Source organism: Haliotis rubra, unplaced genomic scaffold (genome assembly GCF_003918875.1).
Source record: "Haliotis rubra isolate DU_JTF1 unplaced genomic scaffold, ASM391887v1 Scf346, whole genome shotgun sequence".
NCBI classification, from domain to species: Eukaryota; Metazoa; Mollusca; class Gastropoda; order Lepetellida; family Haliotidae; genus Haliotis; species Haliotis rubra.
In genome coordinates this window covers 1,578-73,626 of record NW_025767020.1, presented here as the reverse complement: position 1 = coordinate 73,626, position 72,049 = coordinate 1,578, and the positions used below count along the sequence as shown (strand labels likewise).

General features: G+C 38.9%; 1 long non-coding RNA gene across 1 annotated transcript; it reads left to right on the top strand.

Annotated features, from left to right (window-relative positions):
- Nucleotides 1-20,002: 20,002 nt before the first annotated feature.
- On the top strand, nucleotides 20,003-40,181 carry LOC124284853. The gene is made up of 3 exons (XR_006900657.1): nucleotides 20,003-20,080; nucleotides 30,540-30,544; nucleotides 40,159-40,181. It is a non-coding gene; the product is annotated as an uncharacterized LOC124284853 (long non-coding RNA).
- Nucleotides 40,182-72,049: the final 31,868 nt, after the last annotated feature.

The following is a 72,049-nucleotide window of genomic DNA, read 5'->3' as shown; positions in this document are numbered from 1 at the left end:
TAATCTAGAACGCTACGTTAAACTCCGTTTCACTTCAACACCTAAAATTACCATCGGCAAACTATATGAGCCCCACGCCTGATCCGTTGTTCTTTTACGACACATCAGGGATCAGTTCCTGACGGGAGACGACCTCGTAAGGTGTGCTCATGCTCAACAAACCACAACAGCCATACCACAAGTATTTAAAACAATGAACCCGCTCGACAGACTTTTACCTTCAACGGATGTCAACATTAATGTCGCGATCCGATTATAACTTCGGATCGCGTGAGGATACCGATCCGATTCTGAAACGCACCGGATCCAGATTGGGGATGGTTACTGAAAGTAATTTCGCTCCAAACCAATGAGGGTCTGTTACAATTATGATTAGTATCATAGATATTCAAAACTCCAAAAGTGTGAATGTGACTGAATATTGCTCGCCATGTCACATATATACTCCAGTGTCAATACGAAAATATTCCAAGCGAGATTGCCTACAGCGTGTGAACAGTATACTTAAAAAACAAATACACATTATTGGTTGACATAGAGAAATATCATCAAAACATCTTATGAGATATCTTTTTTTGTCTTGTTAAGAAAGTTGAAAAGAAATGTTTGAGATAATGAAAAACTGTAGCTGGTAATCTCATCAAATTGTCCCTGGGAGACATGCAAAAGCATGGCGTCCGCTGGGATTGTATATTTGAACTAATATAAGGCACATCAAATACATCTGCTGTAGTTTTGTCACTTACGACATATTACTGAAAGGAAGATGCTATTGTTGTACAAAGCTTGGTGTTGATAGATGTTACTTCGACACATTCGTCTTCTTTACAGGAGACCCGTGAAGATCCGGGTTAGAATTGATCTTCAGTAACTCATATTTGTCGTAAGAGGCGACTAACGGGTGGTCAGACTTGCTGACTTGCTTGACACATGTCCTCGTATCTCACTTGCGTAGAACGGTGCTCATACTGTTGATCACTGGATTGTCTGGTCCAGACTTGAGTATTTACAGACCGCCGCCATAGAGCTGGAATATTGCTGAGTGCAGCGTAAAACTAAACTCACTCACTCACTTTGCAGGAAGGTCTCTGTGGTCAATGAAGCGTCGCTTGTCAGGTCAAAGACCTGACATTATGTGTGAAGCCAATTCTGGTGCCCTCGTCGCTGTATTCTTGGAATAGTGCGAAATCGGCGTAAATGTATTTTTCTGTCATACAAATGAAGCGACAAAGCCCTAATCATAAAACTTAAGAATCCGTTGTAAAATTCCGACTGTGCCATGACCATGTCGTCGTATCAATCACCATCAATTGTGCTCGCCAGGTACTCGCCAGAAGGTGAGTGTGTCCTGACCCAATACATGCAAGCCAAGTGTTCAGCTGAGCAAACACGGACGTGGAGAATGTATTTTTTGTTACTCAGATTCTTTTTGCATGGATCTAGATATACAACAAGCGAGTCTGTCTTAGTTGTCTCAAGTTAGATGTGTAAATAAACGGAAGGAGACCGGACAGTTGGCGGTTATTTAGCAATAGCAGAGCACTGATATACGAACGTACATCAGTTGAACCTATTAGCTAAATTACATTGTTTCGACTTCTCCTATCCGAGCAGATTTTCCGATCTGCGTAAAGAGAAAGATCATCAAGAAAGGAAGTACATTGACGCCAATCCCCTTCCACTGATCATGATTTACCTACCTCAAGTAACAGAGGCCACCGTTTCAGCATATGCTCATCTTTTCGCAAACACCTGGTGTCATCATTGTTTGACAGTTATTCAGGAAAACGCACTCATGATAAACTCGGAATCGTACATTCGAGTCCGACCCGTGGAGATCCAGGTAAGGATTGATCTTAAGGAACCCATGATTGTTGTAAGAGGCGAATAATGGGATCCAGTGGTCAGGCTCGCTGACTTGGTTGGCACATGCCATCCTATCCCAGTTACGTAGGTCGATGCTCATGCTGTTGATCACTGGATTGTCTGGTCCAGATTCGATTTTTCACAGACCGCCGCTATATAGCTGGAATATTTCTAAGCGCGACGTTCAGCAACACACAATCTTTCTTGTTCGAAAGATCTCTGATAAATACAGAAATAATTCCGCTTCTATTATTTACAAAGTGAAATGAAACCAATAAGAAACAGATTCGTGTATGCAGAGGTTGGCCAATTGATGCCCTGAGGTGAAGAATCCAATGATGATACAGGCAACGAGTATATTTACAAGAACGTTTTAAAAGTGTGTTTTGTAAGATGTAGATTTTCTAGACCTGAGAGATGTGTTTTGTGAGTGAAATTTTGTAATCTGTATTTAGGTTGATGTATATGATTAAAAAACGTTTTTTGTAAGATTTGTGAGATTTTTTCTTGGAAGATTAATTTTATAAGAGTTTGTAACACATATTCATGTCACCTGGAAGTACTCTTTTTAACTGTTTTCAGATAAGATGTTTGTAAGGCGATTGTTGTAAAGGGTATTAAAAAATAGTCTTGTGAAATGTATTCTTGCAAGGTGAAGATATATTTGATTTGGGAATATTCTTTGTGAATGATCGAGCTCGGTTTTGAGGCCAAACTATTTCCAAAAATTTATATCACGGTGTGTCTGTTAATGATAAGGGGAAAATCCGAGATTACACAAATCCACAACTTTGATGAAACACGGTGACACAAGCACGAGTATGATGCGTGCAAGCAACTAAAATCAGCCAGGAAAATCTGACGGAATCGGTGATCAGGCTGGCTGACTTGGTGGACACATGTCATCGTATCCCAATTGCTTAGATCGATGCTCATGCTGTTGACCACTGGATTGTCTGGTCCAGTCTCGATTATTTACATACCGCCGCCATATAGCTGGGATATTGCCGAGTGCGGCTTTAAACAACAAAGCAACCAATCTATTCTAATGGATTCTTGCAGGATTTAGACACGCAACATGGGACGGCGATGACACCTTACATAACAGGGCCACCCGTGCTCAGCTGCGTTTGAGTAATACTCCGTGTTGCAGGCAGTGATGTTATCTGTCGGACCCACACTCCAAGTGACTTCATCCCCAGCTATGCCTCAGCTGGTATCTGTTAAAATGAGACAGATATGTTTGGTGGTAGACCTCACGGCATATATTATGCATACTGAAGTTCGTTGAATCATTTTCTACTTCTATTACGGAGCCTCTGGTGAGGCGGAACATTACGGTTACAAGGTAATATTGATTATATCGTACATCGTTATACAGTAATATATATACATATATCTTTTGATATTCCTCAATATGGATTTCCTCAAAGATAAAGGGCGGTGGAATAGACTTGCGATTAAAGGAATGAAGGCCCGGGTTCGATTCCAAACATGGGTATAACGTGTTAAGCTTATTTCCTTGTTCCCAGTCGTGTAGTTGTTGTAGAAAATGTAAAAGCGGTGTAGAATCATACTCCTTCATTCATTCAATCCTGTAACGGTACCTAGATATATGCTCTAGAGTGAGTGAGTGAGTTGGATTGTACGCCGCTTTTAGCATCTGCCAACATTTCCTGAGACAGGGATGTTCTAATTATTTACTGTTCTCAAGTGTGTGGGTTTGTGTGTTTGTGTGTGTGTGTGGGTGTGTGTGTGTGTGTAAATATTTGTTTATTTTCTTTTTGTTCGTTTTTGTGTTGATGAATCGATCTTTTTTACTGATTTACCTTCACAGATGTAACCAGGAGTGAGTGAGTGAGTGTGGTTTTACGCCGCTTTTAGCAATATCCCAGCAATATCACGGCGGGGGCACCAGGAATGGTCTTCACACATTGTACCGATTTGGGGAATCGAACCCCGGCCTCCAGCGTGGCGAGAGAACACTTTAACCTCTAGGTTACCCCACCACCCCTGTATGATATTGATGTAGATATATGCGTTTTGATGGATTCGGTGAGTGAGTGAGTGAGTATGGTTTAACGCCGCTTTTAGCAATATTCCAGCAATATCACGGCGGGGACACCAGAAATGGGCTTCACACATTGTACCCTTGTGGGGAATCGAACCCGGGTCTTCAGGGTTAGGCTTAAAATTCTTAACATGCCTAACCATCGTATTCCTAAACTGTGCTATAATATGTTGGTTCATTTAGATAGTATTGGCAAAGTAACGTGGGCATCAAGTTTAAGATATTTATTATTTTCTCATGGTTATGGGTATGTCTGGTTAAACCAAACTGTTGTTCACATTGATTTTTTTATTAAGGATTTTCGCAATCGAGCTATTAATATGTATCACCAGGAATGGCAATCACGTTTGAATAATAGCACACGCTATGATTGTTATAGGACATTTAAAACTTTACTACAACCAGAAAAATATTTATCTGTACTTAGATGCAACGATTTAAGGTATACGTTTATACAATTCAGACTAGGTTTGCTAAATTTAATGGTAAATGAAGGAAGAAAAATGTCCATCGAGAGGAATCAAAGAATCTGTCCATTATGCAAAGAAGCTGTAGAAAACGAAATTCACTTCACCTTTATCTGTAAATCTTATGCTGACATTAGGAAGAAATATATACCGGAGTATTACCTGTCAAAACCCCCCCGATGTAGCTTTTAAATCACTATTATGTTCTTGCAATGAACAAAATATTAGAAATCTGTCATTGTTTATAAAACACTCCAGTAAGTTTAGAGATGAATTGTTGAAACATTAGTTACAACTTACTTGTAAAAAATACTTATGTACAACTCTGTAAACTGTATATGGGCCGGAGGCCTTGAAGACAATAAAATTCTTGTCTTGTCTTGGCTAACCCCACCGCCCTTGATGAATTCAGAAATCGTCTTTAAAGCCTCTTCTGCATACATTGTGTCCATTAAAATATCATTTATTACTGCCAATCGTCTCGCTACCAAATCCTGATTGTCAATGACATCCACGACACCTCATTTTCCCTTTTAGCTATTAGCTGAAACATAATTTAAATATCCGATCACATAAATACCTATTCGTACACTGTAGACAACATTTATCATTCACAACTGACAGATTATATTCTGGAAAAACAAGTAAATTCTATTAAGAAAGTTAACAAACGACGTTAGCCCATGTAGAATTGATCTTTTACTTGTGACTCAATACATTTGCAGGTAACGTGACAGATAGAATAATACTATATATCTCTGTTCCTGACTGACTTATAGGTCGCGCAGTGGGATTGCACCGCCGCGTTCTGGGTTGGCGTACTTACTTGTACTAGTCCAGACAAACATCAGTCACGTGGTGCTGGTCCACTGAGATACCACAGTATTAACACGGCTACCACACTCAGGCGAGTCCTTTTCTCATCCTTTTAACCCAGGCCGATTATTAGATGGGACTTGCTGTAACCGTGCCTGGTGTTCGGTATAAAGGGGATTAACCAAGTGAGTGAGTGAGTTTGGTTTTACGCCGCTTTTAGCAATATTCCAGCAATATTTCAGCAATATCACGGCGAGGGACACCAGATTAAACTAAACTACACGAAGACTCTGTCTGAGAGGGTTTCAAGTTAAAAACAGCGGGATGGTATCTGGTGAACTATATATAGCTGGCACTGTAAAACTAGCCAATGTCTGGAGTGGTACAATTAGCCATATCCTCACTTGCATGACTTCTGGTTACAATATTGACGACGAAGCTTTAAATTTGAACTTATGAGGATAAATAATTTGTTAGTTAACCTTATTCTTGCAATGAAGTAAAGTTAAGGTCCACTTTATCTATAAAGCCATTATTGACCATTTAACTGGAATGCGCTTGTGTTTCATTTATTTTCACTGCCTGCGTTGCCAGAGGCTAGGGAAAGACTTGTTAAATCATTTTATCAATGCAGTGGCATGTAACGATGCTTCCATTTTAGTAATGAAGGTACAAAAACATTATGTGCTCTGCACACAGTAACTCACTAAATGTCGTTTAATTACATATCAGGCAATGTCTATTATGTCCGAAGCACCGACTCTAAGAGATGGTTTCTGATTTGTAAAACGGTGTTTGATACCAGGGGATACAGGAATCCTTCAGGAAATTACGTGATGTCAAAACTGAGAAAATGGATTGTGTTTGGGTTAATGGAGACTGCTGGTGGGAAGCCAATAGAATGTCCGAGTCAAAGGCACGTCGAGAGCCACAGACAAGTCTATTCAATAAACAAGAAATGTTCCATTCTTAAGTTGAAAACCGGATTTCTGTACATACATAAGTGCTCTTTTTACCCCAGAGAAATGATGCAATTACGTGTTGTGTAATTCCTCTCTACTTTCATCCAACAAAGGAGAAAAAGAACTTCGTGACCTGCTGCAATGTCAAAAGGGACTCGTGTACTGGACGTACTTAAGTGGTTTCAGTTATACGGGGTTATCCATCTATACGGGCATTTATATGGATGCTGAGTATTCTCAGAACCTGGCTTTCAGACATTGAAACATTCTAACCTCATCGATGTTTGATATCGCAGTCACTGGCCATGCTCATAGGCAAATCATAACTTTTATAGGGTTCTCTGTAATGTCAGTACAAATAAGAGTTACATTATTTACATTCATTCACTAGACACGGGAGTAGTTGGTTCAAAAATACATATGCTTAAGATCATTAGAATGATGTAGAAGAGTACAGAGCTTATGGCCCAGAAAGAACGGAAACAACCGTTATTGTTACAAACTACATATGACTATGATTTTATTATCTGATTAAGAAGGCTTGTTACAAGTCTTTAAGGGAACTTTTATCTGACAATTTCAATCATTTTCTCCAACACGAAAACGTGCGATACCATTCCAGTTGTAAAATCGTGACACAACAATGAAAATAAATCTTCGTTCCCCTGTTGTATTTCACCAAATGCAATAAAATATCACGTCTGAGCAGTTATGGAAGAACAGCCCCAATAATCGTAAGGCAGTTTTTATCCCATCAATTAGCATCATAAGAATTTTATTTTATGAGACGAAGCAATCTTTTTTCAGGCAAACAGACAAATAATGACCATCAATCGTTAGTGAAGCCATAAAACACAAGCCCATTTCCATTCCAACAAATCCCTTAAAGTTCCGCTGGGAACACGCAGACATTCTGTGCCCATCGAAATGCGAAATGCATATTGTCACCGAAAATAAGGCCATCTACGTGAGAATTTCTTTAAACTGTAATTAATTTCTCTCTGCAATGTCTCAGGGGCCACAACCCCTGCTACAATATCATTCAAATTGTTAAGGGTTCTGTTCTTGAGGGGCGGTGGGGAAGCCTAGTGGTTAAGCATTCGCTCGTCACGCCGAAGACCCGGGTTCGAATCCCCACATGGGTACAATGAGTGAAGCCCATTTCTGGTGTCCCCCGCCGTGATATTGCTGGAATATTGCTAAAAGCGGCGTAAAGCCAAACTCAGCCAGCCAGCCATGTATACAATGTGTGAAGCTCATTTGTGGGGTACTCCGGAGTGATATTGCTGGAATATTGTTAAAAGCAGCGTAAAACTAAACCCACTCACTCTGTCCTTTAGGTGGGATCCAAGATTCCACCGCGGATGGTTTGTCAGCACTGCGGCAAACCACACTTGTTCCAGTATGCTTTCTCGTGAACAACTGACCTGCGACAGGTTCTCCCGATAGGGAAGAATACACTCACTTTTCCTTGAACACCTTGTATCATGAGTTGGTGAATCTCTCTGAATAGTTATGTTGATCGATATGTCTGAAGCTCAAATTAAACTTCTTGGCCAGATTACCATATTTTGACTTTGCGTTTCGTGTAATAGTCGATACGACATCACAAATGTTTCACTCACTCACTCAAAGATATATTTGGACAAAAGTTCTTCCCTTTCTTCGTGGCGAGAACAAACATAAACCCTCCCTGACGGACGTAGAGGAGCAATGTTTATTCTGCAGTTAATTGAATAAGATGAAAAGTATTTTGCCTTTGGGAAGGCCTTGGGTCGATTATTTTTATCGATTTTAACCAGGTTATTAAATCGATGTGAAATAGCTTTAGTGTTAGTTTTAATCTTCTTGTCTTCAGGCATTCTGCGTCTTGCTTTCATCTGTGTCACGAATGTTATTAAGCCAAAGAGACCTGAGAATAAAAGCAGTTGATCGGTGTAATAATAGCCTTGCTTTGTGATGTGGCTTCTCAATGTCCTGACGTTGACCTTGGGCGCTTCTCTCGGCCACATTCTACGTTTGTTTTAACGCTCTCATACATTTATCCTGGCCAGGTCCGTGTCGAATCCAGTCAACGTTGGTTCCTTATGTGGTTGTATCATCATTTTATAGGATATTGGTGGTCAGAATAAATATCCGGAGGATATAAAACCTGACAACGGAATTGGAACTTTCAAGGACAGCGAATGTATAGTGCTCTGGAATAATCATTTTGCTTTTGTGAACTGAATTTTCATGCTTGTGTTCAATGAGGAAGGAAGATTAAAATGTTGACAAGTAAATATTTAATGCTCCTGAATTTAATCTGCCGACATGAACAGTTTTTTTGCAAATCCTAAATACACCATCCAACTCTTTCTAAGACAACTCTGCGTACACAGTCTGCGAATAACAGGAACTTTCATATTTTAGTGATTAAAGAACCATAATGCACATGGTTGTAAAAAGTCAGGTCTATTTTTTGCTTGTCAAAGTTCGTGGCTCTAAAGTTTTGTTTTGATTTTGAAAGTGCTTGAGCGTGTGTGTAATGGTTTTTGGGAGTCTTTGTAATCGGTTTTCTCTATATTTTGTGTGTTGTGTTTTTGTTTGGAGTTTGATTTTTGACAAATTATCACAATTAGATAATCACAATCTAACGCTCATTGAATGAATGCTTTTATAGCTTAAACTGAGCTTTTAGCGCGGCTCACAGACACATTTGCTTCATCAACTAACACTGCCCCCGACAGTTTTGCAAAACCAACGCATTTTAATGTGTTTCTCTTAAAGTTTGTTTTCGTGTGTATGTGTGTACGTGTGTGCGGCGTGAATGGATGTTACTTCTAATCCCGGTTTCTTGTTTTGTTGTCAGTAACATGCCCGATAGTTTGAGGTTCAGGATAATCTTGAATTACACCTGATCTTTATTTATAAAAAAGCCTGGTGTCATCGCGGCAGGGGACACAAGAAACAGGCTTCCCGCAATATAACTATGAGAGGAATCGAGCACATACCTTTGCTGCAACGAGCGACCGCTTAAATATCTGTACAGGTGTGGCTACCCACATCCACTCCAAATGACGCTGACAATTTGTAAACACTGCCATCCATAATAACAGACCCAAATTTACTTAGCACTTTATAAGTAAAATGTGATGGATCCAATAGCCCGGCATATCGCATTAGAATCACGTTTGGTGTTATTCTCATGATCTAACCTACTATACCGGTCTAGACACAAAGATCATGGGTTATGACCTTGTCTCTATCCAATGTTCGGCTCATGCAGGTGATGATAAAAGTGGAAAAAGTGTTAAAAAAGAAGTCCTTTTCCATAATCATAAGAAACTGGAGATGACAGTTTCTCAAGAGCTGCCTTACAGTGATTTCAAAACAACCATTAAATGTTATACTCGGTACGCCTTCAATAAACTTCATGAAATTAAACCGACAAATTGCTGTAAGTCATATTGTTTTTAGTGAAAATATATGAGACAAATGCTTGTCAATACGACTTGTATTTATTTTGAACAAGTATCTGTTTAAACTTCGTTATTGGCTGACAAAAATACCGATGGGACGTGAAACACATCAAAAACACATGCAGGGGCACGACAAGTGTTCACCTGAAAAAATACACTTAGTTGATGCATGTCACCTAACGCCTGACCATTCAATTGGCTATGTGACGAGGCTATCTTTTCCACGCATGACTAAAAGCTGTTGAGGACCTTGTCTTCAATGAACAGAAGTATCTAAATAATGGGCGTTGCGGGCGTTTATGGAGCGCATATGTGCAGTACTGTAAAACTACTGAAAATGGACAGTGCTCTTTTGTTGTGCACATGTATGCCTTGCCTAATGTGCTTAATTAATAGGCCGGGTACATCTATGCGAAAGTTCAGAATCTGACCTCAGTCAGGTGACACGTCCATCGACAATGTCGATCCTGAATATGACTTGAAGCATGTCTGCATTCAGACATTAAGTATGTCATTAATGACATTACTATTATTCCTTGAATCCTTGACCACCACCTCATGACAGATTGAAATGTTTGATAATGTAATGACCGCAGCCAAATTTGAACACTTTATCGTGATCTCTTGATTGCCTATATAATACATAAAGTATACATCTAAGAAAAGCATTGGCGTCCTTTTCTTGGAAGAGTATACCTTTGTTAAAAATGAAGACATACTTCGTTATGACGAGGACGAATCTGGCATTTTGATGTATTACTTTGATAATTTCAAAATATAATAAGCTGAATTACCAGCACATATATGAAAACTTGATGTCTTTAAGTTTGTCACACCATTGCAGAGTCATTACTAAAGATGAAAGATATGAACTGCATGAACATCTGAACAATTTAAGTGTGTAGGAATCTAAGGTATACTTCATCACTTGTAAATATAATCTATCAAACCGGTCTTGGTGTAAGTTTACTTTCAACATCATAGCTTAAGTTGCATGCTTCGAGTAAGTACAATCAATGCTCATGAAGATCCAGCAACCGATGCTTGTGGCAAGTGGCAACTAACGGGATCGGGTGGTTAGGGTTGACTTGGGTACTGCATGTCATCGTATCCCAGTTAAGTTGGTCGATGATCATGCTGTTGATCACTGGATTGTTTGTCCAGACACGATTATTTGCAGACCGCTGTCTTAAAGCTAGAATGTGGCCAATTGCTGCGTTAAACAACAAACACACATTCATATATAGATTCTTCCTGTGTGTATGTATATTCGCAAGGTGTTCAATACTGAGTTGACGTGTCGACGTGTCGACACATGCATATAGTTCTCATACGCGGTTGTGGGTCATTATTATGGCTTGTTGTTTTGTTTGTATTTAGGATAAATAGCTACAGACCATTCGTCTCAAGAGGATCAACAACAGCACACCCACGACACTTCCGGGTTCAAACGAAGGATGAAAAGGTCTCAAGGCAAGTGTACCAAAATGGTCATTATTTTCCTCACTCACTTACTTACTTGCACTCATGATCTTTTGATACTGACTGACTGAGTTTAGTTTTACGCCGCTTTTAGCAATATTCCAGCAATATGACGGCGGGGGACACCAAAAGTGGGCTTCACACATTGTACCCATGTGGGAGATAGAACGATATTTTGAAAATTAGCGGGGATTATGAAACAGCTAATCTCCCATTTGAGATGCAACACACATTCTTGTTGATAAGCTAGACTGGAAATAGCATGCCTGGTTTGCAGAGCCATAAATCCTTCCTCTCTCAGGCAGAGGACTGATCGTTGGAACTCACTACATGAAAACTGCTTCTCTTCGTGCCTTCTGTGAAGTCTTGTTAGTATTTCCGTGGCAAAACCAGATGGAATTGGTATTTCAAACGAGTGTGCTATTCCTTGACCGCTTGTTTAGAGAGGTTGAATGTCATACCTAGTGAAACCTAGGCCAATGAAAAAATGATCTTCGTGATAAAAATAGACAAAGTCATCATTATTCTACAAGGTTACTAATGCGTTGTATACGATATCTCAAATGTCGAATCAGGCAGGGTTGGTAATAATCATGGATGGAGATGATGAAGTGTCAGTGTTCGAATCCAATATGATCCGGGTGAATCAGGGAAATCTGTGCTGTTGGATGGGGCGTTTTACCGAAAGAATATGTATTAATGTATTTCTGTGGCCCTGAACTGTCCGTCAAGAATTGAACTGAGTATGAAAACTTGACAATACAATGTATCGCTGTGGCGTAGTGGCCACTACGTTATGGCCACTGTTTGAGGCCCTCAGCCCTTTTCTTTATATTACCGGATACACCCGATCGCGTTCGACGCCTCTTACGGCAAGCATGGGCTGCTCAAGACCAATTCTAACTTGGATCTTCCAGGATAATCTACATTGCTGCATCTAGTCCCTCATCGTGCTCTCTGTATTCCGTGGAAGATCGGGATGAATGTTGTGCATGTTTCGTTTATCAGCCATACACCCTTGGTGTCTACATTTTATAGATATTCCCAGATATGCTCAACGTTTATGACTGAAGTCACCGTCCCATGTCCCAACTCGCTCACCCCCGTAAATCTTACTTAATGTATATGTCTCAGTCTAATCTGTTCTCGCTGTTGAGTGGACATATTTTACTATCAACCTCACAAAAACAATGTCACAACCTATCAACCTCATTCGAGTTCCATTTTTCATTGAACCATGTTTGATTTTGACAATTAAGTCTTCCTAGCCTATAATTTGTCGCAACACATTTACTTTACTGCAACATACGTGCTATGTCGTACAATACCAAACATTCACAGATTAAGGTAAAGAAACATTGATCAAGAACTCCAAATGCGGCATGTGTTCAAGAGAGTTTGAGACATAACCCGAAATTGATATATGTAATATTATACAAGAATAAAGAGTTCCTTTTGGAATAAACTGATCAAGTCAATAATTAAATTTCACATGGATCTGCAGGCTTATTTTTACACACATTAACCATGACACTGGACAGGCTATCTTTGACGCGGATGTTAGTCATGATCACCTCAGGTATACCAGCCAATTAACTGTTTCTATTTCTATCATGATCCCCAGACTAATCACCATATGTTGTGAACTTGAACTGCTTAACTAACTTCATGTAGACATAGTAACGTTAATAACTGCAGATGGATGTCATGGATCGCTTGTTCATCTGGTTATACGATACTGTTTTCCAGCCAATTGGACAAATCCACATGTCAAAATATACTGTCTCGCACTGTCTGGAATTTTGGTCAATGTGATAATTGAGTAAATGTATAGGTACATGTTACTTCTAGGCATGGGAGGGATTGTTGTGGACATGTCTAGATAGTGACAGTGATATGTATGTAAAGGCGTTGTTAGTTACAGATGGTTGTCATGGATCGCCTTTGTGTAGGCGTGATGAGGGCCACTGTGTTGGCGTAGTAGGCGGTCTGTCTGTAATCGTGGTGGTGACGTGTGTAGGCGTGGTGGTGATGTTTGTAGACGTTGCTGTGCTGTGCCGGTGTGGTTGTGGCTTGCGTATTTGTACAGCTGTGACATGTCAAGATGCGTTGTTCTGACTTTTATAAACAAGCTAAACATGTGATACCAATCAGAGAAGTTTCTTCACAATCTCTGAACATCCTCAAGGGCGATGGGTCGGTGATTATGGGTTTTAACCATACTATGATTGCTTCCTGGTTGTATTAAGAGTGGTGTATCTATCCTGTTACTGCAATGACTTACTGACTGACTGACTGACTGAGTTTGGTTTTACGCTGCTTTTAGCAATATTCCAGCAACATCATGGCGGGGGACACCAGAAATGGGCTTCACACATTGTACCCATTTGGGGATTCGAACCCGGGTCTTCGGCGTGACGAGCCAACGCTTTAACCACTACCCCACCGCCCCAATTTACTGCAATGAAATGGAATGACTTCGTGACTGAGGGATATTATCAAATACAATGCAGCATTTCATACTCACACGCAAACCACAAAACTTCGATCTTACCACCACAATCATGGTTAAGAAATGGCCACTGACACCTTGATCAAGTTGTCTTAATTGATGAATATCGCATCCATAATTTCAACCCCACAATGTTGTAAGCAGTTCATCCCTCTTCTCATTCGTATTATCAGTATCTCATCGTGTTGCCATTACCCTGACCCAAATGTCCATCTGAGTGCTGCAATTCGATGTAAGGAGTTGCGTCCCATTGGCACTCAAGGAACCTGTAATATTGACTTCACCCAATTATGTTTGTTGGTGTGTCAGAACCAGAAGGTCCTCGTGGGTTCCATCAAAGTATTCAATGTCTGAGACCTGCATCACTTCGGACCTTCATCCGACAACTGACAACTGGAATACTATATGAAGCGGCCTTAAACCCAACTCACCGGCTAATTCACTCTCACACAGAAAGAGGCCGATGGGATAGTACACTGGTTCAAGCGTCTACGCGGGACGCCGAAGGCCCGAGTTCGATTCCCTACTTGGGTGCCCCCTGTTGCCCCTACCCCACCCTATCCCCACCCCGCGTTGTTGCTAAAAGCGATGTAAGACCCACCTTACTCACTCCACCACCCAATCCATCACCCCACCACCCAATCCATCACCCCACCACCTACTCTCTCACATGTTTGGCGGTAGAGCCCATGCCTCATAAGTAATTTCTTTATGGCTGTACAAAAGTGTTGATGCTATTCCCTCCTGTAACGACAGGTCATTTATCACATTTTGTCATGTGTTCTCATGTTCATTGTCTCACCACGTAGCGGTAAGCTTCAACACAAAACTCTCCCTGTCAAAGGGGTAAGAATACAGATTCAAGAATACTGCTTGACTTGAAAGTTAGGTCCACAACACTAAGGAATCGTACCATGATCGTAACTTCATTTAACCTCACATTCTTGGGTAATCCCCAACAATCTAACCTTCACGTAAAATCGATTGCAGCAATCTGTCCCAAACACCATTCTTTTACATTTCTATCCATACATCGGCATCAGTAGGGATTCATGTTCATTTGACGGTGCCACAGTTTGCTTAATAAGATATATTTCATTGTTCAGTGTATTTCTTTTCAAAATTACTTCCGGTTTTACAGATTTTGGTCCAATGAGGTTTCTCTGACATTTGTGTACAGCTAATGCAGGATAGCAAAGTCAGGACGACCCCCATCTGGTTCAGTTTGGGACAAGAACAAGCATAACAGGTTGTTATAAAATGGACTGATCTGGACTTTGGGCATATATTTCTTTTTTTAACAATGCGAAAATTCAAATAACAACCATTATGACACAGTGACACGCCCAATTTAGATATCAGACAGATTGCACCTTGATTAATGTGCAGTGTCTCTGATTCTAATTTGTTCAGCAAGGTTGAAGAGAACACTCATAAGGTAAACGTGGGAAGGGTGACGGTTCACTGAGACTTTGTTTTTCGAAGTTTCCGATATTGGCGTCAGTTGTTACCCGATCAATGTGTTCATTGTTGACTGGCATTTGTCAGTGACAGGCCTCTGCTTTGTGTCGTAATATCATTTTTTATAATTAACAATCCGTTTCCGCTTCATTTATAATTCACCAAAATCCACTTTCGCTCAATTCCTTACTTTTGTATTCTGACCACATGGCTCAGTAAACAGCAGCTGAAGCACAGCCAAGTGAGTTTGTACGCCGCATCAGCAATTTACTATATGGCCGGTCTGTTAATCGAGTCTGGACCAGACAATCCAGTGATCAACAGCATAACATCGATCTGCGCAATTGATCGATACATTTTATAGTGGATTTAGTCGGACATTGCATTCATCTGCGAAGACCTATTTCGGATCTTGTCGACCCTTTTTGATGTATCAAAAGCTGTGGATTTAGGGATTGCATTTCTGCAATTTCTTGTTTTAATCAAAAGTGGCAATGAAATCTTATCGCTGTTTAACTAAAGTTAATTGAGAATGTAATGAATGTACTCCAATGTGAAAGATACCACGGTACCCTACCTATGAATGAAATCGAGTCGCCTTACAGATACATCCAATCGTGTAATGTTAAATCTTTGGACACTTGTCTGACATTTTCCGGAGGCACACAGCCAGGCACTGCTGTGAATATCCGACTTAATGACGTTGTCTGTATTTAGGGTAAACAGGCAGTTAACGACCATTCGTCTCAAGTAGATCAATAACAGTAATGTCATATCCGTTCCCATAAGAAACATACTTCCGGGTTCAAACAAGCGGAGATGTCTCCGAGATAAGTGTACTAAAATAGTCATTAGTTCTCTATTAACGACGTGATGTAAAATAAGGCAATTAGCGTGATAATTCATGGTCATCCAAAACTAGCCACGCTCCAATTTGAGACTATGTCGGACTATGTAGGGAACATATTTTGGTAACTGTTTTACTGGTTCACTTAGAGAAATTGCTTCCCCATTGATGAAGAGGACACTCCAGTTCAGTTGAATAAGATATTAATACCTCATCCTGACTTTAATAATGAGAGCATATCTTTGGTATCAGAAGGTTACCGAAAACGTATAGATTATTGAATTTCTAGCTGAAGAAAAATTCACGAATACACTTCAGATAATAACATCATGTATCGCTATAGCTTGTGACACACTTTCACATCCAGAAAGATCACGATACGCTATTCTCAGTGTAAAGTGTCGACCCGGGCTTCATCTGGTTATGAAACAAAATTTCAAGAACTAATCTCAAAGTGGATTCGGAAATAATCGGCTCCAGTCTTCTGCATTTTTGCTTCTGTCGAAAGTATATATGTACGATGGATTAAGTTACTACCCTCGGCTCATGATAGATAGATTCATTTGTTTGTTGTCTAACGCCGCAATATTCCAGCTTTATGACGATGGCCTGTTTATAGTCGAGCCTGCAATGGACAATCCAGTGATTGACATCATGAGTATCGATCTTGTATCGATACGATGACATGTGTCAACCAAGTCCATGAGACTGACCACCTGATCCCGTTAGACGCATCTTACAACAATCATTGGTTGCTGAAGATCAATTCTAACCCGTTCCTTCATGGGTCTCGAATTGAAAGTGACGCACCGTAGACGACAGTGCTGTAGGCATCAATTCTCTCCGTGAGCTTATTTTCTATGATGTCAGAATTTGCCTTTAAAACCATATACATAACTACATCATAACCATTTGTAATAGACACAGTACGAATTTGCATTTAAGCTGACAACTTGTGGGAGACGATTCCTTTAAAAATTAAAGTATATGATAGCATCGCATATCGTGTGGACAAGGACGTGTCTTTAGTTTATTCCCCTGAATGCCTCCAAGAAAACTTCTGGATATTTAATAATGATTCTAATAATTCATTCTAATAATTCATTTAGTAATAATTCTACATACAGAATCGAAGCAATTACCAGGAATGTTGTTACTCGTAGACTTTGAAAAGGCATTCGACTCAGTATCTTGGTCCTTTATTTTTAAAACATTGAAATATTTGGGTTTTGGTGATGGTATTATTAAATGGGTTTCTTTAATGAGTCTCTATGAAGATACTAAATCAAGTTTAGTCATAAATGGTAAAATGTCTCCCTGGATACCTATTCTTCGTCACCATATATCTTCCTACTGTGTGCTGAAATACTATCAGCTCTTATTAGAAAAAAATGAAAATATCAAGGGTGTAGTGGTAAATAACATAGAACACTTGATCGCCCAATATGCAGATGACACAGAATTTATCCTGGATGGCTCAAGGAAATCATTCGAAGGAGTCATTGAGTCATACTAGATCTGTATGCACAAATCTCTGGACTTAATATTAACTATGATAAATCAGAAGTGATTTGGATAGGAAGTTGTAGAAATAGTAATGCTAAATTCAGACCAGATCTAAACCTACGTTGGAACCAAGAAAACTTTAAGATCTTGGGGATAATTTTCTCAACTGATATTAACAAGATGATTAAGCTAAATTATGAAAGTAAGCTATATGAAATTGAAGAAATTATTTAACGATGGATGAAGAGAACTACAACCCCTCTAGGTAAAATTGCTATTATCAAGTCACTGCTCATTTCCAAATTAAATTTCCTTTTCCTTACTCTGCCCAATCCACATGGTGTTTTTCTTAAAAAGTTAAATAGTATGCTATTTGGTTTTCTCTGGGATAATAACCCTGACAAAATTAAACGAACAATAGTTTGTAGACCAATTGTTGAGGGTGGGCTTGGCATGATCGACATATATGCCTATGTCGATGCCCTGAAAGTAACATGGATTAGAAAGCTACTACAACAAAACTATGCTAGAAAGTGGAAACACCTACTGATAGAAACACTTCCACAATATTTAAACCTTACAATGTTTGGTAGCGACTTTCCACACACGCATTCAAAATCTATACAGAATATTTTCTGGAAAGATACTCTGAACGCTTTTGCCAATTATAGCTATAAAAATAAACCAAATACCTTTAAAGATTTTCTTAGGGAACCCCTTTTGTATAACAGAAACATAATTATAGATGGCAAATCTTTCTACAGAAAAACATTTCAAGAACATGACATTGTTAATATTCATTGTTTACTGAATGATGATGGTAACTTTTTGACGCGTGTACAGTTTGTCATAAAGTTTACAATATAAATTTTACTGAATTTCATGGTATTGTAAAAGCAGTTAGTAAGTACCTTAAAGCTACAGGGATTAAGAAAACCTCAAATGTGATGTTAGATAACCTTATAAACATAAATATGAATAATCTTTTTCATGTAAAAAAATATCAAAGAGCTATTATTTTAAAATCACTGAAGGTGAAAAAATTGAAGATCATAGAAAAATGGGAAGATGAAACTTTGATTAATATTAATTGGAGCGATATCTTTATAAAACCCTTTAAGACAAGTCCTGATCCCAAATTAAGATGCAATATAGCTTGCTTCATAGAATGAATATTGTTGATAATAATCTTTGCACATTCTGTGTGAGTGAGCCTGAATCTATACTTCACCTTTTCTGGAACTAAAGTAGTAAGGTAAACATTTTTGGCAAAAGCTTTCTCAGTGGATTGAACAAAACTGCTCACACACAGGTATTATTAATTTCCAGGTTGATCTGATCCTTTTTGGTTGTTCATCCACTTTCCAAACTGATGATATCTTTCATCTTATTTTGCTACTTGCCAAGTATCATATATATAAATGGAAGCTGCAAAAGAAATCACCAACCGTCTCCCACTTCAAGAAAGAATTAAGATACTATTCTTTGAAAGAAAAAGCTAGACATTGTTAAAAAGCTATGCTTGATGACTTTGAAAGGAAACTTAACTAATGAAGAAATATGATCTATTTAGTAACTGGGTATGTATGCTTTGGTGTGAATGTGTGAATGAATGAAGTATTATTATTAAGTTAGTTACTCTCTTTTATTTATTTATTCATTACATATGTGTGTGTTTTTTAGTTCTTTTTATTTATTTATTTATTTTTTTTTTTTTTTTTTTATTTATTTATTTATTTATTTATTTATTTATTTATTTATTTATTTATTTATTTATTTATTTATTTATTTATTTATTTATTTATTATTTCATTCATTCATTCATTCATTCATTTATTATATTTATCTATTTTTTTATTTTTTTTACATATTTTTGTTTTCATATAACTTATTTATTAACTAAAATACAACAACATGTTACCATGGTTACCTGGTCATGGTCAATCACTTTGTCAACTGTTGGAAATGAAGGCACAAATTAAGACTGTCCAGTGTAATGCTAATCCATAGTGTTGTATTTGCAGATTGAACCACTTATTTGAGCATTAGTTTCTTTTTAAAGTCGTGTTTAATACAAATGTAAGGAACCTCAGTTTCTGTGGGTTTTAATGCGATTGTTATAAGGGTCTTAGGTTACACAATGCTGATTTGCAGTAAACAGTATGTAATTGATGAAGTGAATACAGGTTGTCATGTACTGAATTTTATACTTTAAGCACCATGTTATTTCACATAGGTAGTTAAATCGTGTCCATTGAATGCCAGATGAGCGTGCCATGTGTTAATAATGATGTGTTGCCTGGTAGATGTTTGCGTTGCAGGATGTTCTTGCTATAAGACTATATACCACATTGTGTACAAAGGGCAGAGGCTCCTATCACATTCAACAGGACACAGGAAGATTGCCTAAACAAGGCATCTTCAGTAATGGTGACATTTTGCAAATATGATAGCTGGTAAATATTACCAGTTTTACAGGACATTTGACTATCCTTGAAGGACCAATACCAATGCCATCTTTGCACGGTGTGCGTTTATTGAGGTGACCATGGGTATCTCAGTTCCACCACAGCTTGTGTACCAAGATATCTCATACTGTTGTACAGTTTTTAAGTTCATGTACTCAACAGTAAATAAAGAACACAACAATTTAATAATGAAACCCTGATTGATATTTATTTGTCAGCTATGTCTACCACTGTCATTTGAAGTACAAATAAGCAATTGAGAAATATAAACAAATATCTGTATAGTTTGGTTCCAATGCTACGAATCTTCTGAAATCCTATGCACAGAGTTTCAGTAGTTAGTGGACCTATGTTCACCAGCTGACGATCGGTAACAAATTCAGTAAACATTGAAGTTACAACCACAAATGTTGTTGTCGCTTACTATTTTACAAACTTTCCAAACAGTAATTTAAAAAATATTCAGAATATTCCTTTGCTTCTCGGAAAAATACCTTTCAGGCTGTAATTTACCGAACTGTCGCATCAAGACTTCAGTAATGATATTAGTGTAACTCAAGTGCAGGTAAACAGCATAACGCACACTTGACACATACGACAGTCTGGCCATGATGGAGCGGCAGGAGTCTTGTTATCAATGCATTTGCATTTTGCAAAGTCCTCATGTTCGTTTCTCTCCTAATTATATCGTCCAACAGTATTGCATTGTTCCTTCTGGTGTCAGCAACTCATCAGTCTGTTGAGTCGTACATTACAAGTTATTCATGTCCGTAACAATGTGGTGACAGTTTCCAATGGTTTCCCGTTACATATCTACTATATAAAAGATTCACATCTTATGTGATCGTCTTCGGTGACCCGCCATAATTCTGTCTAGACATGGCGATCATTAAACCATGTATCTCGTTTACATCAGCGCCGATTATGACATATATATGTGATATTTTCGATTTAATGGGATTCATTTTCTTACACAAGCAGTTTATATCAATAAAAGCGAGAGAACCTTTGGCACATCTTCGTCACGCCGAAGACCCGGGTTCGATTCCCCACATGGGCACAATGTGTTAAGCCCATTTCTGGTGTCCCCCGCCGTGATATTGCTGGAATATTGCTAAAAGCGGCGTAAAACCAAACTCAGTCAGTCAGTTTGGCACAACTATACGAAATCTCTTGTATAAGCACAGTCGATTATACAATTCCGACAATATCATTAGCATATCTTTATGAATCAGTGTCAAATAGTTATGATTCCAGGAGTTCGCGAAAAGGTAAACGTATCCTGTCCAACCAAAGCACCTGTCATAAACAAAAAAGCTTGTCAATTGTCCACCTTAAAAACGGGAATGGTATAACCCAAAATAATTAGTTGCAAGTAAGGCTTTTGATAAAGAGAGCATGGTAAATTGTACCTTGGAAACAGGCTTGAGCTGTTGAGGGTGAAGTCATCCAGCTTGTAACGTAGACTTGTGGAACGGAGTCAATATGCAGAGAACTAAATGTGAAAGACATGAACCTATTTCAATAGTCGCCTTTAATTCTATTCCGATTGGGTAAATACGTGGAAGGGAACTGATTGTTATTTAACGGTAACAGATACACGAGAAACTAATTATAATAAATTAAATTTCTTGATTAACTTCACCAGTGAAGATCCAGGTTAGCAACATATGCTTGTCGCAAGTGGTGGCTAAAAGGATCGGGTGTAACATATGTTATATTTGGGATTACACTTTCTAAGTAAAGTACAGATTCTAGTGCTTTTGTTGCGTTGAGTCCCATCCGGGATTCGAACCCACACCCTCAGAGTCAGGCACCTAATCGCCAGCACATAGGATCGGGTAGGATCGAAAAGTCAGGCTCGCTGACTTGGTGGACACATTGTCATCATATTGATGATGAAGCTTTATATTTGAACAAAGTATACTTTTTGTTTCTTACTGAAACTGACTTCTGCACTGAAATCAGGTTCATTTCACCAGGAAGTAAAGTTAAGGTCCACTTTATCTATCAATTATGGATCATTTAACTGGAATGCGCTAGAGTTTCATTTATTTTCACTGCCTGCGTTGCCAATGGCTAGGGAAAGACTTGTTAAATCGTTTTATCAATGCAGTGGCATGTAACAATGCTTTCATTTCAGTAATGAAGGTACCAAAACATTATATACACTTGCACGCAGTGACTCACTAAATGTCGTTTAAATATATATCAGGCAATGTCTATTATGTGCGAAGCACCGACTCTAAAAGATGGTTTCTGATTTGTAAAACGGTGTATTATACCAGGGGATACAGGAATCCTTCAGGAAATTACGTGATGTCAAAACTGAGAAAATGGATTGTGTTTGGGTTAATGGAGACTGCTGGTGGGAAGCCAATAGAATGTCCGAGTCAAAGGCACGTCGAGAGCCACAGACAAGTCTATTCAATAAACAAGAAATGTTCCATTCCCATGTTGATAACCGGATTTCTGTACATACATAAGTGATCTTTTTACCCCAGATAAAATGATGCAATTACGTTTTGTGTAATTCCTTTCTTCTTTCATCCAACAAAGAAGAAAAAGAACTTCGTGACCTGCTGCTATGTCAGATGGGACTCGTGTACTGGACGTACTTAAGTGGTTTCAGTTATACGGGGTTATCCATCTATACAGGCATTTATATGGATGCTGAGTATTCTCAGAACCTGGCTTTCAGACAATGAACCATTCTAACCTCATCGAAGGCGAATATCGCAGTCACTGGCAATGCTCATAGTCATTGGCAAGGTTCGCAAAACATAACTTTTTATAGGGTTCTCTGTAATGTAGGTACAAATAAGAGTTACATTATTTACATTCATTCACTAGACACGGGAGTAGTTGGTTCAAAAATAAATATGCTTCAGATCATTATAATGATGTAGAAGAGTAAAGGTCTTATGGCCCAGAAAGAGCGGAAACAACAGTTATTGTTACAAACTACATATGACTATGATTTTATTATTCGATTAAGAAGACTTGTTACAAGTCTTTAAGGGAAACAAAGACAGGTGATGAGGGGTAATTATATTCATGAACCCTATGGTTCAATACTGGAACATACTGGCCAATTACTCAACAAATAAAGTACATTCATCAATTGAATACGTCGAACATTTTCCGATATTCAAAAGAAAACCGCGTTCCTCTGCTCTATAACTTTTATCTGACAATTTCAATCATTTTCTCCAACACGGAAGCATTCGATTCCATACCTAGTGTAAAAGTCGTGACACAACAATGAAAATATGTCTTCGTTCCCCTGTTGTCTTTCACCAAATGCAATAAAATATCACGTCTGAGCAGTTATGGAAGAAAAGCCCCAATAATCTGAAAGCAGTTCTATCCCACCAATTAGCATCATAACGATTGTATTTTTTTAGATGAAGCAATCTTTTTTCAGGCAAACAGTCAAACAATGGCCATCCATCTTAAGTGAAGCCATACAACACAAGCCCACTTCCATTCGAACAAATACCTTAAAGTCCCGTTGGAAACACGCAAACATACTGTGCCCATACAAATGCAAAAAATAGACATTCATTCGACATAATGGCATATTGTTACCGAAAATATGGCCATCTACGTGAGAATTTCTTTAAACTGTTTTTAATATCTGATTGCAATGTCTGCTATAATATCGTTCAAAATGGTAAGGGTTCTCTGTTCTTGAGGGGTGGTGGTGTAGCCTAGTGATTAAAGCGTTCGCTCGTCACGTCACAGTCCAATGTTCGATCCCCCACATGGTTCAATGTGTGAAGCCCATTTCTGGTGTCCCCGCCGTGATATTGCTGGAATATTGCTATAAGCGGCGTAAAAATAAACTCACTCACTCTGTCCTTGAGTTGGAATCCAAGATTCCACCGCGGATGGTTTGTCAACACTCTCCCAAACCACATTTGTTCCAGTATGCTTTCTGGTGAACAACTGACCTGCGACAGGTTCTACCGATAGAGGAGAATACACTCACTTTTCCTTGAACACCTTGTATCATGACTTGGTGAATCTCTCTGAATAGTTATGTGCAAAAGACAAGGTACTCTCGCTATCTTACCTTATTTCTGTGGTGGCTATTGAACGATATGAAACCATCGATATGTCTAAAGCTCAAAATTACACTTCTTGGCCACAAAATTTTTCACTAACTCACTCAAGGACATATTTGGACAAAAGGTCTCCCTTTTAACAGTTTCTTCGTGGCGAGAATAGACATAAACCCTCCCTCACGGACGTAGAGAAGCAATATTTATTCTTCAGTTAATTGAATAAGATGAAAAGTATTTGGCCTTTTGGAAGGTGTTGGGTCAATTATTTTTATCGATTTTAAACAAGTTATTCAATCCATGTGAAATACATAGCTTTAATGTTTGTTTTAATATCAACTTTTTCCGAAGATGTGAGTCTGCTTTGCAGTGTCGCGGATATTATCAATCCAAGGAGAATTGAGAATAAAAGCAGTTGATCGGTGTAATAATAGCCTTACTTTGTGATGTGGCTTCTCAGTGTCCTGACGTTGATCTTGGGCGCATCTCTCGGCCACATCCAACATTTGTTTTAACGCTCTCATATATTTATCCTGGCCATGCCCGTGTCGAATCTAGTCATTGTTGGTTCCTTACGTGGTTGTGTCATCATTTTATAGGATATTGGTGGTCAGAATAAATATCCAACTGAATTGGAGCTTTCAAGGATAACGAATGTATAGTGCTCTGGAATAATCATTTTGCTTTTGTGAAATGAATTTTGATTGTTATGTTCATTGAGAAATGCTCTTTGAAATGTTGATAAAATGAGCAAACTTAATTGTACCATAAAATTTGGGAACACCAAAGCTTGGAGCTGTTGGAATATTGTTTGACATGATGTGATAAAGAGGTTGTCATCCATTAAGCATTTGACCTTTATTGTTACATTACCTTGTTCTGATTTTGCAGACCCAAGCAAAACTTCTGACTCCTATCCATAAAGAAACAGATCCGCTATTGCGGAGCACAAGTAAAGCACATGAGGATTCCAATCTTTGGTCTGAATGTTTTATCCCCAAATTTCAGATCCAGCATTTAGCAAGATGTCTCAGAAAACCAGACTGGCATTTGCTTTCATTTTTGACATTGACATGAACCACTACTGGTGTAACCATATCCATCCTCATCAAGTTTTTTAACCAATACCCATGGGTCAGGGAATGAGGTTAATCGTTTGTGTGGGAAAGTTGATGTAGTAACTTGAAAAGTCAAGAGCTTGGTCCATGTCAGAAATTGTAAAACCTCAAGCAAGTCCTTCCGGAAATCAACATGCTATTGATTCAACTTATGAAATAATCTCTATGATTACAAAGTAATTCCTTCATTGACACTGTTAAGGATTATATTTAATCTTCGAGGCACTGAATCGGTGGCTGAACCTAATAGCATAGCTCTATGTGTACAGGGGGCGGTGGGGTAGCCAAGTGGTTAAAGCGTTCGCTCGTCACGCCGAAGGCCCGGGTTCCATTCCCAACATGGGTACGATCTACAGTGTGTGAAGCCTATTTCTGGTGACCCCGGTCGTGATATCGCTAAAAGCAGCGTAAATCAAACTCACTCACACTCACTCTTTGTACTGATTTAAATGGGGCTGTGAATCCAGGACAAATCTGTTGAAAGCTCAAAAACACTGTTGGGACTTTTGACTGAAGTTACTTTTTCAGATATGAACAAATACCAACTCACTACATATTGACCACATAGATTTACTGCAGAGGTTGACACTGTTTTAAAACGTGATGCCAGACTTCATCTGACCCCAGTGAGGTGTTATAGAGGAGATAGTTGTTTTTCGCGTCCTGCGTCACAAACCATTATTGACTTGAACACAATGTCACCGAGTTCAGACTAAGAGTTGTTGGGGACCGTGTCTTCAATGAACAGAAGTATCTAAATAATGAACGTTGAGGGCATTTCTGAGTAGCACTGTAACCCTCATGGAATCCATCCTAACTACATCATCCGTTGACTCCATCGACAATGTCAATCCTGAATATGACTTGAAGCATGTCTGCATTCAGACATATAAATAGGTCATTAATGTCATTGCCATTATTCCTTGAATCCTTGACCACAACCTCATGACAGATTGAATTGTTTGACAATGACTTCAGCCAAATTTGAACACTTTATCGTGATCTGTTGATTGCTATATAATACATAAAGTATACATCTGAAACCCGCATCTGCGTCTCTTTTTTGGAAGAGGATACCTTTGTTAAAAATACTTCTTTATGATGAGGAAAAATCTGGAATTTCAACCGACGATGATGGTGTCAGGCGCGCAAAATGTGAATAGGTTATTGGCGATCGAAATCTTCATGGAAGCGTCTCTAGGGATCTTGAAGTCTTTGAACCACTGTTAGACTTTAAAATAGCCCCATGAAGTGAAAAGCATCATTATAGTGAATACAATGACTGTCTGGATGGCGTGTATGCATACTTGTATATCACTGATGCTCATTTCTTCAGTTTCATGGGCATTTCTTGAACACTCTCAGGGAAATTGGACTTCAATGTTGCTTTTGGAACTTTGAAAAGATGCAGTCTCTTTGGTCAATATTTTAACTAAACATTGCCTCGTCGTTCCTGTTGACTGTCTGCATGTGAGATTAAATTACTTTTGTTTGTTTTAATTTTTCGAACCATTTGACTCTTTTAGCTCCTGTTGCAGACAGATGTTTTAAACGGCTTAAGTGATGACTGGACCCTGTGGTGCAAATTAAGCCCACCTCTCTCTCTGAACACTCTGAACACATGCTTATGGTACAATAACATGTGCTTTTTGCAGATATCTCAAGTGATTATCGAAGGGGTTTCTCGCCTATACTTCTCAATACTGTCACTGAATCCTCTTCTCTTTCCGAATCAATATCACAGGCATATGCCTCCATATCATTGTTCATTAAAACTCCTTAGGCATCAGAATAACATATGACACATGGCTCATATGCAACTGAGTAAATAACTTAAATCTTCGATGTCTAACTTGCCGAACAGTTCATGTCCACTCTGACTAGACCATCGCTGTATGGGTGATTCATACTCATTTAAAACACGACATTGGACATTTCGTCAATATGGATAATAACCAGCCAAGATGCATCAGTTAATTAACCTTTCCCATTTTCATCTGGCCTCAGACTAATCTTACGTTTTGTCAACGTGAGTTGTTTAGGTATTAGAGAGCTGAATAACGTTGATAACTGCATACGTCCCTCATTGATTCTATCTATTGATGGTTGCACTGCACACGTTGTACAGCGTGCAGCTTGCATTATCAGAATGTCATAACAAGTCTGGATATCAGACTGTAAGCAAATACGTGATGTCTGTATTATTAATTGCACCTGTTCATATGAATCACCCCAAGCTCAAGTACATGAAGCTAATTATTCAATAGTAGGTGAAATTGGAAAGGGTATGAAATATCAATAGTCATATCTGACAAGGCGTTGAAAACTTCACCGACTTTATAACCGTAACAGATCAGTAGGATCATCATATTCTCATCTCTGTCACAGGAAATGTACGATCAAAGACTATGGACAAAACCGGACCACTTACACATGTGTACTGACTCAGTAACAGCATGCATTTATGCACGTATAAAACGTCAGTGCAAAAGAATTCCCAGTATTGACTACCCTCAGAAACAACTTCTCTTTGCTGTAAAGGGAGAAATAGCTTTGAAAATTATGTGAATGGATCACTAAAAATCAGTGATGACACCAGGTGTTCTCAGAAAGGGTAAGCATGTCATGTCAACCAGTAACAAATGATATTACGTAGTATATGTCACAGTCCATGGCATGTCCTCTTCCGCTCTGCCCTTTACTGAAGTTGAAAAGACACAATGAAGCAAGTCTAGTTGTACGTTGTCACGTAGACACAGGACATGCTTGTCATTGTCATTCCATTAACGGAAAATACTTTTGGGGTTGTATTGGGGGCGTGGCACGAACAAGGGTAAAGCACTCACTGATGGCAAATCTCTAGCTGTATATTTTTGTCTCTCATGTGCTTGCACTGGTCACACCACAAAATCTGCCATCTAAAGGGAAAAGAGATTTGTTCAATATAGCAGTCGGAGCAGGATGGATTACCGCCATTCTCAACTGCTGTTCCATTACTCGATCAAATGCTGTTGAACCGTGAAGATCCGGGTTAGAATTGGTCTTTCGTAACCCATGCTTGTCATAAGAGGCGACAAACGGGATCGGGTGGTCAAGCTCGCTGACTTGGTTGACACATGTCATTGTATCCCAGTTGCGTAGATTGATCATTGGATTGTTTGGTCCAGACTCGATCATTTACAGACCTCCTCCATATAGTTGGAATATTGCTGGGTTCCTCAATCGGGTAGTTACTGGTTTCCTAATCACAAAGACAACATCATATTTTTGCACAAGTCACCATTACGTCAAGGCGTCTATTGAAACCGAGAACTACTACATTCAGCACACATCATATCAACCTTGTTGTCAATTCGTTTGAGGTTGTTGATCGAACTGGACATCTTTCAGACAGAAATAACGTTGCACTACAACTGGGTAAATTGTTCGTATAGCTCACAGATACGTTCATGGACATTGGCATGCATGGTTAACGCCTTCCTGCTAGAAAAAATCATTTGTCTACTAAAGTCAGAGTTCATCTGTCTTTGAAATACTAACTGAGCGCTACATTGCTACTTGTTACTCCCCATGTTGTCTTTATTTAATAGAAGCCATTAATTCACAGGCGAGCAAGGCTTTAGAGAGACGGAATTTGCAATAAAGGGTGTCGTTTTCAGCCATGCCAGTGACATTGACAGTGACCGCTGATCCTGGCTTCCCAAAATTAAATTTGTGCATACAATGATGTAACAATTCGTTTCACGTCGCTGATCTAACTTGTCGTCTTTCAGACAGAAGTGACATTGCACGACAACAGGACCTGGTTACATTATGTCGTACTTCTCGCAATTTCGGCCATTGACATCCCTTAGAGGAATACCAAGCAACATGAAAATTCATCTGGCTCCTGATGTCAGAGTTAATCTATGATTGGAACACCATGTAAACGCCCCATTAGTCGCTTGTTAGCCTCCATGTCTGCCCTGTGCTTTCCTGAAGAGGTGGTATTGGAACACGGTGACCTGTGGGTTTCAGGCGACACACAGTGTGCACGGTTCCTCAGCAATAATAGAACTCGCAGTTCTGTTGTTAGAATCCTAATTTTGACCCCACTTTCATTATCCTCGGGATTTGAGTTTTTGTACTTCAAACCTTTATGATTTTCGTCATTTGTTCAAAACGGTCCAACACACTCACGAACTTGATGCATGGCAGTCCATATTCGCCTCAAAACATTGACATGCGTTAGAGAAGTTTATATATAACCTTCCAGAATCAACCTTGCTTCAACTGTGTAAACATATGTTACGAACAAGCTTGCAGACACAGTGTCAAGACCATCGTCAAGACCATCGTCAAGACCATCGTCCAAACCTAAACCACATTTTTTGTTCTGACAATGATATAATTTCTCTTGCGTATTGACTGTCAGAACAGTTCTTGACATTTCAAACCACCAAACACTGTCTGAACGTAAAGAACCTTGAGTCATCATGTGCCATGTATTCACGAAAGTTCCAAGCGTAAGTCAAACTGTTGAACCATGGGACCACACAGGTTGAGTCAATACTGCACCTGTAACGGCCATATTGGTTTGGAAACTACATAAGCTATAGTCTGTTTGCATTGAAAACGTACCGATGAATGTCAATTTAAACAAAAAAGTAAATCGAATAAGATGAAATTAAGATTGCGAATCCTCATAATTTTACCTTGCCAACTGACCATTTAAATCTCAGAATTTTATTCAATTTAGGATAAAAGTTGTTTAACAAACGATCATAGTTTCAAATCGCTATTATTGGTTTGTATTGCAAGGGTGTATGCACATTAAATGAAACATTGAGAACAAGTAGAGTTGCCCTAAGTTAACGCTCATCACGAACCGCACGTGCATTTTTTTCACTGTTCCATCTACTGCGCTCACCCCCTTCTAATTCAAACCAATAATAGCGATTTGAATGTATGATCGTTTGTTAAACAACTTTTGTCCTACAATGAATAAAATTCTGTGATTTTAAATGTTCAGTTAGCGAGGCAAATTCTTTGAGGATTCGCAGTCTTAATTTCACTTTATTTGATTTACTTTTTTGTTTAAAGTGAAATTCATCGGTACGTTTTCACTGCAAACAGACTATACCTGCTTCTTTAAAGTGAATGCCAATGAACATTTTCTGATATTTTATGGTGATCTCCAGATTAATGATCATATGTTGTAAACATGACCTGCGTAACTATCTACTTCTAGACACTCGTAACGTTGATAACTGCGGAGATAGATGTCATGGGTCAGTTGTTTGTTGTACGACACTACTTTCCAAAGAAAATTCATAAATCCAGGTATCAAAGTCTCATGATCAACACTGTCTGGATATTGGGTGACTGTGATATAATCGAGTAAAGGTATAGGCACATGTGATTTCTAAGCATGGTAACGACTTGCTGTGTGAGAGAGATAGTCGTATGTGTGAACTGTAAGTTAGCATGTGGAAGCGCTGGTGGCAAGTATGGTTTTAGTGCTGGCATTCAAGGCTGGCGTGGTGTTGGCATGGTTCTAGCATGTGTAGAGGCATAGTTAGTTGGTAAGCACTCAGCACTTATTCCAGCTATATGGCGCCGGTCTATAAATAATCGAGGGTAGACCAAACAATCCAGTGATCAGCAGTTAATCGAGCATCAAATCTAAGCGTACTGGGATACGATAGCGTGTGTCAATTAAGTTGGCGAACCTGACCATCCGATCCCCTGAGTCGCCTCCTACGACAAGCATGAGTTGCTGAAGACCAGTTCTATTTTTAAATATCATTGATTGGACAAAATGTATATAAACTTCTCTCTTGATGTCAGAAAAGTACACCCGTGAACATCCTGGCTAGAACTGATCTTCAGCAGCCCATGCTTGTCGTAAGAGGCGACTAAATGAATTGAATAACTGGCAGGTGGTCAGTATGTTTACGATGAAAGCATACTCTTTAATGAGTCAGTTATAATAATGGACATGTGAAGATCCTGGCTAGAATTGGTCTTCAGCAACCCATGACTGTGACTAGCGCGATCAGGTGATGAGGTTCGCTGATTTGGTTGACACGTCGTTGTATCCAAGTTGTGTAGATCGATGCTCACGCTGTTGATCACTGGATTGTCTTGTGCAGATTTAATTATTTACATACCTCCATCATATACTACAAAGATGGTCATATTTTGTGAGAGTGTCGCAGATCTTTACCATCTGCGGGGGCGGTGGGGTATTCCACTGGTTAAAGCGTTCGCTTGTCACGCCGAAGACCCGGGTTCGATTCCCCATGGGTAAAATGTGAAGCCCATTCTGGTGTTACCCGCCGTGATATTGCTGGAATATTGTTGTAAACGCGGCGAAAAATTAAACTTACTCACTCACTCTTACCATCTGCACCTCGACATCACCCTCTTGATACGGAAATACACATGGACCAAGGATCACTGGATTGTCTGGTCATGCTATTACTGACAACCAAGCCTGTGTAGCTGGAATATTGCTGAGAGTGGCGTTAAAAACAATTAAAAGAAAACTATTTACAAAGTCGTTTGGACTATAAGTACTAAGATGATCATTTCTTTTAGAGACTGTTAGTTGATCTTAACATCGTTTCCTTGATAACCCGACGTGGATACAATATTGACGACAAAGCTTTGAATTTGAAATTATGGGGAAAAATCATTTGTTACTAAAGCTTACTCAAGCAAATCAGGTTCATTTCACCAGGAAGTAAAGTTAAGGTCCACTTTATCTATAAAGCCCTTATTGATCATTTAACTGGAATGAGCTTGTGGTTCATTTATTTTCACTGCCTGCGTTGCCAGAGGCGAGAGAAAGACTTGTTAAATCCTTTTATCAATGCAGTGGCATGTAACAATGCTTTCATTTCAGTAATAAAGGTACAAAAACATTACATACACTTGCACACAGTAACTCACTAAATGTCGTTTAATTACATATCAGACAATGTCTATTATGTCCGAAGCGCCAACTCTAAAAGATGGTTTCTGATTTGTATAACGGTGTTTGATACCAGGGGATACAGGAATCCTACAGGGCATTACGTGATGTCAAAACTGAGAAAATGGATTGTGTGCGGGTTAATGGAGACTGCTGGTGGGAAGCCAATAGAATGTCCGAGTCAAAGGCACGTCGAGAGCCACAGACAAGTCTATTCAATAAACAAGAAATGTTCCATTCCCAAGTTGATAACCGGATTTCTGTACATACATAAGTGCTCTTTTTACCCAAGAGAAATGATGCAATTACGTTTTGTGTAATTCCTTCCTAACTTCGTGACCTGCTGCAATGTCAGAAGGTACTCGTCTATTTGAGCGTACTCGTGTACTGGACGTACTTAAGCGGTTTCAGTTATACGGGGTTATCCATCTATACAGACATTTATATGGATGCTGAGTATTCTCAGAACCTGGCTTTCAGACATTGAGACATTCTAACCTCATCAAAGTCGAATATCGCAGTCACTGGCAATGCTCATAGTCATTGGCAAGGTTCGCAAAATATAACATTTTATAGGGTTCTCTGTAATGTAGTTACAAATAAGAGTTACATTATTTACATTCATTCACTAGACACGGGAGTAGTTGGTTCAAAAATAAATATGCTTCAGATCATTACAATGATGTAGAAGAGTAAAGGTCTTATGGCCCAGAAAGAGCGGAAACAACAGTTATTGTTACAAACTACATATGACTATGATTTTATTATCTGATTAAGAAGACTTGTTACACATCTTTAAGGGAAACAAAGACAGGTGATGAGGGGTAATTATATTCATGAACCCTATGCATCAATACGGGAACATAAAGTACATTCATCACTTGAATACGTCGAACGTTTTCCGATATTCAAAAGAAAACCGCGTTCCTCTGCTCTATAACTTTTATCTGACAATTTCAATCATTTTCTCCAACACGGAAGCATTCGATTCCATACCTAGTGTAAAAGTCGTGACACAACAATGAATATATGTCTTCGTTCCCCTGTTGTATTTCACCAAATGCAATAAAATATCACGTCTGAGCAATTATGGAAGAAAAGCCCCAATAATCTGAAAGCAGTTCTATCCCACCAATTAGCATCATAACGATTGTACTTTTTTAGATGAAGCAATCTTTTTTCAGGCAAACAGTCAAACAATGGCCATCCATCTTAAGTGAAGCCATAAAACACAAGCCCACTTCCATTCCAACAAATACCTTAAAGTCCCGTTGGAAACACACAAACATACTGTGCCCATATAAATGCAAAAAATAGACATTCATTCGACATAATGGCATATTGTTACCGAAAATATGGCCATCTACGTGAGAATTTCTTTAAACTGTATTTAATATCTGATTGCAATGTCTACTATAATAGCGTTCAAAATGGTAAGGGTTCTCTGTTCTTGAGGGGGGGGGGGGGTTGTAGCCTAGTGATTAAAGCGTTCGCTCGTCACGTCACAGTCCCATGTTGGATACCCCACATGGTTCAATGTGTGAAGCCCATTTCTGGTGTCCCCGCCGTGATGTTGCTGGAATTTGGCTATAAGTGGCGTAAAACTAAACTCACTCACTCTGTCCTTGAGTTGGAATCCAAGATTCCACAGCGGATGGTTTGTCAACATTCTCCAAAACCACACTTGTTCCAGTATGCTTTCTGGTGAACAACTGACCTGCGACAGGTTCTACCGATAGAGAAGAATACACTCCCTTTTCCTTGAACACCTTGTATCATGACATGGTGAATCTCTCTGAATAGTTATGTGCAAAAAACAAGGTACTCTCGCCATGCTACCTTATTTCTGTGACGGCTATTGAACGATACGTAACCATCGATATGTTTGAAGCTCAAATTCAGCTTCTTGGCCAGATTACCATATTTTGACTTTTCAATTCATGTAAGAATCGATCCTACATCACAAGACCGCCTACGCGGTGTAGTGGTTAGAGCGTCCGCCTGGAGAGCGGAGGGTCGCGGGTTCGATCCCCGACCGCGTCATACCAAAAGACGTTAAAATATGGTACTTGTTGGTCCCTGCCTGGCGCTCGGCATTAATGGGTACAACAAGGACTGGTCTGCTCGGAGTCAGTATAATGTGTCTGAGTTGGGTATTCATGCTTCACTGCGGCATGGTATCTCAGTGGGCTAGCACTATAAAACCAGCTTCAGTCTGGGCTAGTACAAGCAGCCGCACATACACATACACACGCATGCACGTCGTCATATGAGCGAAATATTCTCAAGCACTACGTAAAACCCAATTTCACCTCACCTCACCTCACCTCCTACATCACAAATGTTTCACTCACTCACTCAAGGTCATATTTGGACAAAAGGTCACCCTTGTAACAGTTTCTTCGTAGCGAGAACAGACATAAACCATCCTTCACGGAAATAGAGAAGCAATATTTATTCTACAGTTAATTGAATAAGATGAAAAGTATTAAGCCTTTTGGAAGGTCTTGGGTCAATTATTTTTACCGATTTTAACCAGGTTATTAAATCCATGTGAAATAGCTTTAGTGTTTGTTTTAATATCAACTTTTTCAGAAGATCTGAGTCCTGCTTTCATCAGTGTCATGGATATTATCAAGCCAAAGAGAACTGAGAATAAAAGAAGTTGATCGGTATAATAATAGCCTTACTTTGTGATGTGGCTTCTCAATGTCCTGACGTTGACCTTGGGCGCTTCTCTCGGCCACATCAAACATTTGTTTTATCTCTCTTATACGTTTATCCTGGTCATGTCCGTGTCGAATCCAGTCAACGCTGGTTCCTTATGTGGATGTGTCGTCATTTTATAGGATATTGGTGGTCAGAATAAATATCCGAAAGATATGAAAACTGACAACGGAATTTCGAACGTTCAAGGATAGCGAATGTATAGTGCTCTGGAATAATCATTTTGCTTTTGTGAAATGAATTTTCATTTTTATGTTCAATGAGGAAGGAAGATTAAAATGTCGACAAGCAAATATTTAATGCTCCTGAATCTAATCTGCCGACGTAAACCGTAAATCTTAAAGACACCACCCATCTCTTGCTTACATAACACCGCATCTGTTCAATTCTGCGAATAACAAGAGCTTAACACTCTAGTGATTAAAGAACCATAATGCACATGGTTGCAAGAAGTCAATTCTGATTTCTGCTTGTGAAAGTGCGGGGCAGAAAAGTTCCGTTGTCTTTTGAAAGTGCGTGTGCGTGTGTGCAATGTTTGTTTTTTAATTATGTCTGGGGTTTTCTCTATCTTTTGTGTTTTGTGTTTTTGTTTAGCGTTTTATTTTTGACAAATTATCATTAGAGAAATCACAATCTAACGCTTATTGAATGAATGTTTGTATGGCTTACAATAAGCTTTTAGTAACGTTCACAGTACAAATTCACTTGGCCTGAGGCATTAACACTGCAAAACAAACGTAGTTCAACTGTGTTTCTCTTTGCTAGCGTGTGTATGTGTGTATGTGTGTGCGTGCGTGTGTGCGTGGGTGGATGTAACTTCTAATCCCGGTTCGACACGATTCTAGGTTTGTTGTCAGTACCATACTCGATAGTTTCAGCTTGAGGATAATTTTGAATTACACCTGGTCTTTATTTATAAACTATTCTGGTGTTATCACGACAGGAGACACAAGAAACAGGCTTCCCGTAAGATAACTATGAGGGGAATTGAACAGGTACCTTTGGCGCAACGAACGACCGCTTAAACATCTGTGTGTGGCTACTCACACCCACTCGGGATGACGTTGACCATTTGTAAAGATCGCCGTTCATGATGAACATACCGATCTTTACTTGGCACTTTATAAGTATAAGTCAAATGTCATGGATCCAATAGCCCGGCATATCGGATTAGAATCACGTTTGGTCATATTCTCATGACCTAACCTACTTTACTTTACAAAGATTACTCCTAGATATAAATATGTTGTAAAAGCAACTTTTTACACGTAATAAGACAAAACTATTAGGTATGAGCCATTGGTGTCAGACCTTTTGCTTCCTTACCAAACTTAGCCAATTTACATTGTGTGGTGACACTGCAATTCGTCATGCACATCTACGCCCTCAGGTTGTATGCCTTCCAATTCAAAATTGTGAACCCGGAAGCACTTCTATTAAAGTCATTGTAACCTCTGATCATCTAACTTTGCAGCAATATGTGCCAATGAACATTCTTTTACATTTACACTATCCAGACATCTGCATCAGTAGGGATTCATTTTCTTTTTATGGTGGCACAATTTGCTAAATTACATGTATCACATGTTTTCCTCACTTTATGCATTAGAAGTCTGATTTATATATCAGCTGATACACAGTCTGCATGACCCATATCAAGAACTATTTAGTATGAAATGTTTTGCTTTTAACAGGGAATCGAATTGAGTTATAATTAGAATTTATTGGCATGTTTGTTTTCTGTCTCTGACAGTGTGTACATTACATGAAAGGCATTTTAACAACGTAAATTCCAAGAGATATGCAGCTTGTGATAACGTGAATGCAAATTCGACATGTGTGTTCACGCAACTGTGCATATTACAAATGGTTATAGTGTAATTATGTATATGGTTTTAAAAGCAAACAATGTTAACCAGATTATCAAAGTATTGAGGGCTTGAAAATGTGACACAGTAGAAAATAAAGCTCATGGGGATAATTGACGCCAACAGCACTGTGATCTACGGTGCGACACTGTAAGTCCGATATCAAACATATTCAATGGATCGTGCATAATTTCATGGAAAACCAGCTTCACAAGTATATCTAAATTCATAGACACCAGGGTTTGATTTGATCTTCATCTTCCCATGCAAGTCAAGGATGGCTCGATGACTTGGTTGACGAATGTTATCGATTCCCAGTTGCGTGAATCGATGCTCATGATGTTAATCATTGGATTGTCTGGGCTCCATTAGATACAGGCCGCTGTCAAAAAGCCGGAAAATGATCAGTGCAGCGTAAAACTACAAACACAAACTAAAATCATACTTTTTAGACAGTTGAGTCGAATAGCTGAGCAATCATCCTTTGGTCATGGGTGACGCTAAAACCCTTGGTGATTCGTTCTTTAAGATCCCTATGTGAAATTTAATGGTGGGTGTTCTTGTCATTCCTTCAAAATAAGATTCGGTTCGAACAGAACACTCGCAAGCTCAGGGAGACTGTAATATTGCTGTACAATTTTGTCCACTGTTTTGCGTGTCAAATGTCTGTGACAACTTAAGAGTTATATTGTGGGTAAACCGGTTTTGTTTGACTGTGCATTTAACTTTCTGTCTGTCCAAACAGAAATTTGTGGAATTGGCCGGATTTTCCACAGACGCATGTACTGAAATATCGTTAGCACATATCTTGCTGTCATGGTGCAAAATATGTTTAATGAATGGTGTATATGCTAGGGTTGTGCAATATAACCGGTTTACCGGTATTTACCTGTTCAGACATGGAAACGATACGTATTGCGATACGCTGATCGAAAACCGGTATTTTGACTTGCATTCGGATATTTCCTTTTTTTCATTTGTGCCAAATATTATTCACATTTTTATTTTTAATCATGAATAAAAGTTGTTATAAAAGCTTAATGAAGCATAGTGATTTTCTGTGTATTTGCTCTATAAATCAAGCATTACCTAGATTATAAGTAGTTTTTTTGTTTTAAAATACTTCATGCAATATATTGCAATACATATCGCAATACATGCTTTCGCATCGCAATAAATCGCAATATAAAAATTCTCTGCGATACCCACCCCTAGTATATGCCAGGACTGATCCTGGTGGCCGTACTGCCGTCTAGTACAACTGTAAGTCTTTTGATCATAAAGTATCGCTTGAACCATTTATATAATTATACATATTTGTCTTACATACAAATACGTTGACTTGTACAATGTAGGTGGACTCAACTGGCATAAGGGCAGATTTTCATGTAATCAACAGGGTTTTTTTATTTCTAAAGTAATGGACAACATGCTCAAAAATATTTTGTTCGATACACGATACTTCGGGTTAGAATTGATCTTCAGTAACCCATACTTGTCGTGAGAGGCGACTAACGGGATCGGGTGGTCAGGTTCGCAGACTTGGTTGACACATGTTATCGTATCCCAATTGCGCAGATCGATGATCATGATCACTGGATTGTCTGGTTCAGACCCGATTATTTACAGACCGCCGCCATATAGCTGGAATACATATTATTGCTGAGTGCGGATTAAAACTAAACTCACTCACTCATTCTAAATGCCACAGGTTTATACATCAAGTATTTATTTTTAAAGCCTATTTTATTGCTATGGCTCTTTCTGAATTACTGGAAATGTTGACATCGGGAGTGACATATTGAACAGTTTAACAAGAAATGAGGCTGATTTTGCATCAGTTAATTCAAGTAATCTATTATTCCAACGATCCCTATATCTTCAGGCGTGTCAACTGGAAGAACAACATCCTCACTTTCTTTATACCTGAGTGTCATATTAAAGGTCTCTACATTTTCATCAATATGAGTTTTGTTATTTTGTGCGGGTTTTCTTGTCTGATCAGCGGAGTAAGTAAATTAATTGCCTTCCCTGTCTTTGCAGGAATGTGTTGGAAGAAACACTGTAGGAACGTGTTTGTCCTTAGCTTTCTTCACCAAAATGACACCACATTTTGTTTCAATATGTGACATTTATATTCCTATCGTCAGTCGAAATATATTCGTAGGCAACACAGACAACAGAAGTAACTTTATTTCTAGATAATGTACCTTTGGTCAATTCGCAAGTTTTGCCGTTTAACAATTTAATGCTGACGATTACATTTTTCTTATCAGTCTGTATCCTTTCAGAGTAGATCTCTAGGCGTTGTACATGCTCTTGGTTCGTTATTTCGTATATTTTTATTCATGTGTTTTAACGGAACAATTCGAAGCCTCGGATAAGAGTCCCTATCCAGTGAATATTTCAATTTGTTGATCGATACTCAATCTGTTGATCACTGGATTGTCTGGTCCAGACTCAATTATGTAACGACAACCGCTATTTTGCTGGAATATTGATGAGTGCGTCGTTAAACAACAACAAACAATCAGATTGTCAAAAGGATTTTAGTTTCATCTACATCAACGATGGCATCATTGTTCATTTCACTTTGATATTTTTCAGTTTTGGGGATATTGTTTCTTAAAACTTAAACATTTGTGACAGCATTCGATACATTTCCGATCCAAACTGCTGAAACTCGTCGACAATCAATATTTGTAGATATTGTTCATGTTGACTCAATCAGTAGTAAAACTGATCGATACAAGTTAACCAACATCGAAAGTAAGAACGAATATTTAGCGCAAAATACGGTGGTGTCACATTCCAGACATGCATCTTCTATGTTCAGTATGTACAAACACAATCGCCGAGAAATGAAGATCAAAAACCCCACTCAAGCAAAACAAATGAGAAAGAATTATGAACAGTATTGAATCATTTACAGTGAAAAGATGATTCCATTTTAAGTAGAATAATAATATTAATTATCATTAAAAAATAGGATGTTTTGATAACAACAAAGAAAGGCAACAAAGACAGACGGTCGAATGCATCTGGCATTTCAGCAATGTAAAGTTCGGTACCCATGTTACACAATCACGTGTTAAGTATGTGACACGTGCTGCACGTTTTGCACAGTGAAAATACAGGTAGTTGTTTCTGCCTTTTGTCGATTTCGTTGAGAAACAATCTGACCTTCAGACCGTTGGATTTTACCACTGGCACAGACTTCCACAGTGAGTTTCTGTACATAATTTTGATATTTTGCCACGTTTAGTTGCATTCGTTTGATAATTTGAAAATATGATAAGCTGTGAATTACAAGCACGTTGATGAAAACTTAATGTCTTACGTTTGTCACACCATTGTAGATTAATGAAAAGATGAAAGAGCTGCTAGTGGTTAAAGTGTTCGCTCGTCTCGCTGACCCGGGTTCGACTCACCTTGTTAAAAGCGGCGTAAAACTAAACTCACTCACTCACTCATCACTTATATCAAGGAAAAGTCGCTGAGTTTCATACTGTTGCAGATAAGTTTCAATATATCTGTCACTTGCAGTCTAAACTTATAGGAAAACTATAATCAGTGATATGAATGAAAGAAATACACACAACATATTTTAAGAAAGAAGGAAAACTGAAATATCCATGTCCCATCACATTTTACCAGGAACAAATTGGGGTAAGCATAAAGGTATACTATTGTACCTGTTAGTTAGTCAATGTAGGGAAAATGTAACGTTTTGAACGTATCATTTTAAGAGAAAGTACATCATTCCACATAAATTCATAAGAGTGAGTTTGGTTTTACGGCGCATTTAGCAATATTGCAGCAATATCACGGAGGGGAACACAAGAAATGGGCCCATGTGGGGAATCGAACCCAGGTTTTCGGCGTGGCGAGCCAACGCTTTAACCACTAGGCTACCCCACCGCCCCATGAAAATTCAAAAGAAATTCACAAGTAATAAGTTTTGCATTAATAAATATGCCACTGTATTCTATTTCTTTCTGTATGATTCCTTGTCGAACTACGTTCTATGTCAAGTCAAAACATTAATTACACAACAGTCTCGTTTCCTGTTGACTGGGTTCCGTCCTATTGCGCAGCTTAGTACAATAACCAGTCCAGAATTTTGAGACCAATTCATTTAATTGGATACATAAATATTCATCAGTATTATTTGCTACATCTAAGCTCTTGTATATTGCAACACTATGCTCCTTATAATCCTTGCAAATATGTCGTGCAGCGTGCTCAGAGCGGTCTGGTACGGACTTGATATTATATCAATCACATTGTGCGTTACAGAATTACACTGAATAAGCGCAAAAAAAATACATAACTGGTGTAACCAGTGAGCCAGATGAATTGTGAATCATTTTACGACCTCATCAAACTGGGGCAGGCTGTGATGTCTTAGTTAAGGTCATGCTGCCTACACCTCGTCAAAAAATATAGAAATACGATGTTATCAAAGTTTAGAATTAAAATTTATTTGTAAATACCATTTTCTTATGAAACAAGAAATCGGAAATTCTGTGTAACCATCGTTGTTTGTGATGTCTATTTTCACTTTCACACAAGAAAATTCGGATCGGCTGAAAAGTAGGTCATTGTCTGAATAGGTTAATGAGACTCATATTTCGGTTTGTAGATCAAAGTATATGAAAAATAGTGTAAACTTTCTTCTTGTGCATGTTGACGTCATCGCTTATGAATACATCTATCGGTAATGGTTGAGTTATGTAATGGTAGTCGAACTTGTAACCATGTCGAAGTCTTAAATACAATACAATCGATTTGTAGACCGCCGCCATATAGCTGGACTATGGCTGAGTGCTGTGTTAAACAACAAACAAACATTCAGAGATACACCTTGCGTGTATATGCACTTGCGAGTTGGGGAGTGAGTTGACGTGTCGACATGAATAGTTCTCACACGCAGTTACATTAGGTTCGAATAACGATTCAGGTGGTGGGTCATTATCATGACTTATTGCTTTGTCTGTATTTTAGGGTAAATAGCTACAGACCATTCGAGAGGATCCACAACAGTACACCCACGGCCGTTCCACGAGGCCAAATCAGTTCCATTTTCAAACGAAGAAAGAAAATGTCTCAAGGTAAGTGTATCAAAATGGTCATTATTTTCCTCACTCCTCACACTTACTTGCACTCATGATCTCACATTTAAGATGCAACCTCGACACATTCTTGTTGAGAAAATTGACTGGAATCAGTCTGCCTGGTTTGCTGAGACATAATTCCTTCATCTCTGAGAACTCACCCTTTGAGCTCACTTCATGCAAACAATACTTCATGTGCCTTCTGTCGGTTATACTAATCCATAACAACATGGTCAAACCGAATTGAATCCGTTTTTCAAACGAATGTGTTATTCCTTGATCGCTTGTTAAGAGAGGTTGAATCTTTGGGAGACCAAGGCTAACAAACAGATGATCTTTGTGATAAAAAGAGGACGTTATCAGCCGTCGATCATTTTTCTACAAGACTTCTAATGCGTTGTATAAAATATCTCAAATGTTGAATCAGGCAGTGCTGACATGATGAAGGATGTTAGTGTTCGAATCCAATATGATCCGGATGGTAATCAAAGAAATGGGTGATCTTTTGATCGAAAGGATATGTATTAATGTACTCCCGTGAACCTTAAATGTCCATCAAGAATTGAAGTGAGAGCGAAAACCTGACGAAACAATGTATCATCGTGGCGTGTGAAGCACATCATGGCCACGGTTTGAGGCCCTCAGTTCGTTTATTTATATTACACGAAACACCCTATCTTGTCAGTCGATTGTTACCACAAGCATGGGTTGCTGAAGACCAATTATAACAATTCTAACTTGGATCTTCAAGGATAATCTTCACTGCTGCAGCTTGTCCGGCATAGTGCTCGCTGTATTCCGTGGAAGATCGGGATGAACGTTGTGCATGTTTCGTTAATCAGCCGTACACACTTGGTGTGTACATTTTATAAATATTCTCAACGTTTATGACTTAAGTCACCGTCCCATGTCCCATCTTGCTCTCCCCCGTAAATCTTAATGCATATGTCTTAGGCTTATCTGTACCAACCTTAAAAAAATATCAGTATGTTCTGTCTAATGTATGAACGGATTTTACTATCACCCTCACAAACACGATGTCACAACTTATCAACCTCATCAAAGGTACATTTTTCATTAAACCATGTTTGATTTTGACAATAATGTCAATCTACCCAAAATTTGCCACAACACATTTACTTCTCTGCAACATACTTGTTATGTCGTACTGTACCAAACATTCACAAAGTAAAGAAACATTGGTCAGGAACTTGCCTCCAAATGCGGCATGTCCTCAGGAGAGTTTGAGACGTAACCCGAAATTGATATATGCAATATTGTACGAAAATAGAAGTGTTCCTTTGGGAATAAACTGATCAAGTCAATAATTAAATTTCACATGGATCTGCAGGCCTATTTTTACACACAATAACCATGACACTGGACAGGCTATCTTTGCGCGGATGTTAGTCATGATCAGCCACAGTATACCAGTCAATTAACTGTTTCTATTTCTATCATGATCCCCAGACTAATCACCATATGTTGTGAACTTGAACTGCTTAACTATCTACATGTAGACATAGTACCGTTGATAACTCCAGATGGATGTCATGGATCGCTTGTTCATCTGGTTATACGATACTATTTTCCAGCCAATTTGACAAATCCACAAGTCAAAATATACTGTCTCGCACTGTCTGGAATTTTGGTTAATGTGATAATCGAGTAAATGTATAGGTACATGTAACTCTAGGCATGGTAGGGACTTTTGTGGACATGTCTCGATAGTGACAGTGATATGTGTGAAGGTGTGTTAGAAACAGATGGTTGTCATAGATTGCCTTTGCGGAGGCGGGATGAGGGCCACTGTGTTGGCGTAGTAGGCAGACTGTCTGTAATCGAGGTGGGGACGTCTGTAGGCGTTGTGGTGACACAGGTGCCGATGTGGTTGTGGCTTTTGTACTTGCGTAGATGTACTTGTCACGATGCGGTGTGGTGATTTATATAGACTTATGACACATGTGATACCAAACAGAGAAGTGCTTTGACGATCTTTAGGGCGATGGGTCTGTGGTTATGTGCTTTTACCCATACGATGATTGCTTCCCGCTTGTATTAAGAGTGGTGTATCTATTCGTGAACCTGTGATATTGACTTCACCCAATTATGTTTGTTGGTGTGTAAGAACCAGAAAGTCCTTTTGGGTTTCATCAAAGTATTCAATGTCTGGGACCTGCATCACTGTGATACCAAACAGAGAAGTGCTTTGACGATCCTTAGGGCGATGGGTCTGTGGTTATGTGCTTTTACCCATACGATGATTGCTTCCCGCTTGTATTAAGAGTGGTGTATCTATTCGTGATTCGTTTGTGAACCAGAAGTCCTTTTGGGTTTCCATCATTTCAATGTCTGGGACTTCATCACCCAATTATGTTTAGGGCGATGGGTGTGCTTTTACCCATAAGATGATTGCTTCCCGCTTGTATTAACCTTCAGTTTGTTGGTGTGTAAGAACCAGAAGGTCCTTTTGGGTTTCATCAAAGTATTCAATGTCTGGGACCTGCATCACTTCGGACCTTCATCCGACAACTGACAACTGGAATACTATTCGAAGCGGCCTTAAACACAACTCACCAGCTAATTCACTCGCTACAAGCTGTTTACATCAGAAAGAGGCCGAGGGGGTAGTGTACAGGGTAAAGCGTCCACGCGTGATGCCGTAGACCCACCTTACTTACTCCACTACTCACTCCATCACTCCATCACCCACTCCCTCGCATTTTTGGCGGTAGAATCCATGCCTCATAAGTCATTTCTTTATGGTCGTACAAAAGTGTTGATGCTATTCCGTCCTGTAATAAAAGGTCTTTGATCAAGTTTTGTCAGGTGTTCTCATGTTCATTGTCTCACCACGCAGCGGAAAGCTTCAACACAAAACTCACTGGTTGAATAATACAGATTCTGTTACTGCTTGATTTGCAGGTTAAATCGCCAACACTAAGGAATCGTACCATGATCGTAACTTCATTTTACCTCACATTCTTACCCTGCCCCATTAATGTAAGTGTAATCCCCAACAATCTAACCTTCACGTAAAATCGACTGTAGCAATCTGTTCCAATGACCATTCGTTTTACATTTCTGTCGAGACATCGGCATCAGTAGGGATTCATTTTCATTATATGGTGGCACAATTTGATTAATAAGATATATTTAATTGTTCAGTGTATTTCTTTTCCAAATTACTCCCAATTTTAAAGATTAAGGTGCAACGAGGTTTCGCTGGCATTCGTGTTCAGTTAATGCAAGACAGCACAGTCCTGCATCTGGTTCAATTCGGGACTGAATACCTTTCATAATACTTCTGGAAGACAATTCCCTTGAAAATGAAAGTATTGGGTAGCATCGCATATAATGTTGACAATGACATGTCTTGATATATTCCCCTGAATACCTTCCAGAATACCTCTGGCAGACAATTCTTTTAAAAATGCCTATCATTGAAATTTGAAGTACATGCAAGCAATTGAGAAATGTAGACGACAGCACCTGGAGCTTACATGACGGGTATTTTCACGACTGGAAAAAGGAAACCAAATATAGTTTACCTCTGAAGCTGCAATTCTTCTGAAATCGAACTTGCAGAGTCTCAATATGTGGTGGACAATGTCAGTGTTGAAAATTCAACAGCTAACGATCGTTAACACATTCGGTCAACATTGAAGTTACACCCACAAATGTTGCTGTCGCTTACTATATTTTTCCAAACAATAATAAAACAATATTCAGAAATATTCCCTTGCTTCCTGTAAAAACCGCTTTCAGGCTGCAATTTACCGAATTGTCGCATCAAGACTTCAGTAATGATATTAGTATAACTGACCTTAACTTAAAAACAGCAACACACACTTGTCTGATACATACGACAGTCTGGCCATGATGGACCGTCAAGAGTCTTGTTATCAAGTATTTGCGTTTTGCAAAGTCCTCATGTTCGGTTTTCTCCTAATTATATCTTCCAACAGTATTGCATCGTTCCTTCTGGTGTCAGCATCTCGTCAGTCTGTTAAGTCGTACATAACCACTTATTCATGTCCGTAACAATGTGGTGGCAACTTTCAATGGTTTCCCGTTACATATCTACTACATAAAAGATTCACATCTTATGTGATCGTCTTCGGTGACCCACCATAATTCTGTCTAGACATGGAGATCATTAAACCATGTTTCTCGTTTACATCTGCGCCGTTTATGAGATATGAAAGATATTTTCAATTTAATGGGATTCATTTTCTTTCACAAGCAGTTTCTATCAATAAAAGCGAGAGGACTTTTGCACATCCATTAGAAAGCTCTTGTAAAAGCACAGTCGATTATACAGTACCGACTGTATCATTAGCATATATTTATAAATCACTGTCAAATATACTATATAGTTATGATTCCAAATAGTTATGATTCCAGGAGTTCGTGAAAAGGTGAACGTATCTTGTCCATAGCACATGTCATAAACACAAAGGCTAGTCAATTGTTTACCTAAAAACACGGAAATGTATCGTATAACTCAATATACGGAATTGAATCGAACATCACTTTCGTCACTGTGTCAGTTTTTGTCAAATATTCTCCACGTGAAACGTTTTGAAAGCTTTACTGGTGGCTTACATGTTGTAACCTTGATGGAACAACTTCTGAGCAAGACTTGCATGCATATGGTGCTCTTTGAAATGTTGATAAAGTGAGCAAACTAAATTGTTAATTGTAAATTTGGGAACACCAAAGGTTGGAGCTGTTGGAGTATTGTTTGACATGATGACTGTGATAAAGAGGTTGTCTTGCATTAAGTATTTGACCTTTACTGTCACATTACCTTGTTCTGATTTTGCAAACTCCCAAAAAACTTCTGACTCCTTTCCCTAAAGAAACAGATTCGCTATCGCGGAGCAGAAGTTATGCACATGAGGATTCCAATTTTGGGTCAAAATGTTTCACCCCCAAATTTAACATCCAGAATTTTACATACTGTTTCTCAGAAAACCTGACTGAGATTTTCTTTCATTTTTGACATGAACTGCTGTTGGTGTAACTATATCTATGCTCATCAAGTTTATTGTGTAGGAAAGTAGATGTAGTAACTTGAAAAATCAAGATCTTAGTCCATTTCCGAAATTGTAAAAATTCATGCAAATCCTTTCAGAAATCCACATTCCATTGATTCGATTTGTCTCTTTGAATATATAGTAATTCCTTCATTCCAGGATTATATTTATTCTTCGAGGCACTGAATTGGTGGCTGAACCCAGTAACATGGCTCATCATCATAGCGTTCGCTCATCACGCCGAAGACCCGGTTTCCATTCCCAACATGGGTACAATGTACAATGTGTGAAGCCCATTTCTGGTGACCCCCGTCGTGATATCGCTGGAATATTGCTAAAAGCGACGTAAACCCAAACTCACTCACACTCACTCTTTGTACAGACTTTAATGGAGCGTTTGAATCCAGGAATAATCTGTTGAAAAACAATCTGCTTAAAAGCACTGTTGGGATTGACTTTTGACTGAAGTTACTTTTTCAGATATCAACAAATATAAACATATTTACCAGATAAATACACTGCAGAAGTTGACACAGTTTTAAAACTTCATCTGACCCCATTGAGGTGTTATGGAGCCGATAGTTGTTTTTAGCGTCCTTTGTCACAAATTATGTATTGGCTTGACCACAATGTCACCGAGTTCAGACTAAGAGCTGTTGGAGACCGTGTCTTCAATGAACAGAAGTATCCAAATAATGGGCGTTGAGGGCGTTTATGGAGCACAGTCATATGTCTTGTACTGTAACCCTCATGGGATTCATCCTAAGTACATCCTCTGTGGACTCAAAAGGGAAAGTTGACAGGATACGGTACAGAGAGATTCTTGAAAACTACTGATAAGGACAGTGCTCTTTTGTTGTGCACATGTATGCCTTGTATAATGTACTTAATCAATAGGCCCGGTACATCTATGCGCAAATTCAGAATGTTGCTGTCAGTAGATCTGACCTCAGTTAGTTGACACGCCCATCGACAATGTCAATCCTGAATATGACTTGAAGCATGTCTGCATTAAGAGTATATAAGTATGTCATTAATGTCATTACTAGTATTCCTTTGACTCCTTAACCATCACCTCATCACAGATGGAAATGTTTGATAATAACTTCAGTCAAATTTGAACACTTTATCATGATCTATTGATTGCCTAGAATATACCTTTGCTAGAAATGAAGGGCCCATAGTTCGTTATGACGAGGAAGAATCTGGAATTTCAACCGACGATGATGGTGTCAGGCGCGCAAAATGTGAATAGGGCATTTGCGATCGAAATCCTCATGGAAGTGTCTCTAGGAATCTTGAAGTCTTTGAACCACTGTTAGACTTTAAAATAGCCCCATGAAGTGAAAAGCATCATTATAGTGAATACAATGACTGTCTAGAAGGCGTGAATGCATACTTGTATATCACTGATGCTCATTTCTTCAGTTTCGTGGGCATTTCTTGAACACTTTCAGGGAAATTGGACTTCAATGTTGGTTTTGGACCTTTGAAAAGATGCAGTCTCTTTAGTCAATATTTTAACTAAACATGGCCTCGTCGTCCCTATTGACTGTCTGCATGTGAGATAAAATTACTTTTGTTTGATTTAATTTTCGAACCATTTGACCCTTTTAGCTCCTGGTGGAGAAAAATGTTTTAGACAGCTGAAGTGATGACTGGACCCTGTGGTGCAAAATAAGCCCATCTCTCCCAAACACCTGGTGTCATCATAAATTAATAGCTGCTAAACACATGCTTATGTTACAATGGCATGTGCTCTTTGCAGATATCTCAAGTGATTATGGAAAGGGTTTCTCGCCTATATTTGTCAGGACGACCGTTGAATCCTCTTCTCTTTTCCGAATCAATACCCAAGGCATATGCCTCCATATCATTGTTTATTAAAACTCCTTAGCCATCAGAATAACATATGATACATGGGAAAATGCAACTGAGCAAATAACTTAAATCTCCCATGTGTAACTTGTCTAACGGTTCATGTCTACTCTGACTAGACCATCACTGTATGGGTGATTCATACTCATTTAAAACACGATATCGAACATTTCGTCAATACGGATAATAATCAGCCAGGATGCATCAGTTAATGAACTTTTCCTATTTTCATCTGGTCCCCAGACTAATCTTACGTTTTGTCAACGTGATTTGTTCAGCTATTAGAGAGCCGAATAAAGTTGATAACTGCATACGTCCCTCATTGATTCTATCTATTCATGGTTGCACTGCACACGTTGAACAGCGTGCAGCTTGCCTTATCAGAATGTCATAACATGTCTGGATATCAGACTGTAGGCAAATACGTGATGTCTGTATCATTAATTACATCTGTTCATGTTTACCACCTCCAACGTAAGTACATGAAGCTAACTGTTCAATAGTGGGTGAAATCCGAATAGTTAGGAAACATCAATAGCCATATCTCACGAGATGCTGAAGACTTTAACGACTATATCACTGTAAACACTACATAAAGCAAAGTGTGTCCAAGTAACCATCAACAGATCAGTAGGATCATCATATTCCCATCTCTGTCACAGGAAATGTACCAAAGACTATGGACAAAACCGGATCAATTACACACATGTAACAGAATGTATTCTTAAGCGTGGAAAAAACAATATGTAGAACGTCAGTGCAAACGAATACTCAGTCTTAACTATCCTCGGAAACATATTCTGTTTGCTGTAAAGGAAGCAATAGCTTTGAAAATTATATGAAAGGATCATTAAAAATCACAGATGACATCAGGTGAAAAGAGTAAGCAAAAAGAATAAGCATGTGCTGGCCCACCGGTGGCATTCGATACAAAACAGTATATGCCAAAATCCATGTTATTTCCTCCTCCACTCACCCTTTATGTAGTTCAAAAGTCAGAGTGAAGTCTAGAAGTTTGAATATTCCATCTGGCTGGAGCTTCTGATCAATCTATTTGTTTCTAACAAAAGGATATATCATCGGAGGACAAAACATGAGTCCATATATACGCCACATAAACATATATAATCTGTAACATTAATCAACAAATAGTTTTCTTTGACTTTTTCACCACTCATCGCAAACTCATCTTTCCATTTTACGTTATGAACACGATGACCTGTGGGTTTCAGGCGACGTACAGTCGCAGTGCACGGTGTGGTTCATCAGCAATAATAGAACTCTGGCGTTAGAAGCCTAAACTTGACCCCACTTTAATTATCCTCTTGATTTATGTTTTATACTGAACTTTATGATTTTCGTCATTTGTTCAAAACGGTCCAACACACTCACGAACTTGATGCATGGCAGTCCATATTCGCCTCAAAACATTGACATGCGTTAGAGAAGTTTATATATAACCTCCCAGAATCCACCTTGTTTCAACTGTGTAAACATATTTTACGAACAAGCTTGCAGACACAGTGTCAAGACCAATCGTCCAAACCTAAACCATATTTTTTGTTCTGACAATGATATTTCTCTTGCGTATTGACTGTCAGAAAAGTTCTTGAATCATGATGTGCCATGTATTCACGAAAGTTCGAAGCGTAAGTGAAAATGTTGAACCATGGGATCACATTGGTTGAGTCAATACTGCACCTGTAACGGCCATATTTATTTAGAAACTACACAAGCTACCTCCTTCTTTAATGTGATTGCTGGTCAGCTACCGTTTAGCAGCCAATGAACATTTTCTGTTTTTATGGTGATCTCCAGACTACTCATCATAGATTCTCAACTTGAACTGGGTAACTATCTACTTCTAGACATCGTAACGTTGATAACTGCAGATGGATGTCAGGGGTCGCTTGTTCGTCTTGTTATACGATACAACTTTCCAAGAAAATTCATAAATCCGTTTATGAAAGTTTCATGATCTGCACTGTCTGGATATTGGGTGACTGTGATAATCGAGTAAATGTATAGGTACATGTGATTTCTAAGCATGGCAACGACGGTGCATGAGAGATAGCCGCATGTGTGAACTGTACGTTAGTATGTGAAGGTGTTGTGGCGTGTGTGGGTTAGTGGCGGCATGTAAGGTTGGCGTGGTGGTGGTTTGAGTTTAGGCGTGGTTTTGGCATGTGTGGAGGCATAGAGACAGCTCACTCATCATTCCACAGATCATATAGTATGATCAGAAATTATTGAGAATTTTAGGAATATGTTTAATTGAATTTCCAGTGTAAAATACCTTGACCAGCTATCAAGTGCTTGGTTTCATTCCAGAGAAACAACTCCGTTAATCCTTTTTCATTAGTTTGTGAAGAGTTACCCCCCTTTGTTTACTTGCTAGCAGACGACATTTTCAGTGATCCTCAGTATGGATGATTTAGAGAAGAGGAAGTTGATTTTAGAGTATTATAACAAGGACATCAGACCAGCTAAGGTGATTTCAAGTAGAACAGGCATCCCTTTGTCCACTCTTTATCGTGTTTTGAAAAATATTGCAAATGGATATGGCATTGAGCACCAGGGAGGCGCAGGTAGGCCCAGAAAATTGACTGTCGGTGACAGAAGGCGGCTTGGTATTCTTGTTTCTAAAAACAAACGAAGGAGTTTAGAAAACTTAAGGCTGGATATGATTGATAGAGGAACTGTGGCTGTCTGTAAGGAGACAATTAGAACTGAGCTTCATGCAATGGGTTGGCAGAAAAGTCGAGGAATTCCATCACCGATCATGAAACCTGAACAATTGGAGCGAAGGTTGAACTGGTGCTTACAGCATAGACATTTTAACTGGGACAATGAGGTTTTCTCAGATGAAAGTTCTGTGTGGTTGTTTCCTAATATACTGAAATTCTGGACCAAACAAACTGAAAAACCTTAGTATCAGCGCCCAAAGTACAGTCCAAAATTTAACGTGTGGGGTGGCATATCTGTGTTAGGGGCAACGCCCCTCTGTGTATTTGAAGGGAATATGAACAGTGAGCGGTACACAGATATTCTCGAGGGACATTTACTTCCATCTGCTCACGTGTTCTATGGAAATTTTGGATTTTCCAGCAGGACAACGACCCAAAACATTGTTCAAAGCATTCACAGGCCTGGTTTCGGACCCAAAATATGACATTATTAGATTGGCCAAGCTATAGCCATGACCTAAATCCAATAGAAAATGTTTGGTGAGTTATGAAGGAAAGTGTCAATAAGAAAAATCTGACAAATATTGCTGAAATGAAAGAAGAGGTGGTCCGATATTGGGACAGCATGGACCACGACTTTCTAACTTCTTTGATCAGTAGTATGCCCCGACGCATTGAAGCCTGCATTGCTGCCCATGGTGACTAGACAAAATACTAACTGTTCACCTGTCTTTGAATCTGGAGTTATGTTCTGCTAATATTTAGGAGATAAACCTACTGTGTGGGAAAATCAGAGGTATATAACGAAATTATAATAGCTCTAAATTTCATTTAAAACCGAACGTTTTGTTTTTTCAATGCATCAATCACCAATCATTAACTGATAAATTGGAAAACATATATCAAATAAGTTTAAAAAGCTTGGTTCACATTTGAAAATTCCGCCGTAGACCCTTTCCCCACCAGAATAATGGCAGCAACCTCATGGCCTTGACCTTTTCTCGGAAGTCATTGTTTACATTTACGTGCAAATTTGGAAAGATGCGACAGGAGAGCCTCTGACAGTTTGCGCAAGGTTAACCTGATTGTTTGACTGAGATAGTCTTTGATATCTAATTACTGGTACTGGTACAAAATTTAAGAGTAGAGGCGCGTTTGCTGTAACGAGAAGTCCGTGTTGTACCGAATTTAGATACTGTTGAATTTTGCGCCCTGTCAACTTGACGATTTCACGCACCTCTACGCCTGCGTGCGACAGCTGTGGTGACTCTTACACACTCATGTGTGTACTTTGTGCTCAAATTCCAAACTACGGATATTATTTTCTACATTTTGGAAAGTGTTTTGTGACCTAGTGGCTTCAAAGTGTAGTGAATTCAAATTGAATCGGATTCGCTGGCATGTTCGCGAGTCTGTTGACAAAGAGCCAGATTTGTGGTGATATTTCCGAAAGGATGGATCAGGACATGAGGGTGTACTTCTGGCATAAACACGGTAAGGGAATTAATTATACTTTAATAGACTACTTTAGATCAAGCAGTGTAATGGATAAAGAGGGATCATGACTAAGCTAAATAACTTTTCCAAAAAAAATGTTGGGCTAAACAGAACGGTTTGCAGATTCTGTAATTGTGTTTTACTACCGCTAAATTTGAAACAGTACAAATTTCAAAATATCATTTTGTTTGAATTGATAACCCAACTGTTTATTTATGTGGACGGAAGGCATTAAAATTTCTTCGGCGTTCGATGTTAATGCATCCTCCGTTACCGGATCAAGATCAATGGCGATATCGTTGACGAAAGCTGATAATATATTTAACACGGAAATTATGTAGCAGTCTATTGCTGGATCTATTCTGAAATAACATAGAATCAACGTAAACATATTTGTTTTTGCTGAATTTTTATTCGGAAAGCAGACGTTGTTTTGATCTTGTTCGACTGAATATTTGTTTCCATGCTTTCGAAGTACTTTTGTATGTATAAACACCTATTGCTGTGACTGACTGACTGACTGAGTTTAGTTTTACGCCGCTTTTAGCAATATTCCAGCAATATCACGGCGGGGACACCAGAAATGGTGGGGAAATGTGGGGAATCGAACCCGGTCTTTGGCGTGACGAGCCAACCTATTGCTGTGATTTACGCAAGTAGTGAGTCGAGCCCGTCATCGCTAAATCCATCTTTAAAGACATATTTGTAATTTCCGACAGCAAAATCACCGTAATTTATCGATCCATCGGTAGGTTGTTTGGTGTCCGCCATGTTGGTGGGCAGACAAAAATAGTCCATTACCGTAAACCATGTATGATTGCGCACGGAAAATCAGAGACCTGTATAACGTGATTATATACCTCTGAATGACTTTAATTAACCAATCACAATCCAGTGTTCACTGAAGTCATAGTAGAATCACATTTAATACGTGAGTAATGAGTGAAAAAAATATTAAAAATTACAATCTTTAAATTCTCAATAATTTCTGGTTGTACTGTATATGTTTTCAGGACATTGTTAATATGCTTGTAGATATTATCTGATCGCCTCCGTGGTGTAGTGGTTAGAGCGTCCGCCCGGAGAACGGAAAGTCGCGGGTTCGATCCCCTCAGTAATATCATCAATAGGCTTTGTTAATTCCTCACCCGTGAAGCTCCGGGTTAGAATTGGTCTTCAGCAACCCATGCTTGTCGTACAAGGCAACTAACAGGATCGAGAGGTCAGGATCGCTGACCTGGTTGACACATGTCATCGTATCCCAATTGCGCAATGATGTCAGTGACTGGATTGTCTGGTTCAGACTCGATTATTTACAGACCGCCGCCAAGTGCGGTGTTAAACAGCGAACCAAAGAACAAACCAACCAATTTTGCTAATTCAGTAAAGAGTCTCCACTTCATTCTGCCTAAGATAATTATTTGAAAGATTGAGTGTCATGTCCTTGATGTGAATACATGTAGCTGATCGAGGGTGATTTACGCATGTTCTCATGTTCATTTAGGCGCCACATTGCACGTTAAACTTTCAACACAAAACTCTTCCTGTCAAAATGAGGAGAATCTATGGAAATTGAATGAGATCGAACCGAGATAACATGCTTTTAGCCTATCATTCTTACAGAAATTGTGAAACCCACAAACTGCTCTATGTAAGTCATTGTAACTTCCGACAATCCAACCTTGCGTTAAATCGATTGCATCAATCTGTGCCAATGACCATTCTTTTACACTTACACTGCATCAGTAGGGATTCATTCTCTTTTTATGGTGGCACAAACTGCTAAATTACATGTGTCAAATTGTTCTCTGGGCTTATTTCCAATATTTTTCTTCATTTAACTGACTGGAATTGTTGTCGGGTTTCCTTGACCTCGTGTACGGCTGTTGAAGGTTAGAACAATCTGCGAGACCACCATCTGGTTCAATATATGTACAGTTCATGTACTATCAGAAAATTGATGCATGTACCTCGTGCAATTTATCTGCATAAGGTTTGCAGATGGTTCCCCTAAGCTAGTGGAGAAATTCATCTTCGATGTAACCGTATATATATAAGAAGAAGTTTCTGAAATAATCACAGGGCGCTCGGTATTCTCATCACTTTCTTTACACACACACACACACACACACACACACACACACACACACACACACACACATACATACATACATACATACATACATACATATAATATAGTGAGTGCTTTAAGTGAGTCTTAACTTTTGATGGGTAGTATATTATAGAATGACAAGCATACTGTTTCGATTTAGTGAATGAAATGTTGATTTATAACATTGTAGTTGCAGTCTTTAAAATCGCATAAAACCCATTTCTACCATTCATATTTCAAGAGATATTGCAACCTGTAACAAGTAGCATTTCGAAAGTGTTTTGCTTTGTTTGTTGTCAGGCTCGCTGATTTGGGGACACATGTCATCGTATCCCAATTGCGTACATCGATGCTCATGCTGTTGATCACTGGTTTGTCTTGTCCAGACTCGATTATTTACAGACTGCCGCGATAAAGCTTGAATATTACTGAGTGCGGCGTAAACCTATACTCACTCACTCACTCAGTCAGTCAGTCCCCTACACAGTGTGCGAAATAGCCACTGGCCCGCTAGCCCGTGGCTAGTAAAAATCAAGTCGGGCCAGTAAATCTACAGTCACTGGCCGGTTTAGCTAGTGAATTTTTATGGGATCATTTTGTAAACATATCACTCTCTTCGACTTGTTAAGTTATAATATACTTTTAAATCATGTAAGATTATGACCTGATAAAAATGTTCATCATACTAGCAGCTTAATGATGAAACCCGTGTCTGCATTCAAATTTCGGGCTAGTGAATTATTTTGTGGGCTAGTAACTTTCAGGCAGCGCTAGCCCTACATTCTAGCAAAATTTGGAAACTATTTCGCACACTGCCCCTACAATAAGCAGCCGTACGTGCATGACTCTCTCCGAAGGTCACCCATCAGCCACTTCCGTGACTTAACCTGCAACACATTGGAGCTCATTATCATGGCTTAAAGTGTTCTGTATCTACGGTAAATAGCCAGTTAATGACCATTCGTCTTAAATGGATCTATAGCAGTAATGCCGAATCCGCTCCCTCACACCATCTCACTTCCGGGTTCAAGCAGTGCCTCAGAGCTAAGTGCACCACACTGGTCATTCATTCTAAATAAAGACACTCTGAAATTCAAGCTATTAACTTAATACCATGGCCTGTAGAAAATATATTCTTGACAGGTAAGATAGAGCCAGTCTGTGTTGGCTTCGACATGTGCCCTTGATACTGTCCTCTAAATTGGTAATCCTCGTTTTGTCCATTTCATGAATGACTTCACTTCCGACTGATAGTTTACCCAGACGTGGTCGAACTAGTGAAGTTTCCTACTTTTCTATATTACGTGAATATAACTACACCAGAGGTACTATATTACTTCTGATAATGAGGTGCTATTCTTTCGCGAGGTTATTTGTCATGTGGAGTAATTAAGTCAGTTGACCTAAGGGGACAAACAGCAAATATTCATGATGAACATGAGAATGTCTCTCTTATCCACTCGCTGTAACCATCAATCGGCAAGATAGATTCAATAAAATAATCCACTCAACTGTCTAATCCGCTGAAGTTGATGCTTTTCTCCGTGATCATAACAGAGCTCTAGTGAAAGAAGGATCCAATGTGCGATTTCAATCATATATACACATAAATATTAATTAAGCACCACCTGAATCCAAGGGCATTTTTGTAATTTCTTTCTTTCTGAAAATACACCATGGCAACGGCAAGTTACTGGCATTAATAACATCGGCGTTGACTTGAACATTAGCCACACGATTGTTATTCGACTTTGGAGGAAGCGCATGGCCACTCGTGATATTATAAGTTGTTCACTGGTCACGAGGGGCCCATGGGTTGATGTACCCTCGTTGTTTGTTTACGTTCCCTCAGCCCAAAGACCTTTGGGTTCAGGGAACATAAACAAACAACGAGGGTACATGTAGCCATCGCTACATTTTGCTGACAAGAAAAACAGATTTAGAGTTATCTCCCGTTCATCTATTTGCTTGCAATACAATATGAAATAAAATACAATAAATAATTAAGATTAAATTGAAAATAAAATTGCATTGAAAATAAATAAAATTGTATTGAAATGAAAAACAATGTCCTGAAATGAATAAAGTTGCATTAAAAATGAAATGAAATTATTTTTTTTTAAATTTAATATATGTTTTACTAAATTAATCATGTACAGCTATTCAATAGCCCACTCAGGGGCATCCTTGGGCGGAGATCCTTCTGTTATTTTTGTTGGATGCCTCATCCTCGTTTTCATGTTTGCCTTAGCGCGGGCAGTGGCACTATAAATTCTTGCCGAGTCCAGTGTCGACTGAGTCTGCTGGATTCCCAGGCAAAGGGGATCGAGTGCAATAAATTGCTATCTGCTAACTAAGTTATTTTAGCTATGAAAGTTAAAGTGAACTGAAACTAAATGGAAACACCCAATGACAGTTTCAGTTGTAGAAACATGATGGAAACCTACACGTGTTAGTTTCAGTTTTATAAACTATGCGGAAACTCTCATTGTTTGTTTCCGGATACTGAAACTGAGCGGAAACCAACATTACCCAATATCCAGTAGGTTTCCGCAAGAACGGTAACTAATATATTTTTGCTGTGATCATTTTAAGAGAAAGTACATCATTCCACATAAATGAGATATGAAAATTCATACGAGTGAGTGAATGAGTGAGTTTGGTTTTACGCCGCTTTTAGCAATATTGCAGCAATATCACGGCGGGGGACAGCAGAAATGGGCCCATGTTGGGAATCGAACCAAGGTTTTCGGCGTGGCGAGCGAACGCTTTAACCACTAGGCTACCCCACCGCCCCATGAAAATTCAAAAGAAATTCAGCGGTAGTCGAACTTGTAATCATGTCGAAGTCTTAAGTCCAATCAATGCCAGTGAAGATCAGAAGCCAATGCTTGTCGAAAGAGGCGACTAAGGGGATCGGGTGGTCAGGTTTGACATGTTTGATGCATGTCACTGTATCCTAGTTGCGTAGGTCGATGCTCATGCTTTTGATCACTGGAATGTCTTTTCTAGACACGATTATTTGCAGACCGCCGCCATATAGCTGGACTATGGCTGAGTGCTGTGTTAAACAACAAGCAAACATTCATACATACACCTTGCGTGTATATGCACTTGAGAGTTGGGGAGTGAGTTGACGTGTCGACATGAATAGTCCTCACACGCAGTTACATTAGGTTTGAATAACCATTCATGTTGTGGGTCATTATCATGACTTATTGCTTTGTCTGTATTTTAGGGTAAACAGCTACAGACCATTCGTCTCAAGAGGATCCACAACAGTACACCCACGGCCGTTCCACGAGGCCAAATCAGTTCCCGGTTCAAACGAAGAAAGAAAATGTCTCAAGGTAAGTGTATCAAAATGGTCATTATTTTCCTCACTCCTCACACTTACTTGCACTCATGATCTCACATTTCAGATGCAACCTCGACACATTCTTGTTGAGAAAAATTTACTGGAAACAGTCTGCCTGGTTTGCTCAGACATAAATCCTTTCTCTCTGAGGCAGAGGACTGACCCTTTGAGCTCACTGGATGAAAACAATACTTCATGTGTCTTCTGTCAGTTATATCACTCCATAACAACATGGTCAAACCGATTGAATCCGTTTTTCAAACGAGTGTGTTATTCCTTGATCGCTTGTTAAGAGGGGTTGAATCTTTGGGAGACCTAGGCTAACAAACAGATGATCTTCGTGATAAAAAGAGTACGTTATCAGCCGTCGATCATTATTCTACAAGGCTTCTAATGCGTTGTATAAGATATCTCAATTGTTGAATCAGGCAGTGCTGACAATTTTTTGGGATCGAAATGATGAAGGATGTTAGTGTTCGAATACAATATGTTCCGGATGGATAATCAAAGAAATATGTGGTGTTGGGTGATCTTTTTATCGAAAGGATATGCATTAATGTACTCCTGTGAACCTTAACTGTCCATCAAGAATCGAACTGAGAGCGAAAACCTAACGAAACAATGTATCACCGTGGCGTGTGAAGTACATCATGGCCACGGTTTGAGGCCCTCAGTTCGTTTATTTATATTACACGAAACACCCTATCTTGTCAGTCGATTGTTACCACAAGCATGGGTTGCTGAAGAGCAATTATAACTTGGATCTTCAAGGATAGTCTTCACTGCTGCAGCTTGTCCGGCATAGTGCTCGCTGTATTCCGTGGAAGATCGGGGTGAATGTTGTGCGAGTTTCGTTCATCAGCCGTACACACTTGGCGTGTACATTTTATATTTTCTCAACGTTTATGACTTAAGTCACCGTCCCATGTCCCATCTTGCTCTCCCCCGTAAATCTTAATGCATATGTCTTAGGCTTATCTGTACCAACCTTAAAAAAATATCAGTATGTTCTGTCTAATGTATGGACGGATTTTACTGTCACCCTCACAAACACGATGTCACAACTTATCAACCTCATCAAAGGTACATTTTACATTAAACCATGTTTGATTTTGACAATAATGTCAATCTACCCAAAATTTGCCACAACACATTTACTTCTCTGCAACATACTTGTTATGTCGTACTGTACCAAACATTCACAAAGAAAAGAATCCTTGGTCAGGAACTTGCCTCCAAATGCGGCATGTCCTCAGGAGAGTTTGAAACGTAACCCGAAATTGATATATGCAATATTGTACGAAAATAGAAGTGTTCCTTTGGGAATAAACTGATCAAGTCAATAATTAAATTTCACATGGATCTGCAGGCCTATTTTTACACACATTATACATGACACTGGACAGGCTATCTTTGCGCGGATGTTAGTCATGATCAGCCACAGTATACCAGTCAATTAACTGTTTCTATTTCTATCATGATCCCCAGACTAATCACCATATGTTGTGAACTTGAACTGCTTAACTATCTACATGTAGACATAGTAACGTTGATAACTCCAGATGGATGTCATGGATCGCTTGTTCATCTGGTTATACGATACTATTTTCCAGCCAATTTGACAAATCCACAAGTCAAAATATACTGTCTCGCACTGTCTGGAATTTTGGTTAATGTGATAATCGAGTAAATGTATAGGTACATGTAACTCTAGGCATGGTAGGGACTTTTGTGGACATGTCTCGATAGTGACAGTGATATGTGTGAAGGTGTGTTAGAAACAGATGGTTGTCATAGATTGCCTTTGCGGAGGCGGGATGAGGGCCACTGTGTTGGCGTGGTAGGCGGACTGTCTGTAATCGAGGTGGGGACGTCTGTAGGCGTTGTGGTGACACAGGTGCCGATGTGGTTGTGGCTTTTGTACTTGCGTAGATGTACTTGTCACGATGCGGTGTGGTGATTTATATAAACTTATGACACATGTGATACCAAACAGAAGTGCTTTGACGATCTTTAGGGCGATGGGTCTGTGGTTATGTGCTTTTACCCATACGATGATTGCTTCCCGCTTGTATTAAGAGTGGTGTATCTATTCGTGAACCTGTGATATTGACTTCACCCAATTATGTTTGTTGGTGTGTAAGAACCAGAAGGTCCTTTTGGGTTTCATCAAAGTATTCAATGTCTGGGACCTGCATCACTTCGGACCTTCATCCGACAACTGACAACTGGAATACTATTCGAAGCGGCCTTAAACACAACTCACCAGCTAATTCACTCTCGCTACAAGCTGTTTACATCAGAAAGAGGCCGAGGGGGTAGTGTACAGGGTAAAGCGTCCACGCGTGATGCCGTAGACCCACCTTACTTACTCCACTACTCACTCCATCACTCCATCACCCACTCCCTCGCATTTTTGGCGGTAGAATCCATGCCTCATAAGTCATTTCTTTATGGTCGTACAAAAGTGTTGATGCTATTCCGTCCTGTAATAAAAGCTGTTTGATCAAGTTTTGTCAGGTGTTCTCATGTTCATTGTCTCACCACGCAGCGGAAAGCTTCAACACAAAACTCACTGGTTGAATAATACAGATTCTGTTACTGCTTGATTTGCAGGTTATATCGCCAACACTAAGGAATCGTACCATGATCGTAACTTCATTTTACCTCACATTCTTACCCTGCCCCATTAATGTCAGTGTAATCCCCAACAATTTAACCTTCACGTAAAATCGATTGTAGCAATCTGTTCCAATGACCATTCGTTTTACATTTCTGTCGAGACATCGGCATCAGTAGGGATTCATTTTCATTATATGGTGGCACAATTTGCTTAATAAGATATATTTAATTGTTCAGTGTATTTCTTTTCCAAATTACTCCCAATTTTAAAGATTAAGGTGCAACGAGGTTTCGCTGGCATTCGTGTTCAGTTAATGCAAGACAGCACAGTCCTGCATCTGGTTCAATTCGGGACTGAATACCTTTCATAATACTTCTGGAAGACAATTCCCTTGAAAATGAAAGTATTGAGTAGCATCGCATATAATGTTGACAATGACGTGTCTTGATATATTCCCCTGAATACCTTCCCGAATACCTCTGGAAGACAATTCTTTTAAAAAATGCCTATCATTGAAATTTGAAGTACATGCAAGCAATTGAGAAATGTAGACAGCACCTGGAGCTTACATGACGGGTATTTTCACGACTGGAAAATGGAAACCAAATATAGTTTACCTCTGAAGCTGCAATTCTTCTGAAATCGAACTTGCAGAGTCTCAATATGTGGTGGACAATGTCAGTGTTGAAAATTCAACAGCTAACGATCGTTAACACATTCAGTCAACATTGAAGTTACACCCACAAATGTTGTTGTCGCTTACTATATTTTTCCAAACAATAATAAAACAATATTCAGAAATATTCCCTTGCTTCCTGAAAAACCGCTTTCAGGCTGCAATTTACCGAATTGTCGCATCAAGACTTCAGTAATGATATTAGTATAGCTGACCTAACTTAAAAACAGCAACACACACTTGTCTGATACATACGACAGTCAAGAGTCTTGTTATCAAGTATTTGCGTTTTGCAAAGTCCTCATGTTCGGTTTTCTCCTAATTATATCTTCCAACAGTATTGCATCGTTCCTTCTGGTGTCAGCATCTCGTCAGTCTGTTAAGTCGTACATAACCACTTATTCATGTCCGTAACAATGTGGTGGCAACTTTCAATGGTTTCCCGTTACATATCTACTACATAAAAGATTCACATCTTATGTGATCGTCTTCGGTGACCCGCCATAATTCTGTCTAGACATGGAGATCATTAAACCATGTATCTCGTTTACATCTGCGCCGTTTCTGAGATATGGAAGATATTTAATGGGATTTAATGGGATTCATTTTCTTTCACAAGCAGTTTCTATCAATAAAAGCGAGAGGACCTTTTGCACATCCATTCTAAACCTCTTGTAAAAGCACAGTCGATTATACAGTACCGACTGTATCATTAGCATATCTTTATAAATCACTGTCAAATATACTATATAGTTATGATTCCAAATAGTTATGATTCCAGGAGTTCGCAAAAAAGGTGAACGTATCTTGTCCATAGCACCTGTCATAAACACAAAGGTTAGTCAATTGTTTACCTAAAAACACGGAAATGTATCGTATGACTCAATATACGGAATTGGATCGAATATAACTTTCGTCACTGCGTCAGTTTATGTCAAAAATGCTCCACGTGAAACGTTTTGAAAGCTTTACTGGTGGCTTACATGTTGTAACCTTGATGGAACAACTTCTGAGCAAGACTTGCATGCATATGGTGCTCTTTGATATGTTGATAAAGTGAACAAACTAAATTGTTAATTGTAAATTTGGGAACACCAAAGGTTGGAGCTGTTGGAGTATTGTTTGACATGATGACTGTGATAAAGAGGTTGTCTTCCATTAAGTATTTGACCTTTACTGTCACATTACCTTGTTCTGATTTTGCAAACTCCCAAAAACTTCTGACTCCTTTCCTAAAGAAACGGATTCACTATCGCGGAGCAGAAGTAATGCACATGAGGATTCCAATTTTGGGTCAAAAATGTTTCACCCCAAATTTAACATCAGGAATTTTACATATTGTTTCTCCAGAAAACCTGACTGAGATTTGTAAACATTTTTATGAACAAGCTTGCAGACACAGTTTCAAGACCAATGGTCCAAACCTAAACCATATTTTTTGTTCTGACAATGATATTTCTCTTGCGTATTGACTGTCAGAAAAGTGCTTGACATTTCAAACCACCAAACACTGTCTGAACGTAAAGAACCTTTGAGTCATGATGTGCCATGTATTCACGAAAGTTCCAAGCGTAAAGTCAAACTGTTGAACCATGGGACCACACAGGTTGAGTCAATACTGCACCTGTTACGGCCATATTGGTTTAGAAACTACACAAGCTACCTGCTTCTTTGAAGTGAATGCCAATGAACTTTTCTGATTTTTATGGTGATCTCCAGACTAATGATCATATGTTGTGAACATGACCTGCGTAACTATCTACTTCTAGACATCGTAACGTTGATAACTGCAGATAGATGTTTTGGGTCAGTTGTTTGTTGTACAACACTACTTTCCAAAGAAAATTCATAAATCCATGCATCAAAGTCTCATGATCAACACTGTCTGGATATTGGGTGACTGTGATAATCGAGTAAAAGTATAGGTACATGTGATTTCTAAGCATGGTAACGACTTGCTGTGTGAGAGATAGTCGCATGTGTGAACTGTACGTTAGCATGAGGAAGCGCTGGTGGCAAGTATGGTTTAGTGCTGGCATTCAAGGTTGGCATTGTGTTGGCATGGTTTAGGCATGGTTCTAGCATGTGTAGAGGCATAGTTAGTTGGTAAGCACTCAGCACTATTCCAGTTATATGGCGCCGGTCTATAAATAATCGAGTGTAAACCAAACAATCCAGTGATCAACAGCACGAGCATCAATCTAAGCAATTGGGATACCATAACATGTGTCAACTAAGTCAGCGAACCTGACCACCCGATCCCCTGAGTCGCCTCCTACGACAAGCATGGGTTGCTGAAGACCAATTCTATTTTTAAATATCATTGATTGGATAAAATGTGTATAAACTTCTCTTGATGTCAGAAAAATATACACCCGTGAACATCCTGGCTAGAATTGGTCTTCAGCAGCCCATGCTTGTCGTAAGAGGCGACTAAATAAATTGTGAATAACTGGCAGGTGGTCATGATGTTTACGATGAAAGCATACTCTTTAATGAGTCAGTTCTAATAATGGACACCTTATCTTTATAGGAAGTCCAACATGTGAAGATCCTGGCTAGAATTGGTCTTCAGCAACCCATGCCTGTGACTAGCGCGATCAGGTGATGAGGTTCGCTGATTTGGTTGACACGTCGTTGTATCCCAGTTGTGTAGATCGATGCTCACGCTGTTGATCACTGGATTGTCTTGTGCAGATTTAATTATTTACATACCTCCATCATAGCTGGGTATACAACAACCAAACAGGAACATATACAAATTCCGTTAGAATAGTGCTACAAAGATGGTCATATCTTTGTGAGAGTGTCAGTAGATCTTACCATCTGCGGGGGCGGTGGGGTAGCCCACTGGTTAAACTGTTCGCTCGTCACGCCGAAGACCCGGGTTCGATTCCCCACATGGGTACAATGTGTGAAGCCCATTCTGGTGTTCCCGCCGTGATATTGCTGGAATATTGATAAACGCAGCGTAAACTAAACCTCACTCATTCACTCTTACCATCTGCACCTCGACATCACCCCTCTTGATACGGAATACACATGGACCAAGGATCACTGGATTGTCTGGTCAAGTTAGTTACTGACAACTGCCATGTAGCTGGAATATTGCTGAGAGTGGCGTTAAACAATAAAAAGAAAACTATTTACAAAGTCGTTTGGACTATAAGTACTAAGATGATCATTTGTTTTTGAGACTGTTAGTTGATCTTAACTTCGTTTCCTTGATAACACGACGTGGATACAATATTGACGACAAAGCTTTGAATTGGAAATTATGGGGAAATATCATTGTTACTAAAGCTTACTCCAGCAAATCAGGTTCATTTCACCAGGAAGTAAAGTTAAGGTCCACTTTATCTATAAAGCCAGTATTGATCATTTAACTGGAATGCGCTTGTGTTTCATTTATTTTCACTGCCTGCGTTGCCAGAGGCGAGAGAAAGATTTGTTAAATCCTTTTATCAATGCAGTGGCATGTAACAATGCTTTCATTTCAGTTATGAAGGTGCAAAACATTATATACACTTGCAGAAAGGTAACTCACTAAATGTCGTTTAATTACATATCAGACAATGTCTATTATGTCCGAAGCACCAACTCTAACAGATGGTTTCTGATTCGTATAACGGTGTTTGATACCAGGGGACACAGGAATCCTACAGGGCATTACGTGATGTCCAAACTGAGAAAATGGATTGTGTTTGGGTTAATGGAGACTGCTGGTGGGAAGCCAATAGAATGTCCGAGTCAAAGGCACGTCGAGAGCCACAGACAAGTCTCTTCAATAACAAGAAATGCTCCATTCCAAAGTTGATAACCGGATTTCTGTACATACATAAGTGCTCTTTACCCCCAGAGAAATGATGCAATTACGTTTTCTGTAATTCCTTTCTACTTTCATCCAACAAAGGAGAAAAAAGAACTTCGTGACTCTGCTGCTATGTCAGATGGGACTCGTGTACTGGACGTACTTAAGTGGTTTCAGTTATACAGGGTTATCCATCTATACAGGCATTTATATGGATGCTGAAGATGTTCAGAACCTGGCTTTCAGACAATGAAACATTCTAACCTCATCGAAGGCGAATATCGCAGTCCCTGGCAATGCTCATAGTCATTGGCAAGGTTCGCAAAACATAACTTTTTATAGGGTTCTCTGGAATGTAGGTACAAATAAGAGTTACATGATTTACATTCATTCACTAGACACGGGAGTAGTTGGTTCAAAAATAAATATGCTTCAGATCATTACAATGATGTAGAAGAGTAAAGGTCTTATGGCTCAGAAAGAACGGAAGCAACCGTTATTCTTACAAACTACATATGACTATGATTTTATTATCCGATTAAGAAGACTTGTTACAAGTCTTTAAGGGAAACAAAGACAGGTGATGAGGGGTAATTATATTCATGAACCCTATGGTTCAATACGGGAACATACTGGCCAATTACTCAGCAAATTAAGTACATTCATCACTTGAATACGTCGAAACATTTTCCGATATTCAAACGAAAACCGCGTTCCTCTGCTCTATAACTTTTATCCGACAATTTCAATCATTTTCTCCAACACGGATTCCATGCCACGTAAAAAGTCGTGACACAAGAATGAAAATATGTCTTCGTTCCCCTGTTGTATTTCACCAAATGCAATAAAATATCACGTCTGAGCAGTTATGGAAGAAAAGCCCCATTAATCTGAAAGCTGTTCTATCCCACCAATTAGCATCATAACGATTGTATTTTTTTAGATGAAGCAATCTTTTTTCAGGCAAACAGTCAAACATCCATCTTAAGTGAAGCCATAAAACACAAGCCCACTTCCATTCCAACAAATCCCTTAAAGTCCCGGTGGAAACACGCAAACATACTGTGCCAATATAAATGCAAAAAATAGACATTCATTCGACATAATGTCATATTGTTACCGAAAATATGGCCATCTACGTGAGAATTTCTTTAAACTGTATTTAATATCTGATTGCAATGTCTACTATAATATCGTTCAAATTGGTAAGGGGGTGTCTGTTCTTGAGGGGTGGTGGGGTAGCCTAGTGATTAAAGCGTTCGCTCGTCACGTCACAGTCCCATGTTCTATCCCCCACATGGTTCAATGTGTGAAGCCCATTTCTGGTGTTCCCGCCGTGATGTTGCTGGAATATTGCTAAAAGCGGCGTAAAACTAAACTCACTCACTCTGTCCTTGAGTTGGAATCCAAAAATTCCACCGCGGATGGTTTGTCAACATTCTCCCAAACCACACTTGTTCCAGGTATGCTTTCGGTGAACAACTGACCTGCGACAGGTTCTACCGATAGAGAAGAATACACTCACTTTTCCTTTTTGAACACCTTTGTATCATGACTTGGTGAATCTCTCTGAATAGTTATGTGCAAAAGACAAGGTATACTCTCGCTATGCAACCTTATTTCTGTGACGGCTATTGAACGATACGAAACCATCGATATGTCTGAAGCTCAAATTCAACTTCTTGGCCAGATTCATGTAAGAATCGATCCTACATCACAAATGTTTCACTCCACTCACTGGAGGACATATTTGGACAAAAGGTCTCCCTTTTTAACAGTTTCTTCGTGGCGAGAATAGACATAAACCTCCCTCACGGACGTAGAGAAGCAACTATTTATTCTTGAGTTAATTGAATAAGATGAAAAGTATTTGGCCTTTGGAAGGTGTTGGGTCAATTATTTTGTATCGATTTTAAACAAGTTATTAAATCCATGTGGAAATACATAGCTTTAATGTTTGTTTTAATATCAACTTTTTCCGAAGCTGTGAGTCCTGCTTTGCAGTGTCACGGATATTATCAAACCAAAGTGACCTGAGAATAAAAGCAGCTGATCGGTGTAATAATAGCCTTACTTTTGTGATGTGGCTTCTCAATGTCTTAACGTTGACCTTGGCGCTTCTCTAGGCCACATCCAACATTTGCTTTATCTCCTCATACATTTATCCAGGCCATGTCCGTGTCGAACCCAGTCAACGTTGGTTCCTTTTTTTATGTGGTTGTGTTATCATTTTATAGGATATTGGTGGGTCAGAATAAATATCCGAAGGATATACAAACTGACAACGGAATTGAAACTTTCAAGGATAGCGAATGTAGAGTGCTCTGAATAATCTCTCATTTTGCTTTGTGAAATGAATTTTCATTTTTATGTTCAATGATGAAGGAAGATTAAAATGTCGACAAGCAAATATTTAATGCTCCTAAATTTAATCTGCCAACGTAAAACCGTAAATCTTAAAGACACCACCCATCTTTAAGCGAATAACAAGAGCTTAACAAGTCCAGTTCTATTTATGCTTGTGAAAGGTGCGGGCAGAAAAGTTTCTGTTTTGTCTTTGAAAGTGCATGCGCGTGTGTGCAATGTTTGTTTTTAATTATGTCTGGGGTTTTCTATCTTTGTTTTGTGTTTTGTTTAGCTAGTTTTATTTTGACAAATTATCATTATTAGAGAAATCACATAAATTCAACTCTTTATTGAATGAATGTTTGTATGGCTTAACAATAAGCTTTTAATTTAGTACCGTTGCACAAAGTACAAATTCACTTTGGGCTGAAGTGATTAACACTGCAAAAACAAACGTATTTGAATTGTGTTTCTTTTGCTGGCGTGTGTATGTGTGTCCCTCATCTATCTTATGTAATCAGTGGTTTGATCACTTTGTATCATTACTTTGTGTTGGACAATTTTCAGCCTGATTTCTACCTATTGTTTCACCACATGTTGTAAATGCTACTGATGTGTCAACGCTTAATGCTGCTATTACTGAGCAGGAAGTTTTGTTTCACATTTTACATTCTCCTCTAACAATAAGTCCCCTGACCTGATGGTATATCAAATGAGTTTCATAAAGCATCAAGTGCCTCCATTGTACCTTTTCTACAGTACTGTTTAATCAGATATTTGATAGTGGTAATTTTCCTTGTGGTTGGGGCAAGAGTATTATATGCCCTGTCTTAAAATCTGGCTGTAAAAGTAACCCAAATAATTATAGGGGTATATCTCTTATTGATTCTATTTGTAAACATTTTCCCTATATTTTGAATAAGCGTTTAAAATCATGGTGCGATGCACATGAAATTATTAATGAGTCCCAGGCAGGCTTCAGGGCAGGGTAATCTACAATTGATCATATTTTCTCTCTTCAGGCTTTTAGCCCAAAAATATGCTGGTAAAAAGAGAGGTAGATTTTATTGCCTTTTATTGATTTCTCAAAAGGCTTTTTGACACAATAAGACACATGATGTTCTCTTTGCAATCTTTAGCTGAAGTTGGTATTTCTGGTAAATTTTATAATATAATATCATCAATGTACAGCAGTTTATCTGCATGTGTTAGAACTTCAAAGGGTTTATCTAAGTGTTTTACATGTAATATTGGTATCCGTCAGGGTTGTGTGTGTTAAGCCCACAGCTGTTTATCATATTTATTAATAAGTTGTTTTCCTAATGGAACAGGAAGGTGGTATAGGTGTTAATGTTTCCATCTGCAACAATTTGTGTTCACTTATGTTTGCTGATGATGTTTCTGCACTTTCTGATACTGGTAACAGTTACAAAAGAAGATAAATGCACTTGAATGTTTTGTAAAACAAACTGAATGTCAATTAATCTTTTAGTAAAAACAAAAGTTCTTGTCTTTAGAAATGGTGGGCCATTACGGAATATGAAAAGTGGTCCTATAATGGCAATCCTATTGAAACTGTACCTCTTTATAAACACCAAAAGCTTGTATGGAGTAAAGCCCAAAGCTGTCTTGGTATCTCAAGCCAACAAGGCGATATTTTCTGTAAATGGTTTTCAAAAAAGATGGGAAGAGTAAATCGCAAAGACTTATTTAAGATTTTTGACTGTATGGTTTCACCTATTTTGTGTTATGGGTCTGAGATTTGGGGTACTAACCATTGTAGCATCATTGAGTCTGTTCAGGTAAAATTTTGTAAATATTTCTTGGAAAGTTGGTAACCTACCTGTAATAACATGGCTGTGCTGGTGATTGCGGCAGACTTCCTCTACAAATTACTTATATGATCAAAGTAATTAAATACTGGTGTCAAGTCACCTATTGTATATGCCTTATGATAGACTGCCAAAACATTGTTATATTATGCTCAAGTCCTTAGGATGATGCTGGCCGCACTACTCTGGGCAAACTTGTGTCAAAAAATATTTTATTTAAGGCGGTTTTGGCTATGCATGGATCAGGCCAGGATGTTGGCAATGTTGATTATTTCATATCCTTTGTTTAAGCAGAGACTTTCGGATAATCTTAAACAATGTTGGTCCACTTCAATTCAAAAATTCTAATAAGTGCTTTTATTAATTCCCAATTTAAGACATTTTTAAATGGGAAAGGTATTTAAATTTGATATTCCTTTACATCTCAGATCTGCACTCTAAATTTAGATGTGCAAATTTCTACTTAGCTGTTGAAACTGGAAGATACACAAAAGTTAATTACATAACGAGAGACTACATGTCTATTTTGAAATTGGATGACAAAAATGTTATTGAAGATAAATTTCTATGTACCCTTTGGCGTGAACGCGTTTTTCTCAATTTAAGGCTTAAGATATATTCAGAAATATTTTACTGATTTTGATCCAAATGCCAATTTTATTAACATTATGAAAACACACATAATGATTGTAATTACATAAGAGATGTCAGTATTTTTCTGTATCATGTAATTTCAGCGCATTAGAATGTTCCTCTTACACAGCATGTGCATCTTAAACCATCTATATCATATGCAAATGACTGTGGCTGATGGGCCTGTGGCCTTTTACTGAATAAACTTGTCTGTCTGCCTGTCTGTCTGTCTGTATGTGTGTACGTGTGTTCGACACGATTCTAGGTTTGTTGTCAGTACCATAATTTCGAGAGTTTCTGTATTGAGGATAATCTTCAATTACACCTGGTCTTTATTTATAAAAACATTCTGGTGTTACAAGAAACAGACTTCCGGTAACATAACTATGAGGGGAATTGAACACGTACCTTGGCGCAACCAGCGACCGCTTAAAACATCTGTGTGTGGCTACTCACACCCACTCGGGATGATGTTGACAATTTGTAAAGACTGCCGTTCATAATTAACATACCGATCTTTACTTGGCACTCTTTATAAGTATAAGTCAAATGCCATGGATCCAATAGCCCGGCATATCGGATTAGAATCACGTTTGGTCATATTCTCATGATCTAACCTACTATACCCGTCTAGACACAAAGATTACTCCTAGATGTAAAACATGTTATAAAAGCAACTTTTACACGTGATAAGACAAAACTATTAGGTATGAGCCATTCGTGTCAGATCTTTTGCCCTTACCAAACTTAGCCAATCAACATTGTGTGGCATTACTGGCACAGACGTCCTGGGTTTTCAGACACCGCAATTTGTCATGCACATCTACGCCCTCAGGTTGTATGGGGATTCCTTCAAGTCAGGAGCTGGAACCCAAAATTCTCCCTTGAATGTAATAATGGGTCTGCCAGCACCCAATCCGTGCTCAAGGTTTCGCCATAGTCTATGACCTCATGCAGGTGATGATAAACCGGAAAAATAAGTTCTTTCCATAATCATAAGAAACTGAGAGAACAGCTTTTCTCAAGCGCCAGCTTCACAAACCGTTATCTCCTGTATCGCATACATAGTGCTTTCAAACTGCTATTAAATCTTTACTCGATCCAATGAACTTCATGAAATTAAACCGACAAATTGTTGTAAGTCATATTTGTTAAGACAAATGCTTGTCAATACGACTTTGTTTTGACCAAGTATCTGGTTTAACCTTTCATTGGCTGACAATACCGATGGACGCGAAACTGTAACTCACTCACCCACTGGTGACACCCATCAGAAACACATGCAAAGGCAGGACAAGTGTTCACCTGAAAAAATACTATTAGGTGATGAATGTCACCTAACGCCTGGCCATTGTGCATTAAGCATGTGACGAGTGGTTAGGTAGTAGACAACCTTCAGCATGACATGTCATGTAGAATTCGAAACGACTTTCCATTGTGGTGCACCAGGCAGAAAACCCTTTGATCTTGGTTTACCAAATAGACTATCTTTTTCCATACATGATTTCTTCCTTAAACAGTGGCCGTGGAAGGATCACCCCTAATGTTGACACTGCTTCAGGACGGTTTTGTCCATTTTTATAAACAGGGTCTAGACCGTCACCAGCAAGATTGACAACATTTCAAACCAATCTTGTTTGTGACACTGGGACGCACATGTGATTCCATCGTCTCGCAGAGTGGCGCCCGTCTGTACGCCAGAAACCTGTGTTCTTGTGTTGAACTCTGGTTCGCCTCCATTATGTTTGAGCATGATCAACACCATACCATGGATTCACC